Raw genomic sequence first — 72,089 nt, forward strand, 5'->3', positions numbered from 1 at the left:
CCAACCCAACCCAACTTAAAAATAACTTACAACCCTAAGTCTAACGTTTCCCTAGTAAACCCACGAAACCCATAGCCAAAATGAAGAAGACGCAACAATGCAGCGACAAGGTGATGCGACAAGGCACAACAACAGTGAGGCGCGATACGGTGACAACAAGGTGAGGCACGACGATATCAAGACACGGTGAGGCATGAAACAACGACTGTGAGGCACGACGACAGACATCTCAGTCGTTTTGGATTTTTTTCATAACTTGTTGGCTTAGCCACGAACTCGTGAGTTTGCATCGAGTCTGTAAAAAACGAGTTCACTCACAGGTTGACGAGCCAAACACTAGTTAACTTATAAACTCTAACAAGTTTAAAGGTTCACCTACGAGTTTGATAACCTTGTTTAGGATCTAATTTTGTAAAAGAAAGACCAAATAGCTCTTTGTTGGCTAGAGATGTTAGATGTGTTTGATTTTGTAGAAGTCAAAGAGTTACAACATTCAATTTTTCATTAGATGTGAGGCACAAGTCATTCTATTATACAAGACACATCCAATAGTCTTTAAATAGTAAAGAAACACTTCAATACTGCAACTTTTTCTGACATAATTGTCATGGCAAAAGCATATACCATAGACTCCAAAGCTAAGCACGATTTTTTCTACCCTTCTTACCTTGGCTAATCTAGACGCCTCTATCTCTCGGGACCAACAAAGGGTAGTAGTACATGAATATTTATCATTTTTCCATCAACTACACCTTTTGACCTGATCTTGGGACCTGAGTCACCCTATGTGGACGAACCTCAAATTACATTTTTGGTTAAGGTCACAATTTCATAACAACTCGTGATCTTACAAAAATTTGTAGAGAAATATAATTCATTCAGCTGGGATAAAATCAAAATAGCAGATGCTCAAAATTCTGGACACCTTTCATTCTTAATCTCAACCCTTTGAATGATTTCATTTCCTTTCCTACTCTGAAAAATTCTCCAATGGTCCTCAACATTGTATCCTCTCCAAAGTATAGCACCATGTGTGTTTTAGATTCTAGGATAGCAAAAACCTTCTTGATAATCAAACAAATATGATTTTGAATTATATTTTCTATACATTTTTATAATAGAGGTGTAGGACATAGACAAATCACAATGGCAATAAGCTCCAATAATTACTACGAGATATCCTTTGTAGGCCTAAAATCGTTCCTAATATACTCTATATTATCTCCCCCAAAGTTCCCTCTTCGATGCATTGAAAGGTTTTATACCAAAACGTGACTTACGACCTCTACCCAAATTTTCACCCTCCCCAACTTTCTAAGAAAAGCCTGACATTTGAAGAACTTGTAGTATTAAGGACTAATTAATACTCTGCAGGCTGCAAACAAGATAACCTATTGTCCTGGGGTCCCCACATATTATTTCTTTCTTTTAAACTTTTATGGTCAAACATCGAAGATCTTGAATCTTGAGCATCGAAAACAAAACCCAAGCTTCCATGTCTCAATTGGATGTGATAAATGAACAAAGTTTAAGTCAATTCTATGTTACAATAGGTATAATAGGGACCTATTCCCAATTATAGAAACTGAGATTCGAAATTACACAATTGCATATTCACAACCTTACAAAAGATTTCTCTCTTTTCCTCTTTTCACCTGCCATATAGTGGTTACATTCTCATCCTTTTCCTGTATTTTCCAAGACTGTTATTGACAGGAAACTAATAATTATCTACTGGAAAATATCCTAAAAACTACCCTTAAAGCCATAAAGAAGATAAACATAAGCATTGATATTCTTCATAGATTGATTGATAGGTAAGGATGCATACATTTATATAGCCTAAGATTTATGAATGTGGCTGACTATGGAATTTGGAAAAAGGATTGTTACATCCTTACAAAGTGGAAGTTTGTTTTTGGATGTAAGGTGGAGATTGAAGGATAAAAGGCATTGTTTCATCCAACAATGAGAATTAAGAAAAGTTGATTGCGTAAGAAAGGGCATGCAAAGTGGAAATGGGTGGTTATAGGTTTGGATGAAGTGCTAAGCCCCTATCTGGATGGACCTTGGTCAAGGGCACTGTTTCCATGTTCTGCCTCCAAATCAGAGGCTTGACTGTTTCTTCCTATACCTCCATACCTTTTTTTCTCACCTCCATAAATTTTCAAATTTTCAAAAATGCCCCTCTATAATATTCTGGATTACGTAATCCAAAAATCATTTTTTAAATTTGTAATTAGCTTCCGGATTACATAATCCGGAAACCTTTTTTCAGATGCATGCTTACTTTTCGGATTATATAATCCAAAAGTCTTATTTAGCTTCCGGATTATGTAATCCTGAAGTCTTTTTTCAAATGAGTTTCCAGATTACATAATCCATAAACTATTCTATGGGGTGACACAAGAAGGATAAAACTGTATTTTCATGTTGTGTATGGAGGTGACGGAAGAAGATATGGAGGTGCAGGAAGAAACAGTCTAGAGCCTGTTGTGCTAGAATCTGTTGGTCTCTAGGAGTCTTCACAACTCATAGAGGTTCTGGCAAAATGGTTGTTGCCATCGACCTTACTTTTGGAGCTCTTTTCGCTTCAGGAACAGTCACAGTGGACGATGACAGTAGTTATATTGGTGGCTAATTGTGGTTTCAAAACCTACGGTTGAGAGTCAGGGAGAGGATGAATCCATGAGGGTAAGAAGGAAATCTTGGTTGTGATGACCACGGGCATGACGGTTGCGGAGGCCAGTGTTAGTGTGTGGTGGGGGTACCCATAACCTGGATGGTGTGCGTGGAGGTGATATTCATTCTGCAGTTGTAGAATATCTTGGAGTTGATGTGGTATGATGGAAAACTTGAGGTTTGGGTGTAAACCCCAAGAGAAAATTCAATGTTGTATAAAGGGACAATTGCAAGCTTGTAGGAGAGACCACTGATGGCATAGGAGAAGACAACATGAAAAGAATCAATTGGCGGTAAGAATAGTGTGGTGAGATTTTTGTTCTTTATAGTGGGTGACTCGAGTCTTAAAAGACATCTAGTTTATGGAAAATAGCTTGGATGTTGTCTTCCATGAAGGTCGCAGCTATGGGAATGGGAGTGTTATACTGCAAATTTTTGTACCAGTGTTACAATACAATGTGATTGTATGCCATTTGATAAAATCATTCTAGTGTTTAGAATACATTTTTAATCGGATGTGAAAAAGTCATACCATCTAGTAATTTTCTTTTCACTCTCATCCTCTCCTTTATTTTTATCTTAGCATGAATTTGATTTCAAGATTAATGGACAATCCAATAACATCTTCACATAATTAATGACTTCGTTTGGATAGCCATTAGAATGGATTCTCACTCCTAAAATCAAATTCGAAAATTGGAAAAGTAAAAGTAACTACTAACGTGAAATTGGAATCAATTATAGAAGAATTCAATCTAATCCAAACACGGTCATTTAGAGTAAACTCTTGCACTATCCATCAGTCAGAAATCATCATTGGTATGAGTTTTAAGATAATTATTACAACTGGATAACAGTATAAAACTGTTTTACACTGTATGTGTGCAAACTTTTTTCTCTATCTTCACACAAAAGATTAAGTTATCAGATGCAACCACTAGAATCATCAGTAGAGAAATTTCCTTATAGGAACAATAAAGGGTTTTAGTTTGCATACTAGGTTGACCATTGCAATTGCAATCAAACATTAAGAGGACTATGAAGAAAACATTGAAATGACAGATAGAAGTGACCATATCCCAAATGAATGTGAATAAAAGCCAAGTATTTATAAAAGAAATAGGAGTAGGATATGATCAGATTTGGAAACTAAACTAAGTTATCGAGTGGAAATATAAGTACTCCACCTGTTGGCTTCTGATGCTGATGTTGGCATTCATTGTTCTTAAATATGAGTAAGATACAACTGCCACTAGTTCACCAAACAAATCATGGTGGGCTAACCAAAATAAAGTGTGGGTGGCCACAGCAGGTCCTAGTAGCATTTTCAAACCAAATTTAAAATAGGTTTATCTATTTAAAATTTGATTGAAGCCTAAACAATGCAGAACTATTATCCAACATTTACCAGACCAAAATGCACTCACCGAATGCTGCCTCTTCCTTAGCAATTGGAAAAAACGAAATTATGTTGCAAAACAGTTTGCCAAATCAAGAAGCAAAATGGGGTGTTTATATGTTCACCTATCAATCATCAAATACTACTTGCTATAAAAGAACCATACTTCAATAAGAAATTTAAAAATAAGAAGGCAAATAACTTACTCTAAAACTCGTTTCAACATACTCTCCACTATTGTCTAAAATTTAAGTGAGTTGCAAAAGTGATGTATATAATACCTCACTCCCTATTTAAGGAGCTAGTTCAAGCCTGGCGGTTCTAAAAAAACCACTATTATTAATGCACGATTAGACTAGCCCACTCCAACCATCTGAAACTGTTTCCCACTTAATGCCTTGCCTACATTAAGGAACGTCTTTTCTTAAAGTAATTCTCTTTAATTTTGGGTAATCAAAGTACTTCTAATTACAATATTCCATCCAGCCACACTAAAATCCAGCAGTTTCTTCATTTGGAAAAGCATCTTCCAGTCCATTTTCCTTGGTATAGCTTTTTCTGCCACAGCATTCAACAGTTATGGTTATCATCCCTTATTAGTTGTTTGGTTAGTAAGAAATAGGATGGATGGGAGAAGATGGAAATAGGTAGTATGTTTGGTGGAAGAAAGTTAGAGTGGATTTGTTTTTAAAAACAGTGGGACTCATAAATGCTTTTTTTCATCAATTTTATTCATCTCTCTTAATTTTTTTCTCTATTTATCATCAACTAAACATCTTTCATTTCTACTTTATTTCTCATCTATTTTCATTTAATCTATTTCTCTCCTCTCTACCAAACAGACTATTAAGGGGTTTAATCAACCCTCCTTGCCTTAGTTTAACAATTCCAGGGGGCTGTTTAGCTGTATACCTACCAAGGCTTATCCTCAATGTGGATCCTGCTTCTCTTTGGACGTGCGTTCACCATTTATTCCCTTGGGCTTGTGTTAGGTCGACTTTGGTTGCTCTGTCCTAGGGTATGTATGATAGGGTAGAATCTCTGCATAAGGCAGAATTATGTATTGATATTTTGTCTGGGCTGCACATTTGATTTGCAAGCCTCACCATCAGTAGCTAACTCTTAGCCTAATCACTAGCTATCAGCATTACTATAGTTGACAATAAATTGTAATGCAAATGACAATATCAGAAGCTAAACTTTTAAGGTAATCACTAGCTATTCCCACAATACATTCTCTCACTAATACTATTGTAATTTTGTAGTCAACCAGTATCCAATGTGTAAAACATTGGTTAAGTTGCTTGCTCACTTGAATAACCGGCCAATTACACAAAAAAACATACTGAAGTGGACAAGCAGTGTGAGCTAGATTTTTCTGTATGGGGTTTGTTTTGAAAAACTTCCCCTTCAGCACTTGTAAAGAAGAAAATTTAAAATGAAATAATTATTTACATAAGCTAAAATTAACTTATGTTAGTGTTAAAAATAAGCTTTTGGAGAAATTAATGAGAACTTCTACATATGGGTTTATAAATAAGCTAATTTTAACTTGTGGAGAAACTGATTCCATTTTTTTCTTATTTAATCTCTCAAAAATGCTTTTGAGTTCACAAACCAGTCATCTTTAGGGTTTAGGGTTTAAGACTTAGTCTCAAGGAAGTGGACCCCAAATTTTAACATGGCAAGACACTGCAGTAATTAACTTTTCTATGAGCAGCACTCTGAAAATTTCAATATTTGAATTTTCTTCATACAATAATAACCTTATCACAAAAACGCTTAGAAGAAATGCATGATTGATTCCTTACAGATAAGGAAATGCATTACTGATTACTTGCAACAAAACAAGAAATCAGTAGCTCAAAAGGGCAAACCTATTCCCATTCCATTACACATAAGACCTTTACAATCCCTGTGCATATATACCAAGATTCTTTTAAACAAAAATAAAATGCTAAATGACAACAGGCTAGCAGAGAATAAGAGTTAAGATCCTGTAAACAGCTTTGTTTTTCACCACAAGTGGTCCTGGGATGGAATTTCCCCTTAAAAACTGACCATTTGCCTCCAAATAGAGGCCACAAAGATCATCGTATAATGCACAATGCTACAAAGCTTAATCCTCCAACAATGCACAATGCTCACATATAAAACAATTTCCCATAATCCAAGGAGGACCCAGAAAGGTGAAGGTTCCTACTCCAAATCCAACTGACCTCTAAGCATGCAAAAGAAACTGTATGCTTCTTTATTGAATACGTCACACAGCTATTAGAGGACAAAACAACTTTAGGCCTATAAATATGTAACATATAATTATAAATCATTGAATCTCTGTTCAAACAGAAGACGTGATATAGATGAAAGTTTGGACTTTCAAAGGAGATTTACACGAAAGAATCCATCTATTAAAGGGGAGAAACATGGAAGTTGAACTTCGAACAAAACTCAACAGAAGATTATAAATTAACAAGGCTCCAATGTTATCAATTACCAAATGAATTATATGAAAATAAAGTTCCCCATCTCCGAGTAGTTAGCCAATGAATGCTGATGAAGCTAAACAACTCTCAAAAAGAGACACATTCAAAGCTATATTTTCATCAAGGAGAGTGGATAAATCTGACTTTGAACTTGGGAGACAAATTTTGGAATCAAAGGGGTTTTGCTTACCTAAAAGTAGACAACAAATAATAGCAAATTTAGCAAGAAATAAGAGAAAAAATTACTTTAAGAGGTAATAATGTAAAAAACATGTCATACCACATGTTTCTAAGTTCAAATATCTATGAACAATATTACAAAATGATGAGAAAATTAACAACAATTTTACACACAAGATATTAGTTGAATGGTTAATATGGGGAAAGTCCATTGGGGCTATTTGTGATCACAAAGCAAGCTTAAAGGAAATTTTCTGCGCTATCATATGTTTAATTTAACTATACTCGGTAGTGAATGTTAAACTTTAGAGGAACAAAAGGAGATAAAGGTGAGAATAGCAGATATGTGACTTCGCCAAAGAATGTGATGCAAAATGCACAGCAAGGAGACATTGGTCTGACATCTATTGAGTACAAAATAACAAAATTGGATAAGGTGATTTTTTGGACAAGTACAAAGAAGGCCATTGAAAGTAATAGTGAAGAGAGTGCATTGCTTGGCTTTTTAATCCTATGAAGTGGGGAAGAAAGATCAGGACATGGAAGAAAGTTGTTCAGCACAGAGTATCATGGTAACTTATCTTTGAGGATTTGGTTCTAACCAAGGGCAATGACATCATATGAACCATTTAACCAACCTCTCCACAAGTGTGATAAAGCTTTTGATGTTGTTGATATAATGTAAAAAGTCTAAAAAAACGACACAAAATAATTGCTTAATCAATAAAAGTCTTCTCTCATAATCTAGGGGTCAGAATACCCTTACTCAGGATCGATTTTATAATTCCTCTCACTAAGAAAGAAGGGTGTTACACCAGCTTTACGTTGTACAAAAAGGGGGTTTTGGTCTTAGTAATTTGACACATAAGAACATGCATTCGAGGAAGTGACAAGGCATTTCCATTGGAATTCTTTGTATTTAGCATTAGCCTGCATGATATCCCAAAATATGGCCCAGATCAAAATGATACGATACAAGCATAGTGATCTTCGGTTTTTCATTTTTAGCCCTTGAAAATTGAACTCATATCACTAATGGTATGCTACTTTCAACCAATTGACAAGGCATTAGTCACCCAATATATAAAGCCACAGAGCTTAAGTAGAGCCTAATAATAAGTAAATCTGTGTCACCCACCTACTGGATCTTTCAAATTCTCAGATCTAAACAGCAATAGGGGGCTTCATTCTTTCCTAAGTTTCCCCAAAAAAAATAGTATACTTTCAACTAAATAAACAGCTCAACAAAGACAGCTGGAAATAAAAGGAGCATCATGCATCTAATGTCTTTGCAAAAACACATGCAAGACGACCAACCTAGTTAAAGTCGGCACCCACTCCCTTTCGTTTTAGTTCTAAAGCAATACGTTCATTCTCAAGCTTCATTCTTTCATTCTCCAGCTTCAACTTTTCCAACTCCCGGTCTTTTTTCTTACTAAACTTCTGCCACTTGAATCTTTGTTTCTCCAGCTCCAACATCTCAACCTGAATTTGTAGCTTCTGCTCTTCTAACTGAAGTGAACGAGATTCAAACCATTGCTTCTGTAACCATGCTGCACTCATTTTTTCAGGTGCAGCTTGATTAACATCAGATTGAACCATATAAGGATTTGAAGTTTTGTTGTACTCTTGGCTGCTTAAAGCACAGCCAAAAGTGGCAGCATCTTCTTGTCCTTGCCCTGGTTTCAATCTCTTCATAGGTCGCCCCACTTCCCCATAGACTCCTCTACTATCTGCATGGGTAGCATAATTGTCCTCAAAGTCATCATGATCATCAGTTTCCACTTCTAGATCATCTTCATCGTGATCATCATGATGAGACCTTCTGATATCATCATTGTCATGATCATCTCTATTTCTATGAGCCAACTGCAGTGATCGTTGCAATTCCAGATCATGAGGTAAATGCAACCTGTTACAATTATGGTAAGAACACATCTCTTCATAAAACAAGTGTTTTGAGCTCAATATTTTTCGAACCTCCTCTTTTTCTTTCTCAGAAAGATAATCTATCACATCCAATAGAGAAGGACTCTCAACAACCTGACAAGAAGTTCCCCGGCCTAGCATATCATTAAGCTTTTTGTACCTTTTATTAAGATCATTGAATTTATCCTCACACTGCTGAGGTGAAACACGATGACCTCTTTCAGCCATGACCTTGGAAACCGATTTCCACTTCCCCTTTTTCTGTAGGACTGTAAATTTTCTCCTTGAGCCACCACAGTCAGATGTTGCATCCTCACCTATGTAAGAAACAGCCGTTATCAGAAGCCTCACCATCTTATCAGTCCACTTCACCCGCTGCCAAGGCGACCCCTTTTTCCCTCTAACTCCTTCATGATGACCATCAACACCTTCCTCGGCAAAACTTTCATCACTTGGTGAGTTCTTGTTTCTATCTCCCTGACTAAACTCAGTCATTGACATTGTCTGATCGCAGTTCTGCATGGTTCCCATTGTAAGAGGAAAACCATCTTGAACTGAGGAATGCACTGAAGGCCCTTGGCAAGGATGAGTTTGATGATGATTCACGGAATGAGGATGATGCCCTTGCCGATTAACCCTCATTGATCCAGGCAAATCAAAACCACTAAAAGAACTCCCACCTTGAACCATACCTCCCTGAGACAAATTCCCTTCCATTGCTTCTCAGTTCTCACAAACAATAAAAACATATCAAAACCAATGAACCCACCTCACATCCAATTCCACTTCACACGCATTTTCAAGTGTTCTTTAGAGAAGAGAACACAAACAACAAAATCACACAAACCCATGTTTAGTCTATCTTCCAACACATTTTCTGAAACCCACCTATCACTCTCTAGATTTTCAAGTGAAAACAGCACCTAAATCAAACTAGAACAGAACAGTACAACCCTTCTCCAAAACATCATTACATACACCAAAATTCCCAACCCACAGACATAAAACTCACAAGGGTCCCACTGAAGTGCTAAAATCACCAACCAGCAGAACAAAGAACAAATTTTCCACAAAGATTTACAAGAAAAACCAAGAAAAAACTTTCAGAAGCTAACCAGTGAGGAATCTTGGCAACTTCTTTGCCGAAAATCTGCACAAAATCTGACACTCCAGAAGTAAAGATTGGACCTTTTTCTCGAAATCAAGCCGAGAATCCCGAAACAAAGGCCAGCTACAGAAAGCAAGACATCCGCAGTAACAGGGGGAGTGAAGAAGTGCCGCAACAAACAAGGGAAAAGAGCAAGTAAAATAGTGGAGTAAAGACAAGGGTTGGTTTGTGATATGCGCAAGTTACATTGTGACCACGATATATATATATATATATATATATATATATATATATATATATATATATATATATATATATATATATATCACAGCGAAGAACCTTTATGGTTCAATGTATGAAAATATGATGTGGACCAAGGCAAGTGTATACTTTTGTTTCTTTCACAATAAAGAAAAAAAAATAACATTCAATAATCAAATTAAATTTAATAATGAAAATTAAAATGTCCTTAAATGGTAATACATTCAAATCTTTAAGACTTTTTGGTTTCTGAAAAAATCTTTTTGATTTAACTTTTATCTTAAATTTTGAATCATCTCAAGTAAAAAACATATGAAGCAAAGAGTATTAAGAATTTTTTTATTTGTTAAATTTTATTTAAAACTATAAATATGATATGGGATTCACAATACTTTTAATAATAAATTTTAACTAATAAAAAAGTGGTTAAAATGAGTCCAGGAGTATATTTTTAGTAATTTTGTCTCAAGAGTTTATTTGGTAGAAGAGAAATAGATAGGAAGGAAAAAAATAAAAGTTAATTGTTTCAAAAAGTAGAAATATAATAAAATGAAAAAAAAAATTAAGAAACTAAAAATCATAAAAGAAAGCATAGATTTGGCTTGTAGTATAATCTATTATTCTTTAGAATTTCAACCTCTCAAATTAGCACTCCCACCCCCTCTTTATTATATAACAATATTGATGAAAATAAACTAAAAAAAAAATCTTTTTATTTATTTATATTTTCTTATTTTCTTTACTCCATGCATATATTTTTTTTCTCTTTTTTTTCTCTCCTCTTTACCAACTTATATATGTGTTTCCATATCTGAATATCTCATGAATCTTGAATCTTTGGGTGATAATCCTCAGAAAAGACTGAAAATATATGTTCTCAGGGTCGTAAACATTATTAATAATATTTAATAAGTATTTGAATTTAAATAGTAATTGGGTATATTAATCATAAATTGTAATCATTCACTGTAATAAATTATTTAATAAAACTAATATGGTATATTTGTTGCATGATACATTTTAGGAGCAATTTGGAGGATCACGACAAAAATCATTTTTAGAAAACATTATTTGCTGGCCACTTTATTTTCTAAAATAATAATCTAAAAATGAAAATTAATCATTCTTAACTTCATATATATCATTGAAACTAAACATTTGTTAAAGAAAAATTTGAAATTTATATTGCCTTGTATTATTTGTCATTTTTTTGTAACTATGGATTTTCTTAAAAAAAAAGTATTTCTGTGTATTATTTTAAAGAAGTATATAAAGAAGATGAGGTTTTGGTTTACACGTTTCTATGTTGTATTTAGTCCCTATTATAATTTCCTTCTTAAATTTAAAATTTATCCTTAATCACTTTCTTCAAACCATTCATGTCAAAACTGCATTGTGTGTAAACCATAAACTTTTATTTTATTTTATTTTAATGCAAAGAGTACAAATAACTTTTTTTCTTCCTGTTAACATACACATCTTTGACTTATGAATCAATTAAAATCATATTAAATATGATTTATAAATATAAAAGCTAATAGTTGTCCTATTCATTGTAAAATGATACTATTAAAAACTATATATGTTCTACTATCAAAGCATTCAGGTTAAAGTTAAAATAAATGTTAATTGTTATTTTTAAATTATAATAATTCTATTTCTTTTTTATTTTTTATGATTCCATGCATACATGTTAAAATTATAAAGATGGAAAATAAAAAAGTAAACCTATAAAAATTAATCAACACAGATGAAATATATAATATTAAATAAAGAAAATGATAACATTAATTAGTTTTTTAATTTTTATTAACAAGTAAAGGCTTAAAAGAAACAAAAACAATAAAATTTTTACATGATTGTTGTACTGTTTTTCACTACATAGTTTTAATGCTTTAATTTTATTTTTAAGTATTTTAAATGTTTTACATTATAATACAGACTAATTATTCCTTATATCACTGCAAGTCTCATATTACATTAATTAATTAACATTAATACTTTATCAGGCGAAGCCAGCTCAAAATTGCCTAAGTCCTTAAGTAAACAATAATATTAGAATATTTAATAATATAGAATACATATTTAAAACTATTTAAAATATATTTTCTTTGACTTTTCGTTCAATCAAAATAAAACATGTAGAGTCCATAATGAGAATTTTTTTACCTTTTTTGGGAGTACTATATTTGACTTTTAAATGTATACAATTAAATTTAAATTTTCAATTTTTTGTTCACTGAATAGTTAAATTATTACTTTTATATATGTAATCATAATTACAAGTTTATTAATTTTAAAAATCAATTAAATATAATTACAATAATAAAAATAATTAATAGTGTTATTGTAAAAAGTTGTATTTAAAATGATAATATAAGTGTGATATTAATTTTGAACTTATAATAAAATTTAAATTTAACTTTAAGTATTAACTAAACTAATTATGTGTTTGAGTTAAAAAAAAAAGTGAAAAGAGTTTGAGAGTGGTGAACATAACCTACACATTATAAAACATTATAAAACATAATCATTCTAAATTTTAAAACTTTTTACCAATGTATGGAGGAACATTGTAGTCCTACATTAACACCCCTCCCAAACTCATATCACACCAATACCATAGTGAAGAAAAAAAAAAGTTAAGACATTGTAGGATATGAACTTGTCAATCTCTTCAAATTAGATTTCACTAAGTCTACAGAATTAGATTTCACTAAGTCCATGAAAGTAGTTTTATCTGTTGTGGCATTCATCTAACAATCATTACATCTATATACAATAAGTGCAATTAAGAAACTCATAAATATAACTAGTGAACATTATCAACCAAAAGAAATAATATTTATTACTCCAATAAAGTTATTTATGAAAGTTTGCTTCATATTCATCCAAGTGAGCACCCATGATGCAAGATTATCATCATTGTACAAATTGTGATAAATAAGATAATTAAAATATGAAAGTATTGGTAATTAAAGATGTTCCTGATGGTGTTTCAACATATTCTTACACTAAAAAATTCATGGTTTTCCTACATCTTAAAGTTCCATCATACTATTATTATAGATGAGATGTTCTTGATAAATATGTGATATCATTTTGGTCAATGTTTGACCTATGATTCATAAATATGTTTGACTTTATGATTCATAAAGGACAAGTGAGTTACAATAACTATTTTTTATATATTTTAATGAAAAATATAGCGGTTAGGACAAGTGCATTTGACCATCCTCTTAATTGTTTTCCTACTTGAATCTTTTACTTCCTAAAGTTCTACCATATCATTGACCTTGATAAATACATGATATCTTTATGGTCAATGTTTGACCCTATGATTCATAAATGGCAAGTGAGTTACAATAACATTTTCTATATATTTTAATGGAAAATAAAGCAATGAGGATGAGTGCATTTGACTATTCTCTTAATTGTTTCCCTACTTAGATATTGTACTTTTTAAAATTCCACCATATCACCATTCATAAGATGGTATTGCTAAATATAAGATATCATTTTGGTCAATGTTTGACGCTATAATTCATAAATGACAACTGAGTTATAATAACAATTTCTATATGTACCGACTAGTCCTTGGACGTCGTTGACCGCTAGTAATGATGATGGGGTCACGTAAGTTGGGTCCCACGAGCGACGTGGACCAATGTCTCACAAGGAACGTGAGCCAAGGTACCGAGGAGTGATCAGGCGTCGGTAGAATGTGTCACCAAGGCATAACTTCGTAGTAGAATTGAAGGACCTGATCATTGTCCCCAACATAGCGGAGAGATTGAAGATGTCCACTAAGAGTGACAAGAAGTTGGGACCCAACAAGAATGCCTGGTGCAAGTTCCACCAAGCGTTTGGCCACCCCATACGCAACTGCTTGGCATTGGGGCACCAGTTAGATGAGCTAGTGAAGAATGGATTCCTAAAGGACTACTTGGTAGAGTCGCAGGGAGCCCAGAATTCGACGGCGTCAGGAGAAGATAAGGGGCACGAGATACCTATGCATGGCGAAATCCACACTATTGATGGGGGATTTTCAGGTGGAGGGTGCACTGCTTCTCAGTGAAAGGAGTACGTCCAAGCGGTGATGCCAGTAGAGGCGCAAGAGGCAGATCAGGCCCTTGATGTCAACCTAGTCTTCACCAGGGTCGACCTCCGGGATGTCGTCCCCCACGACAATGACCCAATGGTGATCTCAGTAGTGACCGTGGGAAGAAAGGTACACCGTTTGCTAGTGGGCCAGGGAAGCTCGACAAACGTGATATTCTGAATGACCTTCAACAAGCTGCAGTTGTCCCCTGACCAATTGAGGTCTTATACTTCCTGTTTGTACGGCTTCGCGGGAGACCAGGTGGATGTGCGTGGACACTTAGAGTTGAGGATCACCTTCACTGATGGTGTCGCGTCCCACACAGAGAATATCAGGTACCTCGTCGTCAATGCCCCCTCCGCGTATAACATATTGTTAGGTACATCTACGCTGAACAGGCTGAGGGCAGTGGCGTCAACGAGGCACATGAAGATGAAGATGCCTAACTTGGGAAGAAGGGTGATAACCATCAAGTCGGACCAGAAAGAGGCTAAGAGATGCTACGAAAATAGCCTCAAGACCAAGAGAGGAATGTTCATGGCCGCCACCAGGGCACCAAGTGAAGAAGGGGTCGCCCCTGTAGAGATCGCTCGTGTAGAGGTCGCCTGGGAGAGGCGACCCGAACCAGCAGGAGACGTTCTGGAGAGGGAGATCGGGGGTAAGACATTCAAACTTGGCAAATCACTAGGCCAAGCAGCACAAGACCAGATCGCCGAGGTCATAGCACGACATCAGGATGCCTTCGCATGGTCCGTCTCGGACATGCCAGACATAGACTCGGACTTCCTGTGTCATCGCCTCACCATGGACCCAAGGTCAGGCCTGTTCGGTAGAGAAGAAGGAAGTTCAATGAAGAGAGACGGCAGGTCATAAAGGAAGAGACGAAGAAGTTGCTGAGCGTCGGCCACATAAGGGAGATCCAGTACCCTGAGTGGTTGGCAAACGCGGTCTTGGTGAAGAAGGCCAATGGGAAGTGGAGGATGTTTGTTGACTTCACGGACCTCAACAAAGCTTTCCCGAAGGACTCGTATCCTCTACCAAGCATTGACGCCTTGGTGGATAGTGCCTCAGGCTGCAAGATGTTTAACTTCCTAGATGCTTTTTCTAGTTACAATCAAATTAAGATGCATCCCAAGGACGAATGCAAGACAACGTTCATGACAGAGCTGTCTTGCTACTATTACACATTGATGCCCTTTGGGCTGAAGAATGCAGACATCACCTACCAGAGGTTGATGGACAGAGTCCTTGCTCCCATGATATGGCGAAACATGCAAGCTTATGTGGACGACATGGTGGTAACGTCACAGGTGAAAGATCAACATGTGGCTGATTTAGAAGAGCTATTTATGACAATAGCAAAATACAAACTTAAGCTAAACCCCAAGAAGTGCGTGTTCGGGGTGGAGGCAAGTAAATTCTTTGGTTTCTTACTCACCGAGCGTGGGATAGAGGCAAACCCCGAGAAGTGCCCTGCAATTCTTGCGATGAGAAGCCCAATCTTAGTGAAGGAGGTGCATCAGTTGATAGGGCGGATGACCGCTCTGTTTAGGTTTGTATTAGTTGGAGGAGACAAGGCTCACCCTTACTTCCAGTGTCTGAGGAGGAACAACAGGTTCATCTGGACCAGAGAGTGCGAAGAGGCGTTCCTCAAGCTGAAGGAATACCTAACCAGTCCCCCAGTGTTGTGCAAGCCACAACTGGGTACTCCACTCTGCTTGTACTTTGCTGTGACGAAGCGGGCGATCAATTTGTCCCCGGGCGCCCCTTGGCGGCGAGCAAGCAAGGGCATTAGCTAGCCTAGCCCGTTTCTCTTCGTTCAGCACCATGCCTGGGTAAAGATCAAAATGCAAAAGGTCAGCAAAGCAGTAAACGCATGGACATGGAAAGGTAGAGTATACGAGTATAACAGTATGCTAATAGACATAACAAGGTAAGGCAATAAAAGATGAACCAATGTAGCCCTTGTGACTAGAGGCGCTGAATTCATGTTTGATCAGTTGGGTAGTGTTGAACACCGCCCCTAAACTCAAAAGAACATGGCACACTTCGCGGTCGGGAGGGGCCAGTTCCTCCAGGGTTTTGGGTTTCCTAAGCTTTAGTTCCCTCATCCAGTAAAGGGGGAACCCGTCCAACAGAGTAGGGTCGTGCTCAGTGCAACACACCCTAAGGAACTTCCCTTTGAAGCCCTTGTAAGATTGTTGGAAGAGCGTGAGGAGAACTCTCCCTGCCACGCCACTGAAGCTCACCCAGAGGTTCTTCCTGGGGCTCTTGGCTTCAAAGAAATGGAGGAAGACGTCGACTGAGGGAGGGTGCCCAAAATTATTGCACAATATAGAAAAGACCCTCATGAAGGCCCAGCTGTTGGGATGCAGCTGGGCGGGGGCCACGTTGATTTCCGTCAACAACGCCTCTCGAAGCCAGTGAGGGAGAGGCGTAGGTTAATCCGTTTGAAGACAGTCTGGTAGAGGAAGAAGAAGGGCTCTCCTTCATTGGCCTGGTCATCGGCACACACGGGTTCACCCTTAGCATAGGGTCGAACCGAGACATAAGCATCGCTTTCGCACCCAAAGACGCGCCTTATATAGTCAGGCTCCCCTTCCTTGTGTTTCCTCACGTCTTCGAGTTGAGGGTAAAGGTTTCAGCGAGAAGCTCAACAGAGGCCCAGGGGTACAAGACTCTGTAATCTACGTTGGGTGGAGGGTTGGAGGTTGTTTTCGTTCGAGCCATCTCGAAGAAAGCTAAAAAGCAAGAAAAGGAAAGAAGAAAACGAAGGTTTAGAAGAAGGTGATGGTGTAACTCAACAAAACCAGAAAAACCCCACACTCAAAGAAAAAACCCAGAAAAACAGAGGGACATAGGAAAATAAGAGGAAACCTAAAATGCAAAAATTTAAACACTCTCAGGCAGTTATCAAAGTGCGAAATCAAAAAACAAGGGCGATCAATGGATAAAAATCATACCTTTGGTTGGTGAGAGTTGAAAGTTCTAGTTTTTCGCAAGAGAGAAGTGAGAGCGTTTGAAGAATAAGGTCAAGTGATTCCAAAAGTTTCTAAAAGTGATGGAACAGTGATCGAAGCGCCCATTTTTGAATGCTTAACGTAAACTAAGAAGCGCAAGCGGCGTTAAGTCCTGACCGTTGATCAAGACACGTGTGCGCAAATTAAAATGGGCACAAAGAAGCGTCACTTCGGTGCACTGCTCACGTCCCGTCAGATAGAGCCACGAAGGTCGCCAGGGCGAGGAATTAGTCTCTTCGCTGAACAAGTTACAACTCGAGACTGGGGGTTTGTGTACCGACCAGTCCTCGGACGTCGTTGACCGCTAGTAATGATGATGTGGCCACGTAAGTTGGGTTCCACGAGCGGTGTGGACCAGTGTCTCACAAGGCACGTGAGCCAAGGTATCGAGGAGTGGTCAGGCGTCGATCATCAGGATGTACTAATGTGTCCTCGGCAATGCAGTGAGGGCAATGTGACATCGGACCTCGGTGACTCAAACAACAGAGCTAGGCCACGAGAGGTGGATCCTTGACCACACACCAGTTATCATTTAGGGAGAAGCCTAGATCACGAGGGGTTTATGCGTGTGGCGTGGATGATGCGTTCAAGCGTAACACGAGGAAAGAGCCACTAGAAGAGATACGACCTGGAAGGATCACATTCCACGGGTAAAACTGCATGCATGGCGCGTGAACAACTAGGGCACTCCCAGGACAGATGGCCCCAAAGATTAGGTGCACAAGTTGGTACCCAGGTGGTCATCCCGTCAGAGGTTGCACTCCAGTAAGGGAGCCTTATGCGCTATATTGCCCTAAGAGTGGGTGATAGCGGTGCTAAGGCACACCCTCAATAATGCTAGTTGCGGTTAGCGGAAACCCTAGAGTATATAAAGGGTAGTATTAACCCTAATAAGGGAGGTAGTTTTTGAGAGGCGATTCAGAGGCAGTTTTCATACGCGAGTTTTTACAGAATACAGAGTTTACACAGAGAGCTTTTTACAGCTTACTTTCGGTGTTTCCTAACCCTATACTGACTTGAGAGTCGGAGTGCAAACGGCCTCTAGGGCGCCCTTTGTCTTTGCATTTTCAGGTGTTTGATCGAAGGAAGGCACAAACGAAGGCAGAGATAATTGGACGTGTGATCATCGTAGACGTGCGAAGGCAATCGAGTCAACCGGCAAGAACACTATATATTTTAATAGAAAATAAACCAATAAGGACAATTTACTCTTTTAATTATTTCTCTACTTAAATCTAGTACTTAAAATTTAGTTTGAATAATAAGTACTTTCATCACTAATTGATCACAACTAAGTACCAATGAAAATTTGCATGTTATTTTTTATATTTAATTTTAAAGAAGGGTGCATACATATATCATTATATAATAATAGATTGAAGAAGTAAATATGTTGAAGTAAATAGATTATATATTTAATATTATTGTATGTTTATGGATGATGAAAGTTATTTGGAAGGATACCTTCACTTTGATTATAGGTTGTATAAAAATGGTCCACACAATTTTTGTTGTACCTTAGGTTGCACAAAACATGTTGAATTGTATGAGTTCTTAATTAGTTCAAAGTAATTTTCACAACAATCATTTTGATTGTATATTCAATATGTACAATAACTAATTTATTATGAGCATTATTTTTGTAACGATTAAAATAGTCAAATAAGTAATATCTTATTGATAAAACATGTTTGTACCTCATTTATATGAGTGTTCATTGGAGAAAGACATGTAAAATGTTTTATTGTGCATATATGGTTCTTCATAATGAAATCATCTCTCTATAAGTTTCGACATTCATTCCATATGAACATGTCATAATACAAAAAACATAGTATTGTTGCACGTACTAGTAATGCTTGTGTAGACATCATAACAAAGATGAAAACGTACACACAACATGAACTTGAGTCTTTGTCAATTTTATATTAGGTTTTGGAATGAATGTGCACATAAAAAATTTGATAATCAAAGTGTAGAGAAGTGTTATTCATGAATAAATGTGTATTATATACAAAGATCATGGTACAAATATCACCTCAAGAACATCTTCAATGTCATAATCATTTGTGATTATATCTACATAACTTCATTTTTTCCTTTTCAACTTTTGTACATGGCATTTTTCTTTTTGAGAATGTATTTTTTATTTATATTAATAGCAAAACAACTTTGTTTTAGATGATCATTTTTTATTGTAGGATGAAATGTTTGGAATGACAATTTTTTTTCTTAGGAAACTAACTCTATCAATTTTTATTGATGTTTTACCATGTTGTTATAGATTTATATGCCCATGTCACATGTTTGACATATTACGATGAATGAAATGTTTTTTTATTAAAGATTATCACATATTATTATTATACAAACTTAGTGTTAATAAAAAGAAGCACACTCGCAAATATTTGTGGGAAAAATCTATTACAACTTCAAAATGGGTACCCTTGAATAAAAGGTATGAGTAAATTTGATATTCGTTCATTAATGGGGTTGAGGTGAATATTATACTTTCCTTTCTAAAAGTTAAGAAAAACTCATTGTGATGTTAAGGGTTTTTTGTGCATCCTTCGCTTCACCACCTTTCCTTTACTCCATCGTATGTTCCTGATTTCATCGTATGTTTTGCACTTTATTATTCGTCCATTACAACAAAAATAATTTTAGATAACAATGAAAAATCATGGCCTAAATTATAAAAATTGTTGCCTAAACTTTAGGTAAAAAATTCATAGTCATGGTTTAGGTGGTTGTGGACTAAAATAATAGGCAATGGTTTTTTTGTTTAGTTAAAGATCATTGCCTAAAATTTGACATTAAACAGCACTCTTATAATCACTTTTATGCAATGGTTTTTTTTGTTGCTTATACTTTTAAGCCAAATTATTAAAATTGTGAACATATGTGACAACATTTTTTTTAGGTGTTGATTAAAGTCTAAAACAATAATACTATGTTTAAATAAGGATTATAAAATTGTTGTCTATAATCCATTAGGCAAAACTTTTTCATATATGTAAAAATATAGAAATACAACCATTTAAATAAATTTTACTATATTATTTTAAATTTTGTTTATATATTTAAGTTATGCTATTTTAAATCGTTTATTTATAGTTTTTTAAAGATATTAAATAAAATAAATGTATGTTATTAATTTAGTAAAAATTAAGTAAAATAAACAAATTAAAATTATTAATTAAAACACTTATAATATATACTATAATTTAAAATATATTTGCTATTATTATCAACGTTATAAACAAACTGCTGAATGAAAGTGATACCTTCATAAAAAAAATAGTCATATTTTCAATCAAATAAATGGATATCATAAATTGCAATATCTAAAAAATTCTTGTCACATAAAAAATTCAAGAATATATACTTTTCTAAGTCTAAAGTAGTTGATAAACCTTTCTAAATTAGAGTTATTACAAATTTAATTAACGAAACTAGTATGAATTTTTCTACTCTCATCTCAGACTTTAATATCATCATTCTTAAACATGATTTTTATCAACAAACCGTAAAAAATAAAAATAAAAAAATTTATTTTAAAAATGGGACCGAACAAACTATTTATTTTTCAACCTACAATCATTTCAAGAATAATTATCAATAGTCTATGTTATTCATTGTTCTACCAAATCCATAGAAAAAAACAGTAAGATAACTTGAATAGCATATATAAACCAAACATTAGCTATAATCCTGCAGATTTTATAAGCCTAAGAAATATTTTAAGTGCCCAAAGACATTACAACCCATAAAAGCCTATGTAAAAAATATGGAATTAATGGTTGTCAAATATATTAAAAAGAAAGTACTTAAAAATGGGGAGTGTAAATTGGTACAAAACATACTTCCTAGTTGGCCAGTAAAAAGTCAAGAGAACACTACAACTAAATTATAACAAATATTAATTAAATGATAATAATGATTGACAATGGTAAAGGCTCAATGATAATATCAGTGCTATTAATGTACGACATCCATAATAGTAATTATATCTTACAACATCATAATATATATTAGTAATAATAGGAATTACACTAGTAACAAAGTTGTAATAATAATAATATAACATGATTAAAATTATTTTATCTTTATTTTGTGTCTTATTTTCTATCTGTCGGCTAATTTTCTTGTGCTGATAACCATTATAAAAATATAATGGAGCATTATAAAGATGATCATGTGTTGACAAACTAGATCTACTCGTCACCAAGCAACATTTTCATTATAGGCTGGCAGAAGTTCAACCAAAATAAAACGTCGAATGATTATATTTGGATATGGTTAATTCAAATTCAAGACAACTTGATAAATCTCTTAAGAATTTCACATACTCTCTACGGTGAATTACACAATAACTTTATTTTCTTTCATATCAACAACTACGAAATTGAACAAAGCAAAGGTAAACAGAGAATTGAGACCTAGTCCTTGACTTTGAGATTCATATGTGCTCTTTGATCCTAGGTCTTCCTTTCTTCTTCATGGCTTCCTCTGCCTCCAGATGAAGACATTTTCACAAGTTGTTGTTACTCTCACTTCAAAATTAAACCTATCAGTGAGAACATGGTATTTTTATTGTTATTAATTTTGTAAGGATGAATGTTGGAAATACTAACTGTTAAATGATGAAGTTCTTAACTTGTTATGTGAAAATAAATACCTATCATTATCCATTAATGTAACTTTTGTTAGAAGCCCAGGATTGTATTATTGGTGTTATATTTGATAATAAGCCCATGATCTAGTGTGTCATTGAGATACCTTAGGATCCGTTTAACTGCCTTCCAATGATGCTCTTGAGGACTGTGCATGAACTGAGAGACTTTATTCACAGAAAAGGTGAGTTCTGGACGAGTGATGAGCACATATTGAAGAGCACCCATTGTGGATCTGAATAAAGAGGGATCAAAAAAGGATGCAGAAGCATTTTGTGGAAGCTTTAAGTTGGTAATCATAAGTGAAGGTTGTGTGTGGGACTCAATCATGTGCGTTCGTTGAAGAAGGCTTTGAATATATTGACACTGTGATAAGTACAAACATCCATCTTGAAGAGTGGAGACATCAATACCAAGAAAGTGAAGTAGAGGACCCAAGTCCTTTAGAGCAAAAACAACTAAGAGTGGAAATAAAAGCAATAATATCAGTAGGTACAAATCCAGTGATAATTATATCATCTACATATATGAGAACAAACAAAGAAGAAGAATGAGTAAACCTAACAAACAATGATGGATCACTAGTGGTGGAATTAAAACCAAGACTTTGAAGAGTGATACTTAGCTTTTTATACCATGAACGTGGTGCTTGTTTGAGGTTGTAAATAGCTTTGTTAAGCTTACACACTAGTTGTGATTGGCAGAGATAAAGCCAGGTGGTTGTTGCATGTAGACATCCTCATGTAGATCACCATTTAAAAATGCAAGATTGATGTCGATTTGATGAATGTTCCATTGAGCAGACACTGCGTGAGCAAACACCACTCTGATGGTAGTATGTTTGATTACAGGACTAAATGTCTTTGAATAGTCAAGACCTTCAGTTTGACTAAACCCCTTGGCCACAAGTCGTGCCTTATGTCACTGAAATGTGCCATTTGCATGATACTTATTCTTGAAGATCCATTTGTAGCCAACAATGTTTGCTCCTGGTGGTAAAGGAGTCAAAGTTCAGGTTCTATTTTCGATCAGAACACGATATTCATCTTTCATGGCTTGATTCCATTGAGGAGATTGGAGTGTAGTTTTGAAATTGACAGGTTCAGAAGGCACAAGAGATAGAGTAGAAAACTGGGATGTGTTTCAGTGACCGTGGAGGAAGATAATGCCAACATTGACACACATGATGACCAATTTTAGAACACAATTGACAGTGAACCTGGTTAGGTGATGTGATTCCAATAACATGATGGAGATATGATACGAACATGTTATCGATTCAACAAGAGTTGGAATATGATTAGGCACTTTTTAAGAATTGGATCAATGTTCTTATCATTCAAGAACACACCAAAACACAAGTAACCAAGCCAAACTCACATAGAAATCCATTTTTGGACATATGAACCGATTAAAACAAGAAACAACACAAATGAACCGATTAAAACTCAAGGAAACACAATTAAAATCACAAGAACAACAAACTAAATGAAACTACCAAATATAAACACAAGACAAACAAGTTCTACCGATTGAAATGTCAAGAAACAACAAAGACATGTTTTAGAGTTTGTTTTGGAATGGAAATGGAAGAAGGAGATGAAAAGAACAAGGAAACTTATGTGGTTGGAGCTCTTGGAAATGTGAACGCCACTTGAAGGATGATTGGCTTCAAGATGAGTGTAGTTGCCGCCACTTGAGAGACCAAGAATTCACTCAAGATAAGATTAGAAGAGAAGAAGACACAAGTCTCTCTCAATTCACTCACCAATTTGGGAGAGGTTCAATACTCACAAAATCAATCTTATTATTTCAAAGACCTATGCACCCCTTTTATAATAGAGAGGGTTGGTCACAAAGTACAAGAGAAGCTTACAAGAGAAGCTTTTGAAAGGTCACCTTCCAACTCCTTCTATTCTAGCGCCTAAAGGAGTGTGAAGGGGCACCCTTCTAGTTCCTTCCTAAAACTAACGCCTAAGGTGCTATACAACGGAGGTGTCTTTTAAGTTTCCCTCTTTGGCACCCTTCTAAACACTACTCTATATGTTTTATATTTTTATACAAAAGAAACTACAAAGAGAGATATTAATTTGGAGCCCATTCTTGAATGCTTGTAGTCTTCTTTTAGGCCTGATCGTCTCTTTATTTAATTTCTTCTTTAATTTTGAGAAGACTAGAAGGAAGAACTTTAAATGCTTGGGTGGATGACCTCTTCCTCCATTAGTGAAATCCTCTTCTTTTTTATCTCCATCATTAGGTTTCTAGGATCCAGAAGGAGAGGAGGTCCAAGAATCACAGTGAAATGGACAAGGTCCATTAGATCGAGAATATCTACTTGAGGGTTTATGCGGAAAACGACCACCACAAGAGTATTGATTGAACGACAGACGAAAAGATGGGGTTTGATGATACTGAGAATGAACAGAAGAAGCATTAGCTTGAAAAGGGGAGTTATACCTCTGAAAACTTTCTTCTTCAGCAAGTAAGAGAGATTCAATCTCATTGATTGAGTAAGGATTTGTGCGAGACGTAACAACAACAATAAAAGCATTGTATTCTTCTGGTATCCCTTCAAGAATACTTTCAATGTGATCTTCAGTAGTAATTGGGGAACCGATTGCATCAAGCATGTTGACAGCCTTTTTAATATCATGAAGGTAAACAAAAATCGTTTTGTCATTCTTGGGAGTCTTTAGCAGCAACTTCATCTTCTGAATTTGAGCACGCATATGAGAGGCAAATTGTTCTTGAAGACATTTTTATATTTGCGCCGAAGAATCCAAACCCACGACTTTTGTAAGAATCAGTGTAGTCATTGAAGCAAGAAGCTAGGTGATGATAAGCTGATCTTGTTGTTAATATTGAAGAACTTCCTTTGATGGTTGAGAAGAAGAAGATGAAGGGGACAAAGAAGGAACCTGATTTCCTTCAAGAAACTTCAAGAGTTTGAGACCATGTATAGTGGCAAGAACTTGATGATGTCAGAGAACAAAGTTATCTTCATCAATTTTGAGGCTTATGAGAGTGGTGAATTGCTGAATAGAGACCATTGGAAAAGAAGATGAAAGAAAAATAGAAGAGGAAGAAGAGGAGGTTAGGGACGAAGACATGTGTAAAAAAAAAGGCTCATAATACCATGTTAACATGAGAGAGAATGAGTGGAACGCATAAAGAGATAAAAGAGTAAAATACTCATGTATTCAGTTGTATATTAACTAATACAGAGGTGTGAAATATATAGGCAAAGATACACCCAGAGTACTAACTAAACTAACTTAAGTAATCTGCTTAACAACTTTGATGCTATCAAACATCAAACATGCATTTCCTATTTCATAGTATGACAACTTGTTTCATTCATTTCAAAGAATACTTACAACAATAATTAAAGTTTCTTTAAAAGTTAAGTTTTAATGTATGAGAATGTGGGATAGCATTTATGGGAATATAGCAGCAAGAGTTGCATCAAGGGCAGAAGATTCATATTGGAATATTATACTGAACGTTTATGCTAAAAAAGAAAAATAATAGTTTGCAGCATAACACTCGTTACTGAATTTAACTCGGTCTTTTTATATTAAAAAATACTTGTGCATCTTTATTGTGAAACTGATTTTTAATTTAATCATATATAAAAAAATTCAATTCAATACAAAAAAATCTTCACTCTTAATCATCTACAATTGCGATAAAATAAAATTAAAGTTCAATATTTTATACTTGATAATAAAGTTAGTACATAAACAAGTAATAAATAAACAGAAGTTGTTAGCACATCTTATTATTAAAAAGGTTAAAGAGAAAGCCAATAAATAAAATTATTTAAAGAAAGAAAATATTGAATATAGAAATAAATTAGTAATTTATCAAACAATTTTCACAAATCCACTACTTTCTTCTTATTTCACACTTTCAAATTTTTTTTCAAATTTTTCTCTATAAATTATCACAAATCACCTATATTATATACACAAAATTCTCACAATTCAAAACTTCATAAATAAATAAATCACTCCTACCAAACAAATCATAAAATAACAAACATAAGCATGCACAAGAAAGAAAGAAGAATTTATTTGCATCCTTGAAGGCATGATGGATGTGTTTCTATTATGAAGGTAAATAAGATTTATAACCTACACTATATTACAATATAATCCATGTACCTCCTAACTCACTTTATCATAACTAAAGAAGCAGGTAAGTTCAAAAGACAAACAATGTCACTTCACTTGTCAATTTAACTTTTATGGATTAGTGTGGTTTTTTCTTCTTCTAGCTAAAATATCGAGTAACTTTTTAGCTTAACAAGTATCCAAGATTTTTAACTATGGTGGTCCATTTTTTTTATCAGCAATAAAATAAATTAAATTAAGTGGGATACTTCAGGGGTATCCCAACCCGTATACATCAACCATATAGATAGTTCTCCATAGGACATGGAGATAGCAACCAGAAATGGCTTAACCTACATAAAACACCAAAGCAACTAATGAACAACATCACTTAGTGGACACCTAAACCCAACAACCCACTCCCTTAATAAGAGAGCAATTAGCACACAAAAGGTGCATCAATCATGACAATACCACCAAAGAGATGTGGTAGGACCAGAAAACAATAACCGTACCCTGAATTCTTTTCTTCATCTTTATAAAGGACAACAAAAAACTCCTCCTGCATTCTAACAGCAACCTGCCATCCCCTTACCATCATCCTTTTGTTCATTCATTTCACGTTAAAAACCGTGACAACTTTGTATTTATGCCTCCAAACTTCACTCTTATTCCACTATTGTACAAGACATACATATGACTCCAGCACCTCCACACCGACTCCAACCAGCACCTGCACCTACATCTTTTCCGTTTCCAACTGCAAGCACACCAAATCCTTATGTAAACAACTGTTCACATCAAAACCAACCTACAACCTTACGATTGCAATTGCAGCCTCAAGCACATACCATGGCTGAAGCACCACAAAGATACTAAAACTGGATTCAGGAATCTCAATTGCAACCTCCACACTCTAGAATGAATCTGAGAATTGGGCTCTTGGTGCAACGCCAGTTCCAAAATCCGGCCTTGATAAGTGCACCTCTCAAGTAGAGTAAGCTTGTCAATACTCACCCAACCCAGTACAAACCAGCTTTAGAAATCTTCAAAAGGACTCCCTTGGCAGCACCAAAAATGCACCTAAATTCGAATCCTAGGCACCATTCAGCAGCATCATTGAGGCCCTTTAACTTCTGATTGTCCACATTATCTTGAAACTTAGTCTTCATAAACTACTATTTTTGTAACCTCTATTTAATACAACTTACAAGCATCAAACCTTTAGTTTCTCCAGCACATCAACACCTTATCTTCCTTGGGTCACCACGGCTTCCAGCAGAGACACAAACCTTCTACACCATAAATCTAATTGCTAGAATCCTAGAACTTGATATTAACCCACCAGATCAAGCATCATCACCAAGATAAAAACCAGAATTTTATCCAGCCTCTCAATCCGACAAAGGGTAACCAGCGAATCAGCTCCATCACAACCAACACACCATTAGTGTCCGCGCCAGCAGATCAGCAAACCAGCAGCACCAGCAGCACCAGCAGCACCAGCAACCACCAAGTCAGCCAACAACTCCTGCCAGAGCCAGTGAACCAGTTCAACAGCACCTCTCAGTGATAAGTGGTTCATCAATCAACATGCACCAGCCACTACAACATTCCAGACTACCTGGTTTAACTCCATCTGCCGCATCTTGTAGCCTACTACCATAAGCAAGGGTAGTAGGCTACTACCTCCTTAGCATCTTTGTGCTTCACATATAGTGCAACAAATCTGCTACTCCCCCCATCCACCCCACTTTTCACTACCTCCCTCCTTCAAGACATAGCAACACTGCCCTCCCTATTGATTCAAAGCAACTTGGTTTCACCTACTACCGTTTACTTATAGCTACTAATGCATGGTATTGGATTTAGAATCCAATATGCAAAGCCGTAATTAAAGTTATGTGCCCTATGTTTCATCCATAACCATGATTTAAGCTGGGCCTTTTGGAACACTTCTTCTGCATCAGCAACCCCTTGGTTGAATACAACTGAATTTCTATGCTCCCACAAACACCGGATTACAGCTGCCCATACCCCTTTCCATACCAGGTTTTGTTTATTACTACTTTGCACTAGGTGAAAGCTCTCAAAGTGAGATAACAGGTCTTTATGTTGGATGAAAAGAATTCCAATCCATTTGAAGCACATGGACCAAACACTCAATGCATAAGTGCATTCCAAGAAAAGGTGTTGGCAATACTCTTCCTCAGATTCACATAGGGCGCACACCGTGGTGTTCAACACCACCCCTCTCCTACTCAAACACTCTCTTGTTGGCATTCTATCTAATAGTACCCTCCACGATTTGAGCACCACATTTGGGAACACCTTGATTTTCCATAAGTACTTGAACACATCAATATTGGGGCCCCTTTCATACTTAGCTAGGCATTTGTAAGCAGAAGACACTGTAAAGCACCTTGATTCAGCACCTCTCCATACTTGGGCGTCCTTCTCATCCTTAAGGACATTGGCTCTGGAGATGTGCCTAACAAGCTCTATTTCCAACGGTACTTCCCACTCAAATCTAACACGCCTCCACCTTAAAGTCCACTGCCACACCGAGTCTTCCCACACACCTACCTCTTCCACCTTTTGACCCTGGTTTAGTGACAAGGAGTATAATCTGGGAAACGTAGATTTAAGAGTAGTATTTCCAATCCACACATCCTCCCAGAACCTTACTTTATCTCCTCTCCCTAGCTTCCATCCAATTTCTTCTCGAAACCACATTTCTCCTCCTCCCTCCTTACATACCTTCAATAAATCCTTCCACCACTAGGATTGTAGTTTCACAGATGTTTGGGGAGTCCCAGGTTCCAAACCATACTTAGATTCCAAGCACTCCTTCTATCTCACTTTCTCATTAGAACTACAACGCCATTTCCACTTAGCCAGAAGCGTAGTATTGAACTTACGGATGTCTCTGAGACCCAAACCTCCTTCCTCTCTCGATTTACATAAAGTTTTCCAGCTAATCCAAGAGATCGGTCTCTTCTCCTTTCCCCACCCCCACAAAAACCTTCTCTGGATACTGATGATGCTTTTACATACCGCTTCCGGAGCTCTAAACAAAGACAGGTAATAGAGTGGTATAGCTGTGATGACAGATTTTATAAGACAAATTCTTCCCACCATAGATAGGAATCTTCCTTTCCACACACTAAGTCTGGATTTAAGCTTATTCAACACTGGCTCCCAGAAGGATTTCTTCCTTGGGTTTCCCCCCACTTCCAGACCCAAGTAGGTAAATGGGATACCCATCTGTGCACAGTTCAAGGTCTTTGTATAGCATACAACATTGTTTCTAGGGACATTTATGCCTACTAGCTTTGATTTATGAAAGTTAATCTTCAGGCCTGAGGCTAATTCAAAACCCCTTAGAATAGCTTTCAGAGTCAGCACATTGGTATAGGCATCCTCGCAGAAGAACAAGGTATCATCTGCAAACTGTAGTATACTCAGTTCAACCTCCTTTCTTCCAAATTTGAGGCCTGCTAGGATGTTGGACTTCACGGCTTGTCTTACTAGCCCAGCAAGGCCTTCAGTAACCACTAAAAAGAGGAAGGGGGCTAAGGGATCTCCCTGTCTCAACCCTCTTGACTGTTTAAATTCCTCCGTAGGTCTCCCATTGACAAGAACAGACACAGTAGCGCTTTCCATGCATCCTTGAACCCACTTAATCCACTTATAGTGAAACCCCATCCTGTGTAGCATATCATAGAGGAACTCCCATCTGACTGAGTCATATGCTTTTTCAAAATCCACTTTTAGGCATAACCCACTCCTCCCACCCCTCCTTAGGTCCTCTATCACCTCATTTGCCATTAGTATACTATCTAGAATCCCTCTGTCCTTTAGGAAAGCCGATTGACATTCATCAATAATAGAAGGTAGAACCTTCCTTATCCTGCCAGCCAGCACTTTAGAAATGATTTTATACAACGCCCCCACCAAAGAAATAGGTCTGTATTGTTCAAGCTTGACAGGGTCCCTTACTTTGGGTACAAGAGCTATAAAAGAGGTGTTGCAACCCTTCGGGATACACCCAGTTTCATGAAATAGTCTCACCGCTGCCACCACCTCCTCCTTTATGACATTCCAACTTTTCTTAATGAAGTTGAAATTAAAGCCATCCGGACCCGAACTCTTTGTACCTTCACAATTCCACACCGCGTCCCGTATTTCTTCCTCAGAGAACACTGCTATGATACCCAGACTGTCCTCCGAGGATAGTGCCTTAAACTCAACCGCATCAAGTCTAACTCCAAAATCTTTCGTTGATTTAAATCTACTGTCAAAGAGCTTCTTCGCTTCAAGGCGCACTGTACTAGGTTCCTCACACCATTGTCCCCCTACCTCGACTCCCTTGACTTCATTCCTAAGTCTTCTCCATCTCAACGACGAGTGATAAAACTTGGTACAAGAATCTCCATTCTTAAACCAGCTTGCTTTAGCTTTTTGGCACAAGAGGGAATCTAATTTTTTCTCTGTTTCCTTCATACGACTTACCAGCTCAATCCTTTTCAACCTATCATTTTCCATCAGGCCTCCATTGCAGTCTTGACAATCAAGAGCCTCTATCTCCTGCATAATCCTCTTCTTACAAGTGTGGATGTTACGAAAGACGTCCCTGTTCCATTCTTTCAAGTCACCTTTCAAGAGCTTCAACTTCTCTTTAAACCTCAGAAAACCACTCCCCTGGGCTGGGTAGGAATTCCATTTATTCTTCACCATCTCTTGGAAACCCCTATCCATAAACCAAGCATCAATGGTTCGAAAAGGTTTAGGTCCCCAATCTTTAACCACAGACTTAACCACTAAGGCGCAATGATCGGAAACTTCCCTTTGTTGCACATATTGTTTGCACATTGGCCAGGCATCCATCCATTCTTCAGTGACTAGCACTCTATCTAGTCTACTCTTTGCCAAACCAAGTGAATTTTTTCCCAACAATAGGTAGGTCTAGAAGAGCATTTGCATCAATAAAGCTATTGAACCCTTTAATCTCACTTGCCTGGTCATCCCTGACTCTAGTTCCCTTCCTTTCACTTCGTCTTCTGACAGCATTGAAGTCCCCACAGAAACACCAGACCAGGTCATGTGATGCTGCTTTAATATTAGTCAACTATTCCCAAAGGGTCTTCTTATCTCTCAAATTGCAGGCCGCGTATACATTTACCACTACACATCTGAGATTAGCTTTAAGATGTTTACCACAACCAACAATAAACCCCTTCCCCATCACATGTCTACTATAGCTAAAGGCTTCTTGATGCCACATAGATAGCAGACTACCACTTCCATTAACTCCTTCATAATGAAGCCATCAACCTTGTTGTCCCCCCACAAAGCAAAACACTTAGTTTCCGAGAACTCCTTTGACTTTGTTTCTTGCAAGCATACAAACTCACTCCCTCACAAGCTATGATTTGTCTCAAGTACCTAGCCTTGGTACTTCCCCCCAATCCTCTTATGTTCATGTTAACAATCAACATTAAAACCACTTTTATTACCCTCCTTTGTACATTCCAGAATGTCTGAATCTCTCTCTTCCATACTTTCATATTCTTTGATGACCTCCTCTCCCTCTCTTCGACATCTTACCCCTACATGCTTTCCAATTTCCCATAACTTTGCTGGTTTTGCCAGAAGACTGGATGCATTTAGTCGCGTATTACAATTGCTTATGTCCTTATCAGAGATGGAAACTAATGGCATACGGTCTTTGTGATTATAAGGAAACCCTACCTGGGTTAATCTTTCGTTTATACGCACAGACCGCCTCGACTGCGAGGAAGAGTCCCCCAATTCAGCGAGACCTTTCTTCTTCCGCCTTACAGGAGAAGAGGTTGATCTATTTCTATCACATGCTTCCCCTTCTCCTAACACCTCACCTAACACCGCTACCCCAGTACCTCCATTATCATCAGAAACTTCATAAACTGGGCACTGATTCTGAATCCCACTGCCCATCTTCATCCTTGGAGCCGATCTGCACTTCATCGCTCGTTCTCCAACTATACTTCCTTCTTGTAACTCCTGGCTTTGTCTCACCTCCAGGCCTCCTAGGGGCTTACACAAAGTGGGCTACTTACTACACCCCCTACCTCAGAGGTCTTTAAAACTAACTGTTGTACGCTCCCCCCTTCTTCCACTTCTAGCTGGGCTGAATTAGAGACCCGACTCTCCCCTAATTGGGCCTCCAACTTTTTTTCAATGATTCGTGCCACAGGGGCTTCCATTTGGTTAATATTACACTCTATATCCACCACGATTTTTGCCACCTCGGATTGCATAGGTTTTCTATAAGACGCAGTACCGCCGACTTGATCAGAGAAAAGACTAAGGTCAGACCCTTCAATTATCTTTTGTCCCTTTCTTACTTTATTTGATAAAGATTTTCCACTTTTCCTTTAACACCCTTTACTTTTCGAAGAAGATCCCTCAAAAAACACCTTTGTCCTTTGCGTGCACTGTACCCCTTCGTCCAACCTCTCTCCACCTTCCTCCTCCATTCTAGATCGACACTTCTCCCTATCCCCCAGCATGACCTCCTCCTCACCGTTCACAGAGACATCCGTTCCTTCCACATAGGTTTCCGATGAAGAAACACTATCGGAGGAATCAAAGTAGGAATTATTAACCTTACATCTACCTCCATAGCAGGCTAGGCTCTCCTCTTCGATAGTAATACTGCACAAATGGTTATTAATTTGTACACTTTTCACCATCCTAGTATTTCCAGAAATCAGCATGCGCACTTGCAATCTAGCAAATTCCAAGATCTCCCATGACATGGAGGAGTTATCAATAGATACCAATGTAGCCGACAGATCTAAAACTCCGATCACCTTGGCAAAGCAGTCCCTATTCCAGAACGGTAGCGGCAACCCATAACACCTTACCCAGACTGACTTATGACTCGGGCCACTCGATACCGACCAAGGTTCAATGCTGGCAAAGACATTGTCGAACCATCCTTTGTTAGACTTTATAATGTCATCCAAGTTCTCCCTTTCCTCTGGAGTAATGAGGACTAATCTGTCCCCCAGCAGCCTCACTCTAAGCATATTCAAACCCCCTCTAACCAATTCCTCTCCCAGCTGACCAAAGTCAGTATCCTCCTTGAGTTTCCCAATAACACTTTTTCCATCCATGGTTTAATATGTTGTTGTGTTTTAATGACTAAACCCTTCCACTGCTCTTGGGGTTGTCCTTTAACAGCATCAACGAATGACTTCTTCCCATTCTTTTCCACCCACACCTCCTTACTTCTTTGTTTCCCACCAACCTCATAAACCTTCTGATGACACTTCTCGGTATCCTTGTGACTCACGGTGTGTGTACCCCTCAGAATCCTCCTCTCCGCTTTGTTCGATTCAAAAGAATGTCTTCTGTATTTTGAAATATTCACAAAGAGCTTCTTGTTCCCCACATATAACTGGTCAAGCTCTCTCTCCAGCCACCTCACGTTCTTCACTTCAACAAATCTCACAAACCCAAACCTCCCCCCCCATTTGTTCAGCCTGCGAGAGATGAACACCTCTTTCACGCTAGCCCATTTTTGGAAGATCTTAAACATTTCTATTTCGCCAAAGCCATAAGGGAAGTTCGAAAAAAAGAACGTTGTGTAGTCGTTGACATTCCCATGGTTTTCTGACCAACCTAAGCGTCCTCTGTTTTCCCCGCTTCGCATAATGCTCAACTCTTGCAATCTTTCTCTTTCTCTCTCCTCTCTCTATCACATGCTTACTAACCTGAACTGCGATGTTGGATTTGCAAGGGCCAAAAAAAGTGATTGGTTTGAGTAGATAATTCTTCTGTGGCACCACAAAAATTGCTATCCCAGATGAACATGCTACTTCCCAAGCCTTCTTTTTTAGGGTTTAGGATTTAGGGTTTAGGGTTTAGGGTTTATGGGAGATGTGTTTTTTTTTTCTTCTAAATATTTGTTTATGAATTGGAGAGGCAAGTTTTTTCTTCCTTTTTACTTAGGATTTCAAGTCTCTCACATGTACGAGCAGTTTTTTCTTTAGTAAGTTATTTGCAACTATGGTGGTCCATAATTTTTAAATATTGTTTATGGTGGTCCACGATTTTTAAAATGTTACCTTTAGTGGTCACGATTTTTAAAATGTTACCTTTAGTGGTCAACTGTTTACTATATGTTACCATAATGGTCTACGATTTATTAGGTGTTGTCTTAAATAAACATGCAACGGTATTTTAAAAGATTGGACCAAATAACAAAAAAAATTCTAATCTAAACCATGTTTAAAAAATTCGTTGCCTTTTCCGTTTTACACCACGGTTTTAAACTTGTTGCAAATTTTGTGTTGCCTAAAGTAAAAAAGTTGTAGTTGTCCTTCGGTCCTTATATATACAAACTTCTTTTTATAGCTTTTCTATCATTACGTTATATAGTTATGATTTTATAAAATGTTTCATTTGTATGTTAGAATTTCCGATTGTGTTTTGGTTTTTAAATTGTTGCATAATACTAACACTAAACTATTGTGTTAGGTTAGGAGGGTTGAATTGACAAAAGTATTACTTGGGTAAGTTGAATTGTTGCCTAATACTAGCATATTATATGTTTGTTGTAACTATTGTTATTTGTTTCGTGTTGTCATGCGACTTCTCTAATCACTTTGCCACTAAGGTCTGGCAGCTTCATCTTCATGTGGCGCGTGGAGGCCACTGCTCTTAGCTTATTCAGCGCTGGCCTACCCAACAGAATATTGTAAGCCGAATTGGCATTAACTACCAAGTAGCAAATGGTCTCTGTACGGGACACCGTTCCATCCGTCAACGTCGTCCTTAGCTCCAAGTAGCCTCGTACTTCCACTTGGTCCCATGCAAACCCATACAAGCATCCAGAGTAGGGCCTTAACAGGTCAGGGGACAACTGCAGCTTGTTGAAGGTCGACCAAAACATGACATCTGCAAAAATGCCCTGGTCGACGAGAACTTTATGCACCTTTCTTCCCGTTGTGACAACCGAAATGACCACGGGGTCATTGTCATGGGGGACGACATCACGTAGATCAGCTTTCGTGAACACCAGGTCTGTCTCCCACGGGTCGTCCGAATCCTCTCCAGCAACTGAATTCACTGACCTCACGTACCTCTTGCGCTGAGAGGAAGTGGGCCCTCCTCTTGAGAAGCCACCAGAGATGGTGTGTACTTCTCTGTGGATCGGCATTTCATGCGCCTGATCCTCCTTTAGTACCGCCAAGGTCGCGGCCGTAGCAGACCCTGCCAAGTAATCTTTCAGGAAACCATTCTTCACCAGTTCATCTAACTGATGGCCTCGCGCCAAGCAGTTGTTAATGTGGTGCCCAAATGCCTCGTGGAACTCGCACCACGAGTCTTTGTGAGGTCCTAGCACTTTATCTGTCTTCACTGGTGGCCTCAGCCTGCCAGCTATGTTTGGCACAACAATAAGATCTTTAAGCTCCACCACAAAATTGTGCCTTATCGGCCTATTCCCTTCCCTCGCCAGTTGGTTTCCCTCTACTCGACCCCTGGGTTGGGGCCTCCTCGCCTCGTATGGGCATCTCCTCTCCTGGTTCTTCCTTCCCGTTGTGGCCTCGTTGACCCTGACAGGTTGTGCACGCGACGGTGCTCTCGGGCATGTGGGTGCAACACTTGTGCGCTTCTCGCACACCTCGCCCTCAGTGGCGATGTGTTCCACAGCGCGACGCCTTATCTCAGCAAAAGTTCGGGGGCGGTTGCAGATGATTGACTTGCAGAAAGGCCCTGGACACACTCCCTTTCTGAACACGTAGACGATCATGGGTTCCTCCGTGGTGCCAACCTTCACCACTTGTGCCCCGAAGCGATTGATATACTCCTTCAAGGTTTCGCCTTGATACTGCTTTACGTCAAACAGATCATACGAAACTGGTGGTGGAGCCCTGTTGGCTAGGTACTGCTCTCTAAACAAATGTGAAAGTTGTGCGAAAGACGTGATATGGCCATCTGAAAGGCTGATGAACCAGTCCATGGCCATCCCAGTCAAAGTGCTCATGAAGAGCTTGCATCTCACGGTGCCGGAGCCGTCTACCAGCATCATCTGCGTGTGGAACGCAGTGAGATGTGCTTCGGGATCTTCCATCCCAGTGAAAGTCACCTTAGGACCAACGAACGTGTTGGGAATTACCGCCTCCAGGATCGACTGCGAGAACGACGTAGAGAATTCCCTTGACAGAGTGAAACACTCGCGCTCATCTGCATCACGTAGCCTTGAGTTGTTGCGCAACCCGCGGCACAACTCCTCATTCGTACGACAGAGCTCCTCATTTCTTGCCTGAGACGCTGCAAGATCCGCCTGCATGCGCTCTTGCTCAACCTTCGACGCCGTCATTGCCTCCTGCAATCCCTGCATCATATCCATGACCTGCTGCATGGTCTTGTCTCCGCTCTCAGCGCGCGTCGAACTTTGTCTGGTGGTCCTCATCTTCAACGATTTCTTGAAACTCTTCTAACTGTTACGGCGGTTCTAACAAACTTCTCCGATGGAATCGATCGAGATCGAAAATGATCGGTGAAAACCTGGTGAAACTCAAGAACGAACGGTTGTAAACTCAAGAAGATGAAGATGACGGTGGGAACTCGAACTGAACTGACGAACTACCGGTGAAAACTGAATTCGATCGGAAAACGGACGGTAGAAACTACGAGCAACAGCGTATCTTCAGCAAACCTCACACAAACACGAACAAACAGCGAACTGAACTGAACTTCTCGATGAACTGTGGATCTTGAACGATTCTTGAAACCTAATCTCAAAAACTACGACTGCAAAACCTCTCACACTTGCGGTGGGAGCTGATGTTTTAGATTGGGCCCCACGGTGGGCGCCAAATGTTCCCGCTGGTTGACCGGGAAAGTCTTCGTGCGTGGCTTCAACTCGCGAGCTAGGGCACCTTCGTCTTCAACTCAGATCTCCGCCTTCCTCCGCCGTGAGCACCTGAAATGAAGTGAACAAAAGGGCGCCCTCGCGGCCGTTTGCACTCCGACGATCAAGTCAGCAAGCGAGAAACATCAAACACCTCCGTCTCGGAGCACCGTGAATGAATGCTCTGAAGGTGGTAACTAACTTGTAACTAACTTTTCTCTCTCTCTCTAATCACTTGTGCATACAGCGAGTAAGTGAGCAAGTAACTAGAGCATGTGTGAAATGAGTAAAACGTACCTTAGTAAACTTTCAAAGAAGCTTATATACCTTGGTGTTTCAGTGCTTACTGCCACGTGTCCTTCTGACTTAACCGTCATTCCGCGTGGAGGGCCTTACCACGCTGTAACCCAACTTAGGGAAACTCCAACGTGTAAGTCCTCCTTCTCTGGAGTGCATCTGGCGCGAGGGGTGACTACCTGGGTGCCAACTCATGCGCCCCAGCTTCTAGTCACTCGCCCTAGGAGTGTATCTGCCTTCCTCTCGTACCATGCACATGGTTCGCCCCTGGGCGTGGCCCTCTCCTGGGTCGTATCCGTCCCAGGGATTCTCTAGAGGTGGCGTGGGTACTTCACGAGGCAGGCTACCCCCCACTGATACTGGGACTATGGCCTTGAAGCCACATTTCTCTTCTCTTCATTACTGTTCTGGGGTACCGGGGCCCGAGGCCTCCTTGCCCGTACCGTGACCTCTGACTGTGTCGCCCCTCCACGGTCTTCCGTGGGTATCAGGGGGTGACGTCAGCGATGCCTCAACATGGCGACGCCCACACCTGGCGGCGCCTACCTCTGGCGACGCCCACTTTTGGCGACGCCCAAAGTGGTCAACTTATTGACTTTCTCCCTTGAGGCCCTGGGCGGGTCCCACCACGTGTTTGACTTTGACTTTGACTTTGGTCAACGCTCGAGGACGGGACGGTACAAGGATTTTCAAAGAAACAATCGATTGAAACCACGAAACAATCGATTGTTTTGGTTTGACAGCAAGTCAACCAACCAAAACAGTTTTCAACCTTTTCAAAAACACCTAAGAGTAAAACAATCGGTTGTTTCGACAAAACAACAGGTTGTTTTTCACTTAATTAGTTTGAAAAACACTTAATTTCAAAAAGTTTTTAAAAACACATTAGCTTTAGATTCAACAAAGAGTGGATTACACTTTTAAACTACCCAGATCTTATCCTAAACACAACAGCAACTTCGGCTTTTTATCAAACACTTGAATTTGGATTCTTCAAAGCCTTTGATCACTCTTGATCAACAATGTAAAATAAAAAACGTACTGTAATAAACAATAATGCACATCATCATCTTAAGGATCTTACAAATTATGATTCTCACACATCATATTCAATTATAATAGAGATAAGTACTTACCTTTATCCATGAGAGTCCCTATGTGAGCAGTTTCTTTAATCTCCATTTCTCAATCTATCTCTTGGCATTTATGTTCTTGTCACACCCTTTATTGAAGAGCAACAGTGAGACAACCTTATTTGCAGAAACAAAACCCTATTTCTATTCTTTCACAATCTCAATCAGATTAGATTTTCATTACGTATTAATATATATATATATATATATATATATATATATAAATAGTCATATTAATCAATGAGCCTTTTATTTTATTAAATCATATTTAAACCCAAAGCCCAAAATCTATTTCATACGAGTCACATTATAAAATTAATTCACATAGTTTTATATCGAAATTAACTCAATTTGATAGCATATTGTATCTCTATGGATAAACCGAATTACAAACAAAAGAAAGATGAAGACATTGATGAACAATAGTAATATTTAAAATTTCATTCTCTTTTCTTCCTGTTAAAAAAAATAAAGTTAAAAAAATATAAATATGATCGAATTAAAGAGTCATCAAAGGGTATTAAGAATCACACCTGAATTTCCTTGTAGATTGATGGATTCTGTGAGGGATCTATCTCACTGTTCATACTAAAAAAGAAAACAATAAAAGAATGACGAATATAACAAGAAGACATAAAAGAAAGAAGAAGCGTATGAGAGCAAAACGAAATTAACTTAGTTTGATACCATATTGTAACCGCAAGGATAAACTGAATTGAAAACAAAAGAAAGATGAAGACATTGATGAACAATAGTAATATTTAAAATTTCATTCTTTTTTCTTCGTGTTAACAAATATAAAGTTAAAAATAGTATAAATATGATTGAATTAAAGGGTCATCAAAGGGTATCAAGAATCATACTTGAATTTCATTGCAGATTGGTGGATTCTGTGAGGGATCTATCTCACTTTCATACTAAAAAAGAAAACAATAAAAGAAGGACGAATATAACAAGAAGACATGAAAGAAATAAGAAGCGCAGGAGAGCAAAACAAAAGAAAGATGAAGACATTGATGAACAATAGTATATTTAAAATTTCATTATCTTTTCTTCGTGTTAAAAAAAAGTTAAAAAAAAAATGTGACATATATTTCACGTGTAACAAACCAATAAAAGAGGAAAATGGGTTCAAGCTCAAGATAAAAAAAAGAATACCCAAAATTGTAAAACTTATGTAAATCCTTCATGTAGTGTATGCTCTCCATTGTCTAATATAAATCAAGACAAAAAAAAAATAAGTTAATGAGTATTATCCTAATGCAATAGAGATAAAAAATTTAAATTTTAAAAAACTTATTTTATTACTTATTTTAAAAGTTAGTATCTATACCTATATATAGAGGGGATTCCTCTCAGTAACTTTCCTTAATTTTTTTTTTCTATTTTATCATTATATCAATACTTGATTTTCCTTCATTATTATGAAACCTATCAAACCTCTTTTTCGTTTTCTATTTTCATATTTCCATTTTATATACAACAAGTTTTTGCAGTTTGAATAAAAGGGAGCAGTTTTCCATTTTATATAAGGAGTAATTTTCTATTTGATTTTCATATTAGTTTTCCATTTGATATAAGGAGAAATTTTCTATTTGATTTACTGATCAATTTTTCATTTGATTTCGTCATTTCTTACCATTTAAGTTAGTTCAATCAAAGAACTTACGATCGTATTGGCACATGTTCTTTTTCTCTCTTTTGATTTTTATCTTTTGTTGAGTGAAAATTAGTGTTGTACTTTTTGTTGTTGATTAGTTGTAGATGTTCGGGGTTTTCTACAGGGGCTTTGGATCTAATTGGGAAAATCTCTAGAAGCTTTGGTGTTTGTGGTATGTTATTGGAAAATCTCTCCAAGGATGCCTTTTTGTTTTCAAGGAACAAAAGAAGTTGACAATTTATTGGCTTTGGTTTTGTTTCAGTTTTGTTTCAGAGTATGCAATATACTGATGTAAGTTATTGGGAAGAAGAATTTGTGGACGATCATCTTGAGCATCATAAGAGGTTTGTTTTCTGATAATTAGTTTAGCATTTCTTCTCTTTAAAAATGAAAAAAAAAATATCTTCTACAATAAAAAGCAATTGGTGATAATTTCCCACTGCAGAGACGTTCGGAGAAACTGCAAAGACTTCAAGAGAAACGAGATCCGGTTGTATTTGAAATTATGAATGCTCGAGAAAAAAAGATGAACATGTATCATGTTGATGGAATATCTGTGTGATTTCCTCAACAATTAAGATTGTGTTTCTAATGTAATTTCAGAAGTTATCAAAGACCATTGTTGAGGAATGGAGACCCATATTGGATGCTCTTGACATGGATGCTAGCAATGGGAATTCCTTGGAAGCTCATGCATTTTTACAACTAATATTGCATCTAGTTTTAATGAGGAGTTATCCAGGCTAAATCCAGTGGTATCTCCCCGTCGTCAAGTGTTGATTTGTGTCGTTACCTTGGGTATACATATTTGAGTTATTTACGAATTAAAATATTTGTATACAATATATGTACCATAAACTAGAATCAATGGTCATGTTGTGTTCTAGATATTACTTGAAGATTGTGACTTTATCAACTACTTTTCTTTTTATTCTCACTATTATAACATTTTTTTTAAAAATCTTTTTATAAATCTTGGCTCCTCCCTAAACCATCATATATGTGAAGTTGGAATGGAGTAATAATTGGTGAGGATGATAGCAGTGGATGTGAAAAACCAGGTGTGAACACACTCAAACCAATCTATGTCCAACTATTTTAATTTTGTAAGACAATTTTCAGTGTCTTTTTATTTTTCTCACCTAAAATTCAACTACATTTCAATTTTTCAGAAACACCAAATGTGTTTATTTTAAAATGAGAATACAAAAATTATAGATTCAACAAAGTAGAAGACAAAAGTTATATATTTTAAATATGATATAAGAAAATGGTAAGAAAAAAAAATATTTTTTATTCTCTTGTGTGTATATACATCACTCAATGTATAACAAATATATACAAGTGTATGGAGACTTTCTTTCTCCAAATTACAAGCTAATTAGGTAGGGATCCACTAATCATGGGATTTTATAATTATTAAATTATTTACATATAATTGTGTACAATATCGCACAATATCATACAATAATTGTGTATAATTTGATAATTATTATTTTCTTAATACTCCCCCTCAAGTTGGTAGGTGAAGATCATGAACCCCCAACTTGTGTCCCAACGTCAAAAACTGTTCCTTGCCCAGTGCCTTCGTAAAAATATCTGTGACTTGATACTGTGTTGGTATATATGAAGGACTGAGTATCCCGGCTTGTAATTTTTCTCGCACAGTGTGGCAATCTATCTCAATGTGTTTTGTACGTTCATGAAATATTGGGTTTGCTGTTATATGTAATGTTGCTTGATTGTCACAGAAAAATTGAATTGGCAAGTTACATGGCACCTTTAAATCCTGCAACAGATATCGCAACCAAACTATCTCCAAACAAGTATTGGTCATCGCGCGGTATTCTGCTTCCACTGATGATCTTGATACGTTTGTCTGTTTTTATTTTATTTCCATGAGATAATAGAGGAACCAAGAAAAATACAATATTCATATACTGATCTCCGCGTTGTCTGACAACCTCCCCAGTCTGAGTCACAATAAGCTGTCAATGTCAAATTGTTCTCAAATGGAAATAACAATCTTTATCCCGGTGATCCTTTGATGTACATTAGGACTCGAATTGCAGCATCCCAATGAGGTTTTCGTGGAGCCTGTATATATTGACTTAGGGTCCGAACCGAAAATACTGTGTCAGGCCGAGTAACTGTGAGGTATATCAGTCATCCCACAAGTCGCCTGTATTTGACTGGATCCTTTAACAACTCTCCACGATCTGGTGTGAGTTTTAAGTTTTGCTCCATTGGAAATTTGTCTGCACGAGCACCTGTAAGTCCTGTATCCTGCAAAATATCAAGTGCATATTTCCTTTGTGACATGTAAATACCAGCTTTGGAACGGGAAAATTCAATCCCTAGAAATATTTTAAGTCTCCAAGATCTTTAAATAATTTATGAAAATGATGCCCGGGTGACAAGTTCATGTAAATAATTTCATGCAATGTGCCATGTAAGAAGGAATTTTGCACATCTAGTTGGTGAGTAATCCAATTTCTAGTTGCTGCAATGGTGAGGAGACACCTCAAAGTTGTTAATTTTGTTGTTGGTGAAAAAGTTTCAGAATAGTCAACACCTTCAATCCCCTTTGCGATAAGGCGCACCTTATATCTGTCGACGCTGCCATCTGAGTTGTACTTTATTTTATATACCCATTTGCATCTGATGGGTTTCTGCCTAGCGGGTAATGGTGTCAAGGTCCACGTTTGATTTAGCTGCAAGGCGGAAAGCTCTTTGTCCATTGCTTTTTGCCAATTTGGATCAAGGATAGCTTGAGCATAAGTGTGAGGTTCTTTGGTGGTTGTGATATTAGCAAGATATGCACTATGTGTAGAAGAAAATCGTGAATTAGAAAGAAAATGATGCATAGGATACCTCGTTCCATTCGGCCAATCTTGGGCAGTGGTCGAATGATTTGGCTTGGGATCCCATTACGTAGTCTTGAAGCCAGGAAGGTGGGGTTGATGTGCGACTTGAAAGTCGAACAGGAAGGTTGGTTGGAGAAGGTTTGGTAATGGGTGCAGGACTTCCTGGCGTGGGAGAAGAAGGTTGATATGTTGGAGGTTCAGTAGGAGAAGATGCTGGATCAAGAGAATGTTGGACATGAGTGTTAGAATGTATGGCTTTAAACTAAAGGGGGGTGAATGGTTTAAAGAGGGTTTTCACAAACTTTTAAGTCTAGAATGAAATAACTTCGAGAAAACTTGATTAAGAAATCAGTTTGCCAAAAACACAAAGTAATTTAGCACAACACCAGAAAAACAATTGGTTGTTTATACCAGTTCACAAATATAAACTGAATTTAAAGAGTTCAGAGGATAGAGAAATTGCACACATAGGTTTATACTGGTTCACTCTTAAACCAAGAGCTACATCCAGTCTTCCCAGAAACCACTGGGGAATCCACTAAGCAATCAACCCTATATTACTTACAACACCACCAAAGAAGTGACCTTGATCCCCTCAAGACACACACTTCCTTTGGCTTAGCACAAACACCACTAAGAATGCTGATCTTGACAACCTCAAGAACACACAGCACTTCTCAGCTTTACACACAGAGTTTCTTCAAAGTACAAAAGGATTACACTTGTTACATAAAAGATCTGAAATCAATACAAGATGAAAATCCTATATCACACTCTCTTGATCAAAGCAATCTCCAACTCTTCAAAAGCAAAATCAGTGAAAAGCTCAAATATGTTTTTCTTTGATTAAATCTCAGTTGTTGTTTGTTACATAATTTGAACAAACAATTTATTGCATTCAAAGACTGGTCAAAGCATTTAAAATTGGAGCGTATTCAGTTATAAAATCATTTAAAGCTTAGTCAAAGCACAAAACAGTTTTCTGTTACGGTCCCAAAACAAACAATCGGTCGAATGCTCAAATCAATCGGTTGTTTTGGTTTGACAGCAAGTCAACCATCAAAAATTGTTTTCAACCTTTCTAAAAACACCTAAGTAAAAAATAATCGGTTGTTTCGACAAAATAACAGGTTGTTTTTCACTTAGTTTGAAAAACACTTTCAATTAAAAGGTTTGAGAATGCTTAAGCTTTGAATTCAATGAAGAGTGGATTTAACACAGATAATCTACCCCAGATCCTATTATAAGACACATCAGCAACAACAAGCACCATCAACCTTCAAAGGGTTTGGATTCTTCAAAGCTTGAACACACTTGATTCAACAATCTCCCCCTATTTGATGAAGACAAATCCTTGGTTGCTTGTGTTGGATTTGATTGAATTTGAAGCAGTTCCTACAAAAACAGCATATATACAATCCAATGTTTCCTACAACAGGAGGTTAGATTTTCACATGTTGAAAACAATATTCCAGACAAACAATCGGTTGTTTACACGAAACAATCGATTGTTTCTATCAGTAGAAGCATAAACAGTTATGATATCAGAGATTTCAGCAGTTCTAAACAATTCTAGAGAAAGATACACAAGAACCAATCAATTCTCCCCCTATTTGTCTTCACAAATACACTCTAACAGGTATTAAAACAGATTTAGGAAAGATTTTGAAGGTCAAGGATACCTAACTCATTTCTCAAAAAGAAGAACCTCTCTTTTGGTAATGGTTTTGTGAAGATATCAGCTAGCTGCAGTTTTGTCTCAACAAACTTCACTTCACAATCGCCATTGCTCACATGATCCCTGATGAAATGATGGTGTATCTCAATATGCTTAGTTCTTGAGTGCTGAATCTGATTTTTGGTAAGATTCATAGCACTTGTATTGTCACACATAAAAGGGACCTTGCTGATTTGCAATCCAAAGTCTGCAAGTGGTTGTTTGAGCCATATGATTTGTGCACAACAGCTTCCAGCAGCTATGTACTCAGCCTCTGCAGTAGAGAGAGCCACACATGTTTGCTTCTTGTTATGCCAGGAGATGAGGCTTGAACCAAGAAGGTGGCAAGTGCCACTTGTGCTTTTCCTATCTAGCTTGCATCCTGCAAAATCAGAATCTAAATAGCCAATTAAATGAATGGGAGAGTGAGAAGGATACCATAACCCAACAGTTGATGTTCCTTTGAGATATTTCATAATTCTCTTTGCAGCTTTGAAATGTGACTCATTCGGATTTGCTTGATATCTTGCATAAAGACATACCGCAAACATAATGTCTGGTTTACTTGCTGTTAGATAGAGCAAAGAGCCAATCAAACCTCTATATTTATTTTGATCTACCCCTTTTCCAGCAGCATCTGCATCCATGTAGCAGCTTGATGACATAGGTGTGCTTGCTTCCCTGCAACTCTCCATTTCAAATTTCTTGAGAATATCTTTACAATACTTTGATTGGAATAGAAAGATTCCATCCTTTGTTTTCTTAACTTGCAATCCAAGAAAGAAAGACAATTCTCCCATCATAAACATTTCAAACTCACCTTTCACAGCAGCCACAATTTCTTCACACAAACTATCTTGTGTAGCACCAAAGATGATGTCATCAACATAGATTTGCACAAGGATAATTTCAGAATTTGACTTTTTGATGAAGAGAGTCTTGTCAAGCATTCCCCTTTCATAGCCATGAGACAACAAGAAGTTGCTAAGCCTTTCATACCACCGCCTTGGAGCTTGCTTTAGCCCATACAAAGCCTTTTTCAACTTGAAAACATGATTGGGATATTGATGATCTTCAAAGCCCGGTGGTTGATCCACATACACTTCCTCATTGATGTAGACATTCAAAAAAGCACTCTTGACATCCATTTCAAAGAGTTTAAAACCACTCATACATGCAAAAGCCAGCAGCAACCTCACAGCCTCCAATCTTGCAACAGGAGCAAAGGTTTCACCATAATCAATTCCCTCCTCTTGATTGTAGCCTTTGGCAACTAGCCTTGCTTTGTTCCTTGTGATCACACCATCCTCATCCAGTTTCTTTCTGAACACCCACTTCAAACCAATGATGTTCATCTCAGCTATTTTAGGGACAATAAACCATAGCTCATTCCTTGCAAACTGATTCAGCTCTTCATGCATAGCTTCAACCCATTTTTCATCCTTGAGAGCTTCATCACTTGACTTTGGTTCAATTTGAGAGACAAAAGCAGTATGCCTGCAGAAGTTTGAGATGGAGCTACGTGTTGAGACACCTTCCTTTATCTGCCCAATGATGTTCTCCACTGACAGATCTCTAGCAATCCTCCATTCTTTGGGCAACTCACTCAACTGGAGAATTTCAATCGGTTGTTTCGAGGAATCAACCGGTTGTTTTTCTGCACAGATGTGTTGGGTATGAAGTCAGGACCAATTGGGTTGGGCTGAGTAGACACCATGTTTTAGTGAGTGGGCTTAATCATTGTGTCCCTTTATTATCTCTATTTATCTCTATTTAAAGAGATCATTGTACTTGTAATTGGTGTGCAACAGGATATAATGTAAACCTAATAGTTGCCCGTGTGGATGTAGGTTGCAGTTGGCGATCGAACCACGTTAAATCTTGTGTTGTTTATTTTTCTGCAGTTGATTCGTGATTGTGTGTATTGCTTTCGCGTGCATTTTTCCCATCAAGTGGTTCTAATAGCAAAGAAGAGAATGATTCTTGACATTCTTAGGAATCAACTTGAATTGGACAATAGTTAGGCACTTTCTCTTAGAATTGGATCAATGTTCTAAGTCAAGAACTCACCAAAACTAGCACCAAATCCAAACTCATATGGAAGTTCCAATTATAGTCAAATTGAACCGATTAAAATGAAAGAAGAAGCAAATGCACCGAATAGAATTAGCTAAAAACTGAAATGAACCGAACATAAAGGCTGGAAATGAAAAAGAACAACCAAGAACAACAAGGAAACAAAGGCACCGAACCAAAACAGCTAAGAATTGAAAACTGCCGAACAGAAATTCAAGAACAACAAGCTAAACATGAACAATTGAAAGAGAAGGAAGGAAGGAGAGGAGAAAGCTCATGAAGATGGATGTATGGTTGGATGATCACACCACTAGAAGGATGGATGCTCCTAGATGAGTGTGCAAGCCGCCACTTGAGGTAACCATGGAACCATCAAGATGAGACTAGAGAAGAAGGCTCAAAGCTCTCCAATGCTCTCTCAAAAATTGAGTATAGTTTCTTTAGTCTAAATTCAAATCTGAATTGTACAAGCTAAGCACCTTTATTTATAGCCTAGAGGTGCTGAAAAATAGGTGGGAAATTTCAAATAAAACTCATTTGAAATTCCCACCAAAAACAAGTCACATGGGAGGTGTGACCTTTTTTTACTATGACACCTCCTAAAAACTACACTTACACCACTCTCCTAAGTCACATGGACAATGTGACTTTATTTTACATTTTCACACTCTTTTATTTAATAACCACACCTCCTAAAACTATACAAGAGTATTTCAAAGCTTGGCCTTGCCTCTCATGGGATGGACTTGGGCTCTTTGGGCTTTGGCCTTCTTGGGCTTGGGCTTGGGCTTTGGGCTTGGGCCTCATCTTTATTTTATGTCTTCTTTTAATTTTGAGAAGACTAGAAGGAAGAACTTCAAATGAGAGGGTGGATGTCCTCTTCCTCCATTAATAAAAGCCTCCTTTATTTGATTCTCATCAGTTTACACACTAGAGATCCGATCAGCAGAAATTAATCAACGAGACATGAAATTGCGGCTGCAGTAGCGTCTCAAAGTTAGGGTTTCGCAGAGGCGGCAGCAGTGTCCCAAAGCTAGGGTTTCGCAGAGGCGGCAACAACATCCCAAAGCTAGGGTTTTGCAGGGGTTGCAGCAGCGTCCCAAGGCTTAGGGTTTCACAGCGGTGCAAGGAGGAGTCTCCCAGATCTGTTTCACAACAGCGGTGACCAGCGATGGTGGTGGTGCGGAGCACCAATGCAGTGGGGACTGCGACTAGGTCTGTTGGTGAGTGATTTTGGGTGGTGCAATTTTTGTGGTCTTGATTTAAAAAAAAAAAAAAAAAGATTGCCAAGATCTGAAATTAGTTGTACCGAGTATCTCGTCTAAGTCATTTGAGATGGCAGAAGAAGGGAAGTTCCGAATTGAAAATTCGATGGTACAAAATTCAGTTGGTGGAAAATGCAAATTGAGGATTTGTGAGTTCAGTTACTGAGCACATCAATATGATCTTAGCCAGACTTACGTCAGTGGGCATTAAGTTCGATGATGAAGTTCAAGCTTTACTATTGCTATTCTCTTTGCCTTATAGTTGGTCCGGAACGGTTACAACAGTTACCAGTTCAGTGGGATCCGATGGATTCACTTTTGAGAAGATTCGTGATCTCATTCTTGGCGAGGATGTCCGGAGAAGGAGTTTTGGGGAATGATCTAGTGAATCGCTATATGTCATCGGAGGTAAGAATAATATCAGAGATAGTGGGAGAAAGAACAAAAGAAGGAGTCAGTCAAAGACTCGAGATTGCTCAAGTGTAACATGTTGGAACTGTGCAAGGAGGTGGGGCATTTCAGGAATCAATGTCCAAATGATAAACAAGTCAACATTGCAGAAGACTCCGCGGACGAGGACCTTTTAATTTGTTGCGCAAATAGCAGTGTGGATTCCTGGGTCATGGATTCTGAAGCATTGCAGAATCTAGTTATTGGAGACTTTGGAAAGCTAAGACAAGCGGACAACAAAACTCTTGATGTTACGGGCATGAGTGACATAGTGTTAAAGACACCAGTTGGTTTCTGGACTTTGAAGGATGTCAGAGTTGTTCCAAGCTTGAGGAAAAGTTTGATTTCTGTTAGGCAGTTGGACGGACAGGGACATGAAGTGAAGTTCAGAAATTAGCAGTGGAATGTCATCAAGGGAAATCTTGTCATGGCCTACGGAAGAAAGAGAGGTTCATTGTATATAGTCGGATTACCATGTCTGAGGGAGTGACCATCCCAATTCAGAAGAAAAACAAAGTCTGGTTCACAGAATCTCGTGGGCAGAAGAGGGTTGTCTTTACAAGAAAGAAACGTTCAGGTAGACCAGTCAGAGGTACTTGTGGCAGTGGGAGCACAGGTTCGGCTTCAGCTGAGGTTCCTAGACGACAGTGGGTTAGGAGAACCAGTATTCCAACGGTTGAAACTTCTCCAGAAAATTTATTGTTTGATGTGGAGAGTGTTTGTTCTCAGGTTGTTCCAGGATCCCACAGTTCCTGTAAGTGAGAGTCAGTAGGAACAGAGAACGGGTCATTGACTGACGTGTTGAAACTCAGGGGAGTTTTAACGAAGTCGTCAAAATGATTAAGAAGGCTGGTGGCAACTAGAGGTGGAACATTGAGTTCCGTCGACAGATTACAGAAGTACATGTACACAGTTGAAGCGCAGGTGAACATTGTTCCGTGACTTCAAGTGGGAGATTGTTCGGTATGAAGTCATGACCAATTGGGTTGGGCTGACAAGACACCATGTACACAGTTGAAGCGCAGGTGAACATTGTTCCGTGACTTCAAGTGGGAGATTGTTGGGTATGAAGTCAGAACCAATTGGGTTGGGCTGAGTAGACACCATGTTTTAGTGAGTGGGCTTAATCATTGTGTCCTTTATTATCTCTATTTATCTATATTTAAAGAGATCATTGTACTTGTAATTGGTGTGCAACAGGATATAATGTAAACCTAATAGTTGCCCGTGTGGATGTAGGTGGCAGTTGGCGACCGAACCACGTTAAATCTTGTGTTGTTTATTTTTCTCCAGTTGATTCGTGATTGTGTGTATTGCTTTCGCGTGCATTTTTCCCATCAAGATGTCTAGCTTCTCCAAATTGATGTTCTGCTCATCCTCTTCAGCACTGTTCTTCAAAATTTGAATGCTTTTGCGATCCACTTCATCAAAGACAACATGGACAGACTCTTCTACAACCATTAGCCTCTTGTTGTAGATTTTGTATGCATGACTAGATAGAGAATAGCCTATGAAGATATCATGATAAGCTTTTTCATCAAACTTCCCTAGGTTTTCCTTTCCATTGTTGAGAACAAAACAGTTGCAACTGAAAACTCTTAGGTGATTAATGCTTCCTTCCATTGAAGAGTTCATAAGGAGTCTTCTTCAGAATTGGCCTAATTAGCACTCTATTCATCACATAGAAAGAGGTGCTAACTGCATCAGCCCAAAAATACTTAGGAAGAGAAGATTCACTTAGCATTGTTCTAGCTAGTTCTTCAAGGGACCTGTTCGTCCTCTCCACCACACCATTCTGTTGTGGAGTCCTTGGAGCTGAAAAATTGTGCAAAATTCCCATCTTTTCACAGAACTTGCTGAACTTTTCATTTTGGAATTCACCTCCATGATCACTTCTTATTGAGCCTATGTTGTTGTTCTTTGTATTTTGCAATCTTCTTGCAAGATTCTTGAATGCAGAAAAGGCATCACTTTTTGATTCCAAGAAGAGAGTCCAAGTGAACCTAGAAAAATCATCCACAATAACAAGAGCATAGTAGTTTCCACCAAGGCTCATGGTTCTTGAAGGTCCAAAAAGATCCATGTGAAGTAGCTCAAGAGGTTTTAAAAAAGAAACAACATTTTTTATTTTAAAAGAGTTTTTCATTTGTTTTCCCTTTTGGCAAGCTTCACAAATATGGTCCTTCTCAAACTTGAGCTTTGGCAGCCTAATCACAAGATCTTTAGAAATTAACTTGTTCAAGTGATTCATGTGAATGTGAGCAATTCTTCTATGCCAAAGCCAAGACTCATCATGCTTGGATAGAAGACAACCAATTGAATAAGGTGAAGAGATATCTAGAAGATAAACATTATTGATTCTCTTACCAATCAACATTACCTATTTTGTGTTGGGAAGACAGATTTCACAGGAGTTTGTTTTGAAGATAACCTGATACCCTTTGTCACACAATTGACTAATGCTTAGCTGTAATCCTTCTACATAGAGAACATCATGAATGACCAAGATATCTTTGTCTCCTATGGATCCTCTCCCAAGAATCCTCCCCTTGTTGTTGTCCCCATAGGAAACGTGCCCTTCTTGCTTAAAGGAGATGCTTAGAAACTTTGATTTGTCCCCAGTCATGTGCTTGGAGCACCCACTGTCCAGGTACCATTGTTGCATGCTCTCCTCCAAGGTTTCCTACAAAGAAGATTTTCAAGTACAAAGATTTGGTCCCCTTATGAATGTGGGTCAATTTGTTTTACATTCATCATTTGAACCTTTACTACACTTGGGAATCCACTTCATAAAGCCCCTAGGAACAACATATTTTCTGATTTTACAGAATCTGACAGAATGGCCTCTTTTCATACAGTAGAAGCATGTAACAACCGGTTGTTTCGACAGATCAATCAGTTGTTTTTCTGGCAGTTTCGAAAATGACTTTGAAAATCTATCTTGCTTGTTCTGTGGGTTAAAACCCAATCCAGCTTTTCCAAAAATGCAGTTTTTAGATGCCAAGACATTCTCAAAGTTGGATTGACCTTTAAAAAGCTTATCCACAGTTTAACAAGATAATGAACTTTCTTTTCAAGATTTTTGCAATTTTCACAAATAAGAGTATCACACTTGCAAGAAGAGTTTTTGTAAACTATTTCAGGGTTTTCAAAATCTGTTTTTGAATTTTCCAATTCCTCTTCCAGTGTTTTGACTCTGTTTTCAAGCCAGCTATTCATTCCCTTTAACCGGTTGTTCAAGAGGGCCAATCAGTTAGCTTCTTCATGTGTTTCTTGAAAGGCTTGAAGCAATTGACTGTAATTTTCAAAGTTTGAGGAGTTAGGAGAACTTACACTACTTGAGCCATCTTCCTTTTTGGCCATGAAGCAGAGGTTGAGGCTTTTTCTGTTTTGCCTTTTTTTCCTTCGTGCTTGACTTCTTGACCTTACTTCCTTTGATTCATTGATGTTCCCATGAGTAGCTTTGAGTGTGTCCCACATCTCTTTAGCAGATTTCCATTCTGATATCCTGAAAAACTCATCAGTATCTAGTGCAAAAGCTATTATGTTTTGAGCAGTACTATCAAGCTTGGTCATCTTACATTCTTCATTGGTCCATTGGGACTAAGGTTTTGCAATAAAAGATCCATTCTTTTTAAGCTTTCGAATGAAAGGGCCATTTTCGATTGAATCCCAAATTCCTTGATCAATGGATTCAACAAAGATTTTCATTCTAGCCTCCCAATACTTGAAATTCAAACCACAGAATAAAGGTGGTTTGTAGATTGAAGCACCTTCCTCAAAAGATAGTTTTCCAGCCATAGAAAAAGATTTTCGGATCAAACTTGATTATCTTTCAAGTACCAAGCTTTGATGCCAATTGTTAGAATGTATGGCTTTAAACTAGAGGGGGGGTGAATGGTTTAAAAAGGGCTTTCGCAAACTTTTAAGTCTAGAATGAAATTACTTCGAGAAAACTTGATTAAGAAATCAGTTTGTTAAAAACACAAAGCAATTTAGCACAACACCAGAAAAACAATCAGTTGTTTATACCAGTTCACAAATATAAACTGAATTTAAAGAGTTCAAGGGATAGAGAAATTGCACACACAGGTTTATACTGGTTCACTCTTAAACCAAGAGCTACATCCAGTCTTCCCAGAAACCACTGGGGAATCCACTAAGCAATCAACCCTAGATTACTTACAACACCACCAAAGAAGTGACCTTGATCCCCTCAAGACACACACTTCCTTTGGCTCAGCACAAACACCACTAAGAATGCTAATCTTGACAACCTCAAGAACACACAACACTTCTCAGCTTTACACACAGAGTTTCTTCAAAGTACAAAAGGATTACACTTGTTACAGAAAATATATAAAATCAATACAAGATGAAAATCCTATATCACACTCTCTTTATCAAAGCAATCTCAAAGCAATCTCCAACTCTTCAAAAGCAAAATCAGTGAAAAACTCAAATCTGTTTTTCTTTGATTAAATCTCAGTTCTTGTTTGTTACATAATCTGAACAAACTATTTATTGCATTCAAAGACTGGTCAAAGCATCTAAAACTGGAGCGTATTCAGTTATAAAATCATTTAAAGCTTAGTCGAAGCACAAAACAGTTTTCTGTTATGGTCCCAAAACTAACAATCGGTTGAATGCTCGAATCAATCGTTTGTTTTGGTTTGACAGCAAGTCAACCATCAAAAATAGTTTTCAACCTTTCTAAAAACACCTAAGTATAAAACAATCGGTTGTTTCGACAAAACAACAGGTTGTTTTTCACTTAGTTTAAAAAACACTTTCAATTAAAAGGTTTGAGAATGCTTAAGCTTTGGATTCAATCAAGAGTGGATTTAACACAGATAATCTACCCCAGATCCTATTCTAAGACACATCAGCAACAACAAGCACCATCAACCTTCAAAGGGTTTGGATTCTTCAAAGCTTGAACACACTTAATTCAACAAGGAGTGGTTATGTCAATGTCAATGGCGGGCAAAATATTTGGTAATGGATGTGAGGATTGCGTTTGAGAGTGTTGACAGAATGGGAAAACACTTTCATGGAAGGTGACATCCCGACTTGTAAAAAAAATGTTTGCATCTATATCAAATCATTTGTATGCTTTTTTTACTGTGAGGATAACCAATGAAGATGCATTTTCGGGCGCGTGGATCAAATTTTTGCTTAGGTGAAACAACAGTTGCGTAACAGAGGCAACCAAAAGTTTTTAGGTGAAAAAGTGAAGGTGGTTGATTATATAGTAACTCAAAAAATGTTTTATCTTTTAGTAAAGGTGATGGCAAGCGATTAATGATATATGTGGCGATTAAAACGCATTCCCCCCAAAATTTTAATGGTAAATTTGAATGAAATAAAAGGGCTCGTGCTGTGTTTAAAACGTGTCTAAGTTTGTGTTCTACTACTCCATTTTGTTGAGGAGTGTAGACGCAAGTGCGTTGACATTCAATATCTTTTTTTAGAAAAAAATCATGCATTGAAATAAACTCCAATCCGTTGTCAACGCGGATGGTTTTAATAGATGCCTGAAATTGATTTTGTGCAAATGTAATGAATGATTCTAAGAGATTTTGGGTTCCAGATTTGTGATTCATAAGAAATAGCCAAATACATCTAGTATAGTCATCGACTATAGTGAAAAAAAAACCTTTTCCAAAATGAGTTGGGGTTTTATGAGGACCCCAAATGTCACAATGCAATAAATTAAAAGGAGAATGATTTTATTGTGCTTAATGGAAAGGGTAAACTTGTTTGTTTAGCTTTGGGACAAACACTACAATTATTATGAATGGAAATGAGATTTTTATTGATAGGTAGTAATGAAGATGCAAATTGTAGACGCGCCGGAGAAGGATGTCTGAGGCGTTTGTGCCATAAATCAGGGTCGATCGAAATTTGAGATGCATGGGCTTGGTTTGTAAGAGGGGACATGTAGTATAAGCCTGTGTATTGTTTACCCGAGCCAATCATCCTCCCCGTGGCCAAGTCCTGCAAGATGCAACCATGTGGAAAGAAAAAACCACACAACAATTTAGTGCACTGGTTATCTTACTAACAGACATGAGATTTAAATTAAAAGAAGGAACACAAAGAACATTTTTTAGAGTGATATTGTCATTGAATTTAATCGTGCCGGTAGATGAGATGGTCCCAGTTGAGCCTGTGGGCAGATTAACATTTGGAATAAATGATGATGAAGTGTGTGTGAAAAATTGTGAATCAGATGCAATGTGATCGGTTGTTCCGCTATCCAAAATCCATGGTTTTGTAAAAGCAGAATTAATAGACGAGTTCTGAGTAAATAGACATGCAACGTTTATAAACGCTTCACTTTTACCATTATTGTTGAGCGAGGAAACAGCCTTTGCCAATTGATGAATTTGCTCGGCAGTGAACCCTTGTACAAGGTTTCTATTGGACTCATTGTTGTCATGTGGTAATGAAGAGGAATCAGCCATGTTTATTGCTGATGAATGAGAGCTTTTGGGGTTATTTTTGATTCGCTACTGCTGGCCATGGCGCCCATTGGAGTTCCACATCCCATTTTTTATGCGACACCTATCTTCCGTGTGTCCTCTTTTATCACAGTATGTGCAATGAAATTTCAAAGTACGACATTCGTCTATGGTATGACCTGATTTGTTACAGTGTTCACAGGTCTTACCTTTTGATTGCTTTCAATTGGCATATCGACCCTGTACTGATGCCGCAATTGAAAATTTCTCGCAAGGATCCGAATTCATCTGTTTCTGTGTCTCTTCTTGCACAATCAGAGAGTATGCTTGGCAAACATTTGGTAGAGGATTCATGATGAGAATATTGGACCTGATTGTTTTGAAGGAATCATTCAACCCCATGAGGAATTACATTAGTTTATCTTCTTCCTTCTCAATCTGGTGCTCCTTTGTTTGATTACAAACTATGGGTGAACGATATAGCTCGAGTTCATCCCACAACGCTTTGAGTTTGATGTAGTATGAAGCCACTGACATCGTACCTTAGGACATGGTTGCTATTGCCTTCTGAATTTGAAAAATGGTTGGCGCATTCTTCTGTCTGAACTGGTCGAGGAGATCTTCCCAAACTTGACGGGCGGTCTTCGCTTGAAATACCCCTGTGGCTATCTTGCCTCGATGGAGTGACTTAACCATGAAAGAATCATGGAATTACATTGATTCCGCAATTCGAATTGAGATGGGTCTTTTTCTTGTGACGACATTTCTATGGTAACGTCAACAAATCTGAGTTTCTTCTTCGCCGTGAGTGCGTGTACCATTGTTGTCTTCCAAGATTGATAATTGGCGCCGTTCAATTTGGTCGACACCAACATGTGTCCTGGTTGGTCTGAATGATGAACATAGTAGGGATTGGTTGGATCCATGGCAGCTGACTTGGCGGGCGTTACTGGTGCATTCTTTGTCAAACATGATCTCTCCAAATTACAAGCTAATTAGGTAGGGATCCACTAATCAGGGATTCTATAATTATTAAATTAATTACATATAATTGTGTATAATATCGCACAATATCATACAATAATTATGTATAATTTTATAATTATTATTTCCTTAATATATGATGTTAATTTTCATGTATATTGTAATTTTTACATTATCAATTAACTATGATTTCTTCTTAAATAACTTTAAAAAACTTAAATATAATTACAATATTGAATTGAATACATAATAAAGAACAAAAATTATATATTTTAAAACATTAAATACATAATAACAATATATAAAATACAAATATAAACATTAAAGATAAAAATAAAAAATACAAATATAAATATAAATATTAAAAATAAAAATAAAAAATACGAATATAAATGTTAAAAATAAAAATAAAAAATACAGATATAAATATTAAAAATAAAAATAAAAATAAAAAATATGGATACTCACGCCAATATTCCCGTTAACAATAATATGGATTTATCACTTTTTCCATAACCACACATTTTGGAAGATCATTGTTTGTGTAATACCCAATTCCTTCCAATCTTTCATTGTCTCTGGTTTTTTAAAATTGAATCGACTTATCATGAATCAAATAGGAAACCGATTTTTAAAAAAACATAATGAAATAACAAAACTAAAATGTTTGAAAACTTTTATTTACAAACTATAAAAGTTTTCAAATTATTCGATCATGTAACTTTAACTAATGAAATTCAATCAAACAATCTGATATATATGAATGAATATTCTCTAATAAATAGTTTGTCATATTTAAAATAAAAAAAATAATATTTAATTTCACTAGTTAAAATCTTAAATTGAAGTCGGTTTATATTAGACAATAAGTTATTTTAAAGTTATTTAAAAAAAAAGTGAACTATTGACTTCGGGTGCTACTCAATCGGTTTTCATGTATCCAACGCTCCTTCTTCTAGCTCTCTCGCCGAATGGCTCCTCAAACGGATGGGGTACCTGCAGATGGCACTCCAACGCTCAAGTCAGTGGGGTATCGTATTCGGCTGTCAGAATACTGTAGATAATGACGTACCTTTTTCCTTGGAATGCGTGATATTTATATTACTTTGATGGGCCCTTGTTGTTGGGCCGGATTAGGGAGTTGTTTACTGATTAGGGTTGGATTAGGTCATTCCCTAACCATGGGTTAGCCTTTGCTAATCGGGTCAACCTTTGACTTGAGCATCTTATGTCGGTCGGCCACATATGCCACGTGGTCGACCTCGTAGTTTAAGGTGGGGTCTGGTCGTGTGGGTTGACCGGGTCAATGGGACCGGTCGATCATCCCAGTATAGTTGCCTCCCAGGCTCGAGAGGTGGTACAACCGAAGAGTTTGAAGAATGGGTTTCGGGCGGCTTGTGCGATGATGAGTGAAGTGATGTTTTGGGGGCGCTTGAGCGATTGATGTGACGCGCATTTATGAGGGGTTTTTTTGGCGCCAAGTGACGTGGACCGTTGGATCAAGCGAATCCAACGGTTGGGGTTTTGTGACGTTTGGAATTCCGAGGTCCCTCCGGGCTATAAATAAGGGCTGGGAACAGTTGCGTCTCACGCGTTATCTTTGTTTGAGCTCTGACACTCCGAATCAATCCGACCAATCTCAGTTGCCTTCCTCGTTCGTCTAAAGGTTAGTCATGTCTGCTCCTTCGCGTCCGAACTCTCCCTCCAAATCTCCCCCCTCGTGCTCGTCGTCGTCTTCTTCTTCTTCACCCGGCCAAGCCGTCCCGGTAGGAGATGTGGAGGGTGTTCCTTCTCCGGGGTTGGTGAGGGAAAACACTGGCAATGCGTCGGACCAATCGGCCCCTTTGGAGCGGTCGCAATCCCATGTGGGGCCTGCTTGGGTTGACCCCCGAGTGTGTGAGGTGTCGTCCTTCTTCTATACCGACACCTCCGTTGCCGAGTTTCTGAACGAGGTTCCTGTTTTGAAGGGTTCGGTCGAGGAATCCTTGTTGGCATTCGGTCCTTGTTCTTTGGAGGACCGTTTGTACAGGGAGCGGTCATCCACCGAGCCTCCCTTTTTCTTTATGTATAGTTGTCTTTTCACGGACCTGCATGTGTCCCTTCCCTTTGATGCCTTTACGGCCGGGGTCCTTAAGGAGCTCAACATGGCTCCGACCCAGCTTCACCCCAACTCGTGGGCGTCCATGCAAGCATTTCGCATTGTTTGTCGGACGTTCGGGTTGCGTCCTCTTCCTTCTTGCTTTCTTTCTTCATTTCTATTCATCATACCCGGCTAAGCTTATCAGTTGGCAATCGCTTGTCAGTCGGGTGGGTAGCGTGCTATTCAAGTCCTTCACGGCCTCTTATAAGAACTTCAAAGAGAAGTTCATAAAAGTGTACGTGGAGCCGGCTGGAACACGTTACTTTTTTGACGAGGTTGGTCAGCCTCGCTTCCCGCTGTTTTGGTCGAGGAGTCCAACAAAGATAACGGATTGGTCGAGACCAGTCTATCCGAGCGAGCATGAGCGTCTTATTTTTTCTTTGTTCGATAGCCTTCCCAGGAAGCTCCCCGTTCGGCCGCTCATGTCGCTATACAATACGACCGACCGTGAGGAGGCTTTTGAGGGTATGTTGTTTAACGCTTGTCTTTTTATTTATTGCGCTTTGTCTGACCGGCCTTTTGTTGTTTACTCGCAGAAATCGCAAAGAGAGAGATACCCCAAGCAATCGGCATGTTGCACTCCTTCAAGAATAAGTTGAATGAGAAGAGGGGGGCCACTAGCGCCAAGCCCCGAGCCGAGGAGGGTGCCCGGGCGGGCCCCTCGAAGAAACGCAGCCGTGAGGGCGGCAACATCGCCCGCACCGTGCGGGAGGCGGGACAAATGCCGACGCCTCCTCCTAGCCGGTCGGCAAGGAATGCTTCACCGCCCACCGACGACTTCAACCGTCCAATCCTGACGGCGGTGGCGATGCCCGTGCCGGCTTCTGGCGGGTCGGCACTAGCCTTGCTGGGGGGCGACCGATCCTTCAGTCGGGTCGTCTCTTTTCGGTTGCCCCCTGGTCTTGAGCGGGAAATCAAGTCGATCCCCGAGGACGACCTTCTCAATGGCGGCATTGAGATGATATGTCGGGGGTTGGTGCTGGCCCGGCGAGGCACGGACGCTCGGAAGGGCTGAGTGGAAGAAATTTCCCGCCTCGAGCATGAGCTACAAGAGGCAGGTCATAATCTGAAGGAGGCCGTGGAGGCCAACACAACTTATGAAAAACAGTTGTGTGCGCAAGCTGCCGAGCTGGAGTTGCGTCAAAGTCGGCTGGCCGAGCTGGAGAAGGCCGACGCCGACAAAGCCGCGGAGGTTGTACTTCTCCGTAAGGCGTTGGAAGCGGCCGACCGTCGGGCCACCTTAGTGGAAGAGGAAGCCGCCACCGAGCGCGAAGGGAAGAAGGCGGTCGAGGCTGAAGTTTTGAAGACCATGGAAGATACCATGGTTCTTATTAACCAGAGCTTCGACCTTGCCGTCCGCCAAGCCGAGGTGCTCTACGGCAGCCCTCCACCTTCTAGTCAATTTGACCAAGACATGGAGGTTGTCGATGGCCGTTTGGTCCCTGCGGTGGTCGGCCAACCTACCGATGAAGCTGATCCTTCCACCGCCATTTTGAATATTATAGACTAGGGCGGTCGGCTTGGTTCGTAGCTTTTTTGTTCCCCTGGGGCCGGGGTGTGGCCCCCACCTTTTCGTTTAATATATTAGTTTTTTCTTCAACTGTTGTGTTGTTTTTGGGCGAACGAGCCTTGACGGGACGAGGTTGTTTGGACTAACTAATCTTAACCGAAGTAAAGCTAACGGAGTAAAGTCAACTAAATGACCGGTCAGTTTAACGTGACATGTTAATTTGTGAAATCAACCAAGTGATTGTAACGAACTTGATCGAATTAAAATCAACCAAGCCGTGTGATGAATATGACGGGACCGGACGGTCATTCTTTGACGAATTTTATTTGAACAAGACCAACCGGTCGATATTGCTTTAACGAATTTTTATTGAACAAGTCATGTGTGGGTTTCAGGAGGGTATGCCGATTGGGGTTACGTCCTTGCCGAACCGTGTGTGTGCTTCGGGAGGGTATGTCGGTTAGGGCTACGTCCTGGCCGAACCATGTGGGTTTCGGGAGGGTATGCCGGTTAGGGCTACATCCTAGTCGAACCGTGTGTATTATTCATTGTGTGCACCGTATTGTAGAAAACGCCTCGTTAAAACCTCTCCGACCGATGGGTAGGCCGGGCAAGGAAAGAGTGTGTGTATTTTATTCATGTTTAGCTGAAATAAAACTTTATGTGTGTGGCATTCCACGTCCTAGGTACAATTTTTCCCGATAGCTGCTCCAAGTGATAAGCCCCTCCCTCTCCTACTTCTCAGATTCGGAACGGTCCTTCCCAATTTGATGAGAAATTGTCGTCCGACTTCCTAGCGTTGCTGCACATTCTCCAGACGAGGTCGCCTTGGTGGAAGCTTCTAGGCTGGACCTTCGAGTTGTACCTTCTTGACGCTCGGAGTTTGCATGCTGCCTCTCATATTTTGCTCTTGTCGCGAAGCTCGTTCAAGAGGTCTAGGCCAACTGCCAGACTTTCCTTGTTGAGGGATAAGTCGAAGAGTTGGCGTCTGATGGATGGTTCCCCGACCTCCACCGGTATCATGGCCTCGGTGCCGTATGTGAGGCCGTAGGGGGTTTCTTGTGTGGTGGACTGTGGAGTGCAGTGATATGCCCATAGGACCTCGGGCAGCTCTTCTGTCCACTTCCTTTTGCGGTGTCGAGCCTCTTCCTTAGTTCGTTCAGTAAGACCTTGTTGGCTGCTTCGGCCTGTCCATTCGTTTGTGGGTGTTCGACGGAGCTCGTGAGGGATTTGATGCCGAGGTCGTTGTAGAAGGTCATGAGGCCTTGGTCGATGAACTGCCGGCCATTGTCGGAGACTATCGAGTATGGTATGCCGAATCGGCACACTATGTTCTTCCACACGAAGTTTTGAATGTTTCGAGCAGTTATGGTGGCTAGGGGTTCGGCCTCTATCCACTTGGTGAAGTAGTCCACCGCGACTAGTAGATGTTTCGTTTGGCCCTTCCCAGGTGAGAACGGCCCGATGATGTCCATCCCCCACATGGCGAACGACCATGGTGATGTCATGCTATGCAGTTCCTCTGGCTTCCGATGATGGAGGGGGCTGAATTCTTGGCATTTTTGGCATTTTTTGACGTAGTCAGCGCTGTCTCCATGCACGGTCGTCCAATAATATCCTGCTCGGATGACTTTGGCCGCCATCGTCCGGGCACCAGAGTGGCTTCCACACGCTCCATCGTGAATCTCTTGCAGCACGTATTGTGATTGCTCTTTGATGAGGCACTTTAGGAGCGGTGTTGAGTACCCTCTATGGTATAGGTCCTGGTCGATCATAGTGTAACGGGCGCACTGCCGTCGGATGCTTCTTTCTTCCTCTGGTTGGCATGTCCCGTGCTCTAGGTACTGGGTGATCGGGGTCATCCATGTATGAGTTTTGGTGATTGCCATGCACTCGGCGTCACCTACGCTAGGTTGTGGCAGTCGCATTTGGACGACCGATCGGTGGTGACTTTGTTTTTTAGAAGACGCGAGGCGTGAAAGTGCGTCGGCCCGCTCGTTTTCCTGCCGTGGTATGTGCTCGACTACGACCTTGTCGAACTTGGATATGACGTTGCTAACCGTGTGGTAGTACCGTTGGAGGAGAGGTTCCTTGACTTCGAATTCTCCTTTAATTTGGCCGACAACCAGCTGGGAGTCGCTTTTGCATGTGACCTCTCGTGCGCCTAGGTTGTTTGCTAGGTTGAGGCCGGCCAGTATGGCCTCGTATTCTGCTTGGTTGTTCGTTGCTTTGAAGGAGAATTCGAGGGCTTGCTCGATCAACAAGTCCCCGGGGCCTTCGAGGACGACCCCGGCGCCACAAGCTGTTTTATTGGATGAGTCGTCCACGTAGAGTACCCACTTGGCCGAGGTTTCTGAGTTTTTGGGGAGCTCGGCAGCAAAGTCTGCCAAGCATTGGGACTTGACGGTGCCTCTTGGCTCGTACCTGATGTCGAACTCTGATAGCTCGACCGACCACCCTATTATTCGTCCTGCGAGGTCAGGTTTAGATAGAATTTTGTATATAGGGTACTTGGTTCTTACCGTGACTTCATGGTTTTGGAAGTATGGGCGCATCCTCCTCGCGGTCAGTACCAGGGCTAATGCTACTTTCTCTATCATTTGGTACCTGGTTTCGGCCGCATGGAGTGTCCGGCTGACGAAGTACACTGGGTATTCTTCGTGGTCCACCTCCTGCACCAGAGCTGAGCTGACCGCTTCTTCGGAAACGGCCAGATAAACTACAATGTGCAGGTCTAGTCTCAGCTTTTTGATGACGGCTGGTGACGATAGGAATGTTTTAAGCTAGCCAAAGATCTGCTCGCACTCCTCGTTCCAGCTGAACTTCGAAGTTTTGCGGAGCATCTGGGCTATGGGCCTGATTCATTCGGCAAGGCGAGGAACGAACCTAGATAATACCGTTAGCCGGCCGAGCAGCTGCTGGATTTCTTTCAGATTGCTCGGGCTTCTGATCTCTGTTATGGCCTTGCATTTATCGGGGTTTGCCTTGATTCCCCTGTGGGTTAGCATGAAGCCGAGGAACTTGTCGCTTTCTACGCCGAACGGACACTTTTCGGGGTTGAGGCGCATGTTGACCCTTTTTAGGGCGTCGAAGACTTCTTGTAGGTCCTTGATGTGCTGGCCGCATGAGTCGAACTTTACCACGATGTCGTCCACGTAGACCTCCACGCTCTTGCCGATCATCCCTTTAAAGATTTTGTCCATCAGCCTTTGGTAGGTGGCCCCGGCGTTCTTTAGGCCGAACGGCATTACCTTGTAGAAGTAATTTGCGCTGTCAGTCGTGAAAGTTGTTTTGTCTCTGTCACTGATCCGGTCGGTCATCGGTAGTCGGTGACATCAGCAACAGATAGCCACGTGGACCGTTCTTAGTGGAACATGTGGGACAGGGAAGCAGATGAGTCATTGAGTAAGTCGCCCAGGGTGGAGATCGGTGATCAGGGGGCGGTGGTCAGAGAGGATGCGCGATCAGCGCCTAGATAAGCGCCTGGAAGCAGAAGGCATAGCGCTGTGGTGTACCGATCGGTCATCTGGTGTGGGCGATGATCATCGGGTTTTCGTGTTGCACGCAGTTAAGCTGGAAACGAAGGGTGATTCCCAGGGAGAGCGTTGCATACGAGCCTGGCGTGGCAGAGTATCAGAGAAAGGAGAAGTTATGTGCTTTGTAGTCTCGTGCACGAGAGTGACCTAAGAGAGCTAGTAAGCCGGTCGGTGATTGGTGTTCTCTTAACCCATAACGTGCATGGTGCAAAGCAGAGGTGATCGTTCACACAGTAGGTGATGCCTAGTGCGTGCGCTCAGCCAAGCCACACTTGGTATTCACACTAAGGTTGCACGAGCCACATAGGGAAAGGAACACGTTAAGTTACTCCATGCACGGATAACTTAGGCGCGCAACAGAGTATATAAAGGGAATTCCGCGCTCATGCAAAGGGGGTAAGATTCATTCTTGCAAGTTACTAGTTTACACACACATAGAGTGCACACGAGTCTCGCAGAGATTCTTAGTTCTTTGGTGGTTTGTAAGGCTGACTTGAGCGTCGAAGTGCAATCGGCCGTTAGAGGCGCCGTTTGGTGTGTTTCGCAGGTTTGCTTGGAGTTCTGGTGGAGTTCCTGGAGCGTTCTTGCACTTGTCGCGGTTGCGGAGGTGAAAGATAGAGTTTGACGTTGCGAATCCTTTGACGTTCGAATGCCGTGCAAGATCATTTGGCGCCCACCGTGGGGCCCGTGTGAATTTGTGATCCCATCCACACTTTGCTGTCAGATTTCGTTTGTTCTTGAGGTTCTTTGCTGAGAAAATGAGAAGGACAAGGCGAACTTCACCCGCGCCATCAGCTGAAGAAGGAGTTGTGGCGATGGCGCAGGTCTTGGAAATGATGCGAACGCTGCAAGACAATGTGGCAGCGTCGAGAATGGAACAAGAAAGGATGCAAGCGGATTTGGCTGCATCACAGAGCAGAAACGAGGAGTTAGACAGAATTAATGGAGAGTTGCGCAAGCGCTGCAAGCGCAGAAGGAACACGCGGCGGAGGAAGGGTGGCGCCGCCGCCGTCTCCCCCCAGGACTTTCCCCATGCCTTTCTCATCGGAGATTATGAGCGCGGTGGTGCCACCAAACTTGGTGGGGGTGAAAGCCTTGTTTACCGGGGTGGAGGACCCAGAGACGCATCTGACAGCGTTTCACACCCAGATGATGCTCTCTAGGGGTTCGGATGCGGTGTATTTCAAGCTGTTTATGAGCACCTTGAGCGGAATTGCTTTGGAGTGGTTCGTGAGCCTACCAGATGGCCACATCACCTCGTTTCAACAGTTCTCTAAGTTGTTCATGGAGCAGTATATTGTGAACAGGGCACCCCCAGTTGTGTCGTATGACTTGTTCGACGTGCGACAAAACCAAGGTGAGTCCCTAAGGGACTACCTTAGTCATTTTGGAGCTCAGGTGGTGAGGCTGCCCAGCAAAGATGAAGATATGCTGGTGCATGCGTTTAAGAAAAGGGTTCTGTCGGGCCCTTTCAGTGAATCGTTGATCAGAAATCACCCCAGCACCTTTGCGGAGATTAGGCGTCGTGCTATGGCGCACATAGTAGCAGAGACGGAGGTTTCTGAGAAAAGGGGAAGCGCGGTCCCGGCCAAGTCACGCGGAGGACTGGGCAGGTCTCATCAGCCGATGAGGGTGCATGAGGCCAAAGAAGGAAAGAAGGCTCAGGGGAAGCATCGCCCTTACGAGCCTAGGAAGGACCAGGGCAGGGGGCGCGCGAGGGAGAGTAACGTGCCCCCCAGGTTTGACTTCGTGGTGGAATTGGCGGAGCTGATCGCCATTCCAGCCATAGCGGCATGGTTGCGAGCACCAGAGAAGCCTGATGATCCTGCCGGTTGACCAGAACGCAAGAGCCTCGCCTCGTCAAAGGTGTTCCTCTGGATCAGCTTTCCACCACGCTAGCTTCCGTCCTTCACACCTCGATTCACCTCTAGAACCTGCAAAAGACAGAGTGGCGCCGCTGCGGCCGATCGCGCTCCGACGCTCAAGTCAGTGACTGAACCACCAAAACTCTAAGAGAAAAACTAAGAACTTCAGGAACCGTGCAATGTTCTCTCTCAGCGTACTCAAGTTCTCACAAGCGTAAAGAAGTGTTCTAAACGCGCGTACCTCAGAAGTTCGTTAGAATCTCTTATATACCTGTGCACTTTCTCTCTCCTGACGGTTAGACCTCTGGACACGTGGCTCACATCCAGCTGTACACGTGTCACCATCTGGAGCGTCCTCTGCTTGAGCGTCACTTCTTACTCTTCAGGTTGTTCGACTAAGTTACTCATGCAAGGAGTAACTCGGTGTATAGCTGCCTTGGAGCGCGATCTCTTCTGCGTGGCGAGTACGGGGTGTCACCATGCACACCTTCCCTGTGGTCTCGTCGGCCGCCATCATGATCTGCTTCACTTGTTTCACCGTGCATGTCCTCGTAAGTTGTTCCCTGGCCTCAACCTCTAGCTAGCTAGGGGATGATCATCTGATAACTTCATCCTTCGCACTCATGCCCTTTGAAAGCCTTGAACAAGCTTTCCTGATCTTTCGGCGATGTCCTCCTCTCGGCGATCTTTGATCACTTGGTCGCCTGGGTTCGCATCTGGCGACTACGACACAAACCTGGTGACCGCCGGTTTAGATATGCTAGAGATCGGAGCACGCCAACTTAACGATTGGCGACTACGCGAGCTCCCCGACTTCCTTCCCTTCTGTCAGCCAGGTGTTCCGCTCAACACGCCTATATTATCGCTTGCTGCCACGTCATCACTCCCGACTACCTGGTCGGTACACAAGTACCCAGTCTTAAGCGGAGACTTGTCCAGCGAAAAGACTAAGAGGTCGCATCACTGTCGATCTACGTGGCGCTGGCACGGAATTCCAAACGTTTGTACCCTCTGCTTTTCTGACACTCCACCAAACCCCTTTTTCCAATCGCTCGACACGTGGCCTCATCAACGGTCATCTTCAGCGGTCGTTTGCGCTTCCGAAAACGTTCGAAAAACCCCTAAAACCCTTTGCGCTTCCTACTGTTCCATCATCTTTCTGCATTCTCAAAAGTTCTAAGTTTTCTCTCTGCAAACCCACGAAGCTTCTCAACTCTCTCAATCTCCAACTCCCTTCAACGCTCATCCGATCATCAAAAGGTACCCCTTTTACTTCTTCTGTTGATATTTGCTGCATTTTAACCAATTCGCATCATCCATTATCTGCCTGGAGCATACGTTGTGGGCTGTTTTTCCTTTTCCTCTTCTCTCGTAGCTCAGGGCTTCGTCTTCCATTACGTTCATCCCAGCGAACTCTTGTTTGTTCGTTCCTCCTTCTTCGTCCTCCATCGAGTCGTTTTTTGCAATCTTTGTTCATCCCTTTCCTTTTTCCTTTGCAGTTCCTGCGATGGCTCGCACGAAAACCACCGCGAACCCTCCTCCTCCATCGCGAAACCCTCCACCCCAAGCGCATAACCCACCACGAGCATCTGGTGCTCCTTCTACCCAGGCTGAGAGGCCTGCAACTTCTCACGCCAACCCCGCTCAGGCAACTCCGCCAGTCGCCGGAGGCGCTTCCCTACCTCCAAAAGACTACAAGGAACTCTACCCTTGGGCCACCTCAGCTTTGTTGAAAGAAACCTCTTCAATAAACACAGAGTTGGGTGTGCACCGACTAAGGAAAGGGGACTAATCCAAGCTCTCATTCCATAAGGAGCACGACAGCAAAATGGCCGTGCTGCCCTGCTTCCCGGGTGAGCCAATCTGCGCGGACGATAAAGCGAACAACGGCGAGCTGTTCTGCTTCATCTACGCGACGTTCTTCAAGAAGGTGAAGCTCAGACTTCCCTTCACTCGCTTCGAGAGAGAGCTGTTAACCGAGCTCGATATCGCCCCCGCCCAGCTTCATCCTAACAGCTGGGCATTCGTAAGGGCGTTCCAAATTATGTGCGCACACTTGGGACTACTAGCTTCAGTTGACGTTTTCCTCTTCCTGTTCGAAGCTAAGAATCCAGGAGACCGCCTCTGGATTAGCCTGAATGGGATTGCTGGGACGTCAATCCTCTCTATCTTCCAGCAATCTTACAAAGATTGGAAGGGAAAATTCGTGAAGGTGTGCGCCAACGACCAAGATCCCTCCCTGCTCGACGGCTTCCCCTTGTACTGGGTACACAAGGGGAACAAAGACTCCAAAGAAAGCTTTAGGAGGCCCAGAAGTCCCGACACCATGGGCGAGCTAGACAAAGATCTCTGCCTTTTCTGGAAGAGTGTAGCAGCCGCCAACATCACCTTCCCCACCTCCTCAATAATCTCCTTCGAGTTCCTCGAGGGCCAACTTGAAGCTCATATAGGTTAGCCCTTACCTCGACACCAAGGTTTTCGTTTCGTGTAGGGACTGACTTCGCATTTCTACCATCTATCATTGGGCGTCCTGTTTGTTGCGTACTGGTCTTGGTTTTTGATTCATGTGCCACTTGCTTACGTTATTCGTGCATACACTCGTATATTTTGCCTTTGCTTTTGTGCTTACTCATCTATTTTTTACCCTGTGCAGACCTCATGTTGGGAAAGGGAAAGCTGGCAGAACTGAGGGCGATCGCCCGGGCTCACAAGCTGGCAGCAGGCTCCCAAACAGTGCCCAACTCGGTGGTAGAGATCGTCGTTGCCCAGGGCAAGACTCCTCCCCAAGGTCCAACTCCTTCGGGGACACTACCCGCCCCTCAAAGACAGAAACTGGTCCTGAGGAGACCCAAAAGAAAAACCACTCAGGTGGTACAGGAAGATGAAGAGGAAGGTGATGAGGCGACTGAGGACGGCCTCGTCACCAAAAGAACAAGGGTGGCACCTTCTTCACCACCCGCTCTCCCAACACCAACACCGCCCTCACCTCCAGCTCCAACACAACCAGTCCAAGCAACACCCTTGGCGGTCGCGCTCCCTGTGGTTGAAGGCAGCGAGCCTAACTTCATAGAGAACCCTCCAAGCGCCTCCACGCCGTTCGTATCTGCTGGAGAGGGTCCTCCTTCAACCACCTCTATTGCTGAGGCCGCACCAGGTGGAGATGAAGGTGCCCACAACTCGCCCATCCTCATAACAGAGTCCCCGACTTCACCACCACGCCAAGAAGCCCCCCTTGCTCTACAAACTCAAGAGGGTGGTGGTGAAAATCAGCACCAGGCTCTTCCAGCACCTCCACCAGCAACAACTGCAAGCCTTCCCCCCTCCATCGAAGAGGTCTGGGGGCCCTTCACAGCTAAACTAAAGATGATGGCAGAGGACCTTCCCTCAATCATAACGAAGGCTGTGAAGAACTCGAACAAGAGGCTTCAGGACGAGAACTCAGCGCTCCAGGAGGAGAACCGCCTGATAAGGATTGAGGCAGAAAAACTGTCTTGCAACCTGATGATGGTAGAAATCGATCACTCAAGGCTGGAGGACGCCATGAGCGTTGAGCTAAGGGGCGCACGCAAGGAGGCCTCCGATCTGCGCCAAAAAATGCACCTCCTAGCTCAAGAGAAAATTGAGCTGGAGAGTAAGCTGGTACCCTACAGGCTCAAGGTGGCCAACTTGGAGGCATCAATAAAAGCAGATGCGGCCAAGGTGGAAAATCTTGAAAAAAGGTCAGCTGATCGGGAGGTCCTCCTCGGGAAGGTCGAGAAGGAGAGGGACGACGCCATGGCTGAGCTCGCCAAGGCTCAAGAGGAAAACAAGAAAACTGCTGCAGAGCTGGCCCAGGCGCGGGACGAAGGCAAAAAGGTTGCTGAAGACCTTGCTCAAACTCGCGGGGAAACTGAAGAACTGAAGAAACGAGCTGACGAGCTGAAGCAACAAACCGAAGAGCTCGAGCAAAGCTCCGCCCAAGTCCTTGCCGCTGGGTTCGACGCCGCCCTGGAGAAAGTCGCTTGCCAATACCCCGAGCTCGACCTCTCTATGGTGTCGATCTGCAACGAAGTGGTGGATGGGAAGATCGTGCCTTCTGAAGATTAATTGTCTCCCTCCATCACTTTGCTCTTTGAAAGCTTGTTGCTTATCTCTGTTTGTACGAACTTTACTTGTACTTTTCCTTCTTATGTATTTGAACTGACACTGCTTTTATATAACTTCTTCCGCTTTTGCACCTCGTCTTTCTGTTTACTTCTCATTCTTTAACCTTCATCTGCTTTCTCCCTCGCTGTATGGTTGATCAACTTATCTGGTAGAACTCGCTTTAAACAAATTAACTTAGCGATTCCTTGGGCTTAACCGCTTACTCACTGCTTTGAACTCGAGCAAACTATCAACCTTATAACAATTCATCAACTGTTAACTCAAAGTAAAACTTGAGCAACTTATTAACCTTCAAGCGATGACATTTAACGTAACTTGCAAACTCAAGGCAATTAGCTACTTACTAGGCAGCAGGTTTTAACTTAAACTGGTATCACAATACAGTTTACCTGATCTGCCCGGCAAGGTTAGCCTTTACTCCTATCATCGCCTGGAATTCTTCTGATCGCCATAAGGTTCTGGCGATGTAAGCTTTCTTTGCCTTCATAACTTGGCTATTGTTCCCTCATCTGGGGGGTAGAGGCGCCTTTCGGATCCTTCTCTACTTCCCTGAGTTTTAGAACAACAAGCCGGATAGCGAGGTGTTCTCTTTGAACCTACCTTAGCTGTCCTTTAACTTCTTTCACCCTTCACGCCATACTTGAACTCGTTCAAGACGAGAAGGATTTTATCTGCCTTCACACCGCCTACAAGCGTGGAAGTCTTCTCTGGTCTTACTAAGTCAATATTGATGTTTCACTTAAAGGGGGAAAGGCGTTTTCCTTCCTTTCCCGCCGTTTAAGGTCACGAACCCCCTGACTTTTCAGTTCACCTTGCCTGAACTCACTCTGATGTGAGAAGGACTTTATCTCGCCTGAACTCGCTCGACGGCGAGAAGGACTTTATCTGGTGCCTCTACTTTGCCCAGGGGTTACATCTCCTCTTCTCTGGATGCACTGAGGACTTTTAATCTTGCCTCTATCTGTTGGTGTAGAGAGGTCTTTTAATCTGATCTCACCTGCACTCGCACAAAGTCGAGGAGGACTTTATCTGGTGCCTCTACTTTGCCCAGGGGTTACATCTCCTCTTCCCTGGATGCACTGAGGACTTTTAATCTGATCTCGCCTGCACTTGCACAAAGTCGAGGAGGACTTTATCTGATGCCTCTACTTTGCCCAGGGGTTACATCTCCTCTTCCCTGGATGCACTGAGGACTTTTAATCTTGCCTCTATCTGCTGGTGCAGAGAGGTCTTTTAATCTGATCTCGCCTGCACTCGCACAAAGTCAAGGAGGACTTTATCTGGTGCCTCTACTTTGCCCAGGGGTTACATCTCCTCTTCCCTGGATGCACTGAGGACTTTTAACCTGTTCTCGCCTGCACTCGCACAAAGTCGAGGAGGACTTTTATCTCTTTCTCGCCTCAAGACGCGCGAGGGCGTTGAGGTCTTTAATCATTGTTGGTGCCTCCGATCGCCGAAAGACGATGAGGACTTTACCCTTGCCTCCTCTCTGACCTCATCCAGTAAATCCAGATTCAGCCTTCTTTCTTCGTTCGAGTCTTCCGCCACAAAGTTCTGGAATCTCGGGGAGCTCTCCTGGATTTCCACTGGAACCATTGCATCACATCCGTAGACCAAGCTGAACGGGGTCTCATGGGTTCCTGACTGCTCGGTGGTATGGTACGCCCAAACTATGCGGGGTACCTCCTCGGCCCACGACCCCTTAGCTTTCTCCAGCCTTCTCTTCAAACCTCTCAGCAACACCCGATTTGCGGACTCTACTTGGCCATTTGTCTGAGGGTGCTCGACGGATGCAAACACCTGCTGAATTCCCACCTCTTCGCACAGCTTCTTCAGTAGGTGACTTGCAAACTGAGTCCCGTTGTCTGACACCAGGCGCTTAGGCACACCAAACCGGCACACGATGTTCTTCCATACAAAGCTCTTGATCTTGTGTGCGGTGATCTGGGCTACTGGTTCTGCTTCGATCCACTTGGTGAAGTATTCAATCGCCACCACCAAGTACTTCATCTGCCTGATCGCCAATGGGAAAGGTCCCAGAATGTCAATTCCCCACGTATGAAATGGCCAAGGGCTGTAGATTGACTTTAACTCTTCTGGAGGCGCCTTGTGCCAATCGGCGTGCTGCTGACATTGCTTGCAGCACTGTGCATACTTCTTGCAGTCCTCCCTCATTGTTGGCCAGCAGTAACCTGCACGGAGAGTTCTTGCAGCCAGAGCTCGACCCCCGACGTGACTTCCACATATCCCTTCATGGAGCTCGGCCATAATTCTTGTACATTTTTCTCCGTGCACACATTCCAGGAGTGGGTGTGTGAACCCAAACCTATACAGCTCGCCATCTATCATGGTGAACTTGCTGGAGTTCTTCTTTATCTTCCTAGCCTCCGTCGGATCCAGCGGGAGAAGGCCATCTGCCAGGCAACGCTGGTACTGGGTTATCCATGTGTCTGGCTCATGCGTGGCACAGACCTGCGTCATGTTCACCCTCTCCCCCCGACATGCTCTTATTCTGGGCGACCTCAAAGTCTCCTGAGTCAAGGACCTGTGACTCCTCGCCGCTTTCTCCGTCGACTTGCTTATCTGAAGAACCAGGTGGTCTGCCACAAATGCTCTAGGCGTCTTCAGAGTTTCTTGGATCACTATCCTCTGCCTACCCCCCTTGCCCGAACTGGCGAGCTTAGCTAGCAAGTCTGCTCGGGCATTCTGCTATCTGGGCACATGCACCACTTCAAACGAGACAAAGGAACTCTTCAACTCATGCACATACTCCAAGTAAGCCGCCATTTGTGGATCCTTGGCCTGGAACTCGCCTGTTACTTGTCCCGTGACTAATAACGAGTCACTCTTAGCCATCAACACCCTAGCTCCCATCTCCTTAGCCAACAATATTCCGGCGATCAGCGCCTCATACTCTGCTTGATTGTTGCTGGCTTTGAAGGCAAATCTCAGGGACTGTTCTATCAGCACGCCGTTGGGCCCTTCTAGAATGACTCCAACACCGCTACCCTGCTGGTTCGACGATCCGTCCACCGAGAGCACCCAACGAAAATCATCCCCTTCAACTCGTGCTGCTTCTGACGAGAGCTCGACCACAAAATCGGCGAAA

The 72,089-nt window shown here is 40.5% G+C and overlaps 1 protein-coding gene across 1 annotated transcript; it reads right to left on the minus strand.

Annotated features, from left to right (window-relative positions):
* Window positions 1-6,400: 6,400 nt before the first annotated feature.
* LOC137837352 (uncharacterized) lies at window positions 6,401-10,022 on the minus strand. Its single transcript, XM_068646333.2, has 2 exons — window positions 8,065-10,022; window positions 6,401-6,757 (listed from the first exon to the last, which is right to left on the minus strand). The coding sequence occupies exon 1, from the start codon at window positions 9,391-9,393 to the stop codon at window positions 8,065-8,067; it is 1,329 nt and encodes a 442-aa protein (XP_068502434.1). The 5' UTR covers window positions 9,394-10,022; the 3' UTR covers window positions 6,401-6,757.
* Between the last annotated feature and the right edge of the window lie 62,067 nt (window positions 10,023-72,089).

Source organism: Phaseolus vulgaris, chromosome 4, assembly GCF_051622355.1.
Source record: "Phaseolus vulgaris cultivar YP4 chromosome 4, ASM5162235v1, whole genome shotgun sequence".
NCBI classification, from domain to species: domain Eukaryota; kingdom Viridiplantae; phylum Streptophyta; class Magnoliopsida; order Fabales; family Fabaceae; genus Phaseolus; species Phaseolus vulgaris.

What these genes read in the sequence shown, in the direction of transcription:
- LOC137837352 (XM_068646333.2), bottom strand. Translation starts at nt 9,393, where the DNA reads ATGGAAGGGAATTTGTCTCAGGGAGGTATGGTTCAAGGTGGGAGTTCT.